The 72,089-nt window shown below is 35.5% G+C and overlaps 2 protein-coding genes across 2 annotated transcripts; both read left to right on the forward strand.

The window, feature by feature from the left end:
* Window positions 1–929: 929 nt before the first annotated feature.
* Window positions 930–18,446, forward strand: LOC109101813 (FYVE, RhoGEF and PH domain-containing protein 6-like). Its single transcript, XM_042715719.1, has 21 exons — window positions 930–1,255; window positions 2,651–4,442; window positions 5,416–5,515; window positions 5,744–5,805; window positions 5,894–5,924; window positions 7,598–7,749; window positions 8,962–9,118; window positions 9,327–9,414; window positions 10,704–10,754; window positions 10,856–10,914; window positions 11,017–11,088; window positions 11,170–11,238; window positions 12,523–12,606; window positions 12,725–12,804; window positions 13,026–13,128; window positions 13,235–13,381; window positions 14,441–14,549; window positions 14,658–14,758; window positions 17,312–17,440; window positions 17,945–18,087; window positions 18,184–18,446. Exons 1-21 carry the CDS (start codon window positions 1,243–1,245, stop codon window positions 18,218–18,220), a joined length of 3,579 nt encoding a protein of 1,192 aa, XP_042571653.1. The 5' UTR covers window positions 930–1,242; the 3' UTR covers window positions 18,221–18,446.
* Window positions 18,447–20,993: 2,547 nt separating this feature from the next.
* LOC109070805 (hypermethylated in cancer 2 protein-like) lies at window positions 20,994–26,066 on the forward strand. The gene has a single exon (XM_019087317.2). The coding sequence runs from the start codon at window positions 20,994–20,996 to the stop codon at window positions 22,341–22,343; it is 1,350 nt and encodes a 449-aa protein (XP_018942862.2). The 3' UTR covers window positions 22,344–26,066.
* The last annotated feature ends 46,023 nt before the right edge of the window (window positions 26,067–72,089 follow it).

The following is a 72,089-nucleotide window of genomic DNA, read 5'->3' on the forward strand; positions in this document are numbered from 1 at the left end:
ATATTCAGGTCACATGACCAGGAAGTTTAATAGATTTGTATGATGGAAAAATACATAGACTTTTATTTTGGCGATGGGACCTGTGTATGATGGAAATGAAATGCGTGTGAACCATAGACTGTATAAAAACATGGACGTAGAGTCCGTGACTTCACCCGTAGACTCCTGAAAAGCGTTTTTGAAGCTCAAAGTGGGCGGAGTAGAGCCGTCGTCATCTTGGCAGCGCGTCACCGTGTGACTCTCCTGGATAATCGGAAATGGGCAAAATGGCGGGAGCTGGTTGCTGAAGCCACGCCCACTTAGCTCGACGGCAGTGTCAGCAGCAGCAATCCACCTGTCACTCAAGTGGCCACGCCCTTAATTATGCAGAACTTTAAGGCTTAATATAATTTAAACGAATTAGTTAAAAAATTAGCTATATAGACCAAAATAATTTTTTGAACCCGGCTGTAAACAATTTTTTTTCTGCTGTAATGTTGGGCATTTTAACATGGGGAGTCTATGGGACTGACTCCCTTCTGCAGCCAGCCTCAAGCGGCCAGTCGATGAATTGCAGTTTTAGTCACTTCCTTGTTGGCTTCACGAGAGAGAGCAGGAGGTTGGCGCTTGGTGTGAACACATTACAACAGCAGTAAAATCATCAAATCACATGACCAGTAGCTGTATTTCTTTTTTTAACACAAATAAACAGTTTGCGATACAATCACAATTATCTTCAGGGCATATGTTTAGAGAATTGAAGTATATATGAGGCTACACAAATAAAATAAAACGTTAACCTTCTAGCGGTCCCCCAGAGTGATTTTTAATCACTCAGTTTGCGGTACAATCACTACATTTGCATAACGCTACGAATATTTTATAGCCAGAGTGACATGGTGTATGTGTGCCCGTGTGTTTTATGCTCACACTTTAGTGACGCTCCCTAACTTTCCAAGCCGAATGTCTGATATAAAACTAACTTTACCGGGATCGTATCCACAGAGCCAGGCGCGCGCACAATGGAAGGATTACTGAAACTTTTATTTCTTTAGTTCCATGAATAAAGGCACGTGTGTACAGATGTAACCCGCCCTCTCTGAGCCTCTCAAAGAATTTGATCAGTCTTTCCTCATTAAACTGGACTGAAAACATCGCTGTGGATTGTGTCGTCAAACTTCTTAGAAATGCACCCCAAAACACACACGCACAGAGTACATTTGCTGGTGGCCACATACGCGTCATAAATAATATTTTGGGACGATGAAGAGAGCAGGTGAGCGCTTTTATCTATTTATTTTTATTTATTTATTTTCCTGGAATAATACGCACAAAACTACCACCGGTCTACTATATGTATTTGATGGATCTTTTACATGTTTGTTACTTTAACAAAGTTAAATAGTAGAATATGCAATATGAATCTTGCTTAGTTTTATTAAAGCTGGGGACTTTCCATGTACAGTATAGAGATCACTGTAGAACCTGAAAATGACAGCATCTTAAAGGTGCTTATGAGAACAACTTCAAACGTTCATGTTTAATGATTCCTAATTATATGAGTTAACGACTTAAATATTATTTATAAATAAAATGTAAATAATAATAATAATACTAATAAAATAATAAATGCAGTTTTGGGGGTAACGCATTACCAGTAACACGAGTTACGTAATCAGATTACTTTTTAAATTAAGTAACTCAAGTGACTTTGTTTTCCCATTTATTCACTGACTTCTTTCATGTCCCTCTGTTGAGGGAAATTGGGAGTGAGGTGCAGAGGCACCAGAGGCTTATTCATTTCGCTGTTGGTGTGAATAAAGGGCACTATACAGGTGGCAATTTTTTTTTTTTTTTATTAAAAAAACAAATAAGCAAGCCCAGACCAGGTGACAAAAGCTAATGCAAAAGTAAAAAGTAACAAAAGTACTTACTTTTTTCATGGAGTATTATAGTATTGTAATTTATTACTTTTAAAAGTAACATTCCCTAACACTGCTAAAATGTAACATTATTTTTCAGAAAAAAATAAAATGAAAAAAAAGTAACATAAATGCAATGGATTTTTACAAACTAGATTTCCCGATCGTTTTGCACTGTTGAATGCAGTTATTTATTCTTACTGGGGTCAAACTGACCCCTAAAAGAATCATCATTACTCTCTTGGATCAAAATCACATTTCCAAAAAGTACATTCTTTATTTTAAAAAGTATATTTTTTTCCCAAAAGTATCTGTATTTAACAGAAACTTTATTTTAAATGTCTTGTACTGGATTTTAATTCAGAGAAAATTATTATTATTATTAATAATATTATTATTGATTCACTCTTAAAAATATGAGTGCATCATTTTCATTCCACAAAAGGTTCTTTATAGTGGAAAAAGATTCTTCACACTAAGAAAAAGTGCTTAATTTCAGAATTGTTCAGTGAAATGTTCTTTGGGGAACCAAAATTGGTTCTTCTGTCGCATCACTGCAAAAAAAACAAAAACAAAACAAAACAAAAAAAAAACCTCCTTTTGAAACGCTTATTTTTAAGATAAGTGTAGAAGAATATGTAATGTACTATAATACAAGCAACAAAATGTGTCTCAGGGACTTCAAACATTATGGAAGTCAAACTAAACACAATATCAACCAACCAATGTGCTTTTCTTTTTCCTCTCAGCCGGTGATCAGAAACCACCTTTGGCACCAAAACCAAAGTTTCTCCCTCCACCCAAGCAAACTCAACATCCACCTGCTTCAAAACTGTGTGCTTACCAGCCTTCCTCACCGGCTGTTAAATGCAAAGTGAAGCCTGAAGTGCCACCAAAACCATGTCTCTCCAAACTTCAAGCTGTTTTACAACAAAAGTCTGACATCACAAAGAACGTCGGTGCTCTGAATTACAGAAATGACGCGCACACTGGGAACAACAAGCCGGAGTGGGATTACATCATTCCTATTTGTGTATGCACTGACCGAAACTGTGCTGATTGCACACCAAAGAAAAACAACCAAAATGTTCATCAACAAAGCCCTGATAAGTGTAAGGCAGGCAAAACCGAAGGACCCAGAAAGAACCCATCCAAACCTCCGCGGAGAACACCAGAAGAACGGAAAGATTTAGTGACACCTACTTCCTCGAAGTGCATCCCTGAACACAGTTCATTCAATAGTGATCATTTACATCCAACTGAAAAACCTCGGAAAACATCCCAGAACACAGAGCCACTGAAGGCACATCAGAGTGGTTCTGAGATGCAAGTGACCATGAAACACCAAAACCACATGGTCTCTAGTGTTAATGCATCTGTTGATGGTGATCCAGAACCTCTAGATCGTCAGCAAGCCGTAAATAGTGCGCAGTATTGTCCGTTCCCTACTAAGCCACCTAGGAAAGCACCACCAGCAGCCATTCAGCGCAAAACTAAGAAGAAACAATCCAACATTGTCCTTCAAGAGTCAACAGTCCTCAGCAAAACAGAGCTTACCGTCTTACCTGTTGATGTAAACAATCCAGATCCGTTACGGAGAGAAAGTCCTAATAACGTGAGCATCAATGCTGTAAGACGTTATAGAGAGAACAAAGATCCTCAGATCCTCAAGTGCACCTGCCAGGGCGCTCTGACACCTGCCCCACGCCAGAAGATCCCTCAGACGCAACAAAATAAAACCCAGGATGTTGGTGTACAGGGGACTGAAAAGAAAGCACAAAATCTGGATGTAACCCCTGAGGTCGTTGAGATTTCGTTGTCAAGCGATAAACACCTGAAGAAGAAGACCCAAAAACCTGGAGTTGATGGCCGTAGGCACGATAACATTGGGGCTACAGAACTTTCAGTAGACAGATTCCCTAAAAAGAAACCAGTGTCCAAGTCTTCACTGAGAAACGATGGAAAAAATGCTGAAGTTGAGTTGAAGTCTGCAGTTGAGAAGAAGCAAGCAAGCGATGTACCAAACAAGAAGAGACTCAAGCCGAAATCCAAGTCCTTATCGTCAGCAGACACCCATAAACCCCATGGCCTCAAGAAGACCTCCTTTCTTAGGATCATGGACCTTGACCGAGTCAAAAAGGCACCCAAGGTATCCGTCAAGAGTGGACAGGCCGACCATCTCACTCCGGTTATGAATGAGCAGCCGGTGGACACGGAGGAAAGCCAGCGCAAAACCTGCTCTCAGAAACCGATGCCACTGCACTGTGGACATCCAGACGCACTGAAACTGAGGCAAGCAGTGAATGGGAACATATTAGGAGTTGAGCAGAATGTAGATCTAGACAATGTTGGTGAATCTGAACATGCATATGAAGATATCCCAGAATATGAAAACCTGCCTCTTTTTAGCACTGCAACGGCACAGAAAGACAATAAATACCAATGTCGGCCTTTAAAATATGAGGACGATGGTATTTATGAAGTTCCTGATGTGTTCCCTGAACACTACGTAGATGCCAAAGAGCAGCAGTTTCTTGAAAGGTTAGTGTGCATAGATATTAATACAAAATTGTCCAATGCAGATCAACCGATAATTATATTCATGTTTGAACTTAGGGCCAAAATTTTGTATTTTGTGAAAACAGACTAGAAACTTAAAAAAAAAAAACAACTAGAAGGTTTTTGTTAATGTAAAATTAGTATTATGACGCTTGAATTTAGACATGATGACATTATAATATACAATATGAAATATAAATATTGTTTAATTTTGCATGAATAATTCATGAGATCACCGATTCTATTTAATTCCTGAATTTGAATTCAAGCAGAATGCAGAATTGCAATTTGAATTTGAATGTAAGGTAGAATTCAAATGAACCGAAATTGAAACAAATCAACTGTCAAAATTGTCAAGAAAAGCAAAGTTTGTCAAGATAACCTTTAAATGTTTAGAATTTTTTGAAAAAAGTAACAAATATTAACATTTGCAGGTTGTACATAGGGACGGAGATTTGTAGTAAGTTTACAAATATCATCATATTAACTAAATATTTTAGTAATATATTTAGTAAATTCGTCAGCCAATAACACATCTGATTTTAAAATAACCTAATTTGTATTTACATTTTCAAATCCATATCCACAATATCAATATTTTGTTAAGACTGGACGTTAATTTGACAGACGCTCCAGTTCGGTTTAGGACTTTTTTCTTGTTTACACTGCAATAATTAGACTCTTGCCGGCTAAAAGCACCAACAAAACTTTAGGTCGATACGAACTTAAAAATATTTTTTGCTTGGTTTATGTGACGCACCCATTTGACATGGAATTTGAAGAATGGCTGCAGCTTTCTAAACAGGTGTTGTCGAATGATTTCACATCTGACCTACATCTAATTCACACTACAGATTCTGAGTCATTACTATTGACTCTTCTGCTTCTGTAGCTGTTGCCACTGGTTCCTCTCACATGCCTTTGAGATCTGAGAGGCCTTTTGATTCCTTTTCAGAAATGTGTTGGAAGAAGTGCAGGAAGTGGATGATACGCATTCAGAAGAAGATGAAGGCAGCTCAGAAGACGAAGATAACACCGTCAATAGAGAAAAACAAGTACTGTATTCACATTTAGAGGACATTAAGAAATGTTATGAACACTTTATTAGAAATAACACTTCATTTATCCTAAAAAAAAGGTATATATTTAAAGAAATATTACAGATCAGTATACACAAAGTATATAAACATTTTCTATATAACATAACACTTTTGATACTTAGTCTGCTTATTTAATTAGAGCTAAATGGTTATTTTTGATGGTAACATTTTATTTTTTCCTAGGCTAAAGCGAAGAAGACCAAGGTGATGCACATTGTTAATGAGATCTTGTCTTCTGAGAAAATGTAAGCCTGTTTTGTTCACATGACTACTTATTTTTAATATTTGTATTTTTACGTTTGTCTTTATTGTTCTTGTTGTATTTATTTTCAGATTTGTGAAGGTTCTGAAGCTCCTCCATGTAGTAAGTGTTCACTACGACTTTTTGAGCTCATTTAGATACTGTCACGTTAATGTAGGTGGGCTGTTATATAATGTCCCATGTAAAGCCCTGCTTTTTCATGAAATGTAAATCAGTCACTTTTCTAAGTCTGCTTCTTATAATATTAATAATGAAATCAGACTTTTTGTTTGTCATCTGTAGGCGCATTTCCATTACCCTTCAAATTGCACAAATTGAAATTGAAAATTGAAAATACGTCGAATGGAAAAGCGTCAATTATGCAAAAACACAGATATATCGCAAAAAAATTGTACGCTCGCATGAGGTGGTTTTTCAGGCAATGCGAAAAAGGAATAATTCGCAAAACTGCAAAGGAAACGATTTTTTTTTTTTTCACATTAACAGGTCACATGGCATACGAAAAAAACACTTCATATGTGGCTGCTCTCCAGTATAAGGGGCTTTCCCTGCCATTAATTATTAGATTATTTACACTGCACACGTCTGCAGCACGTCACAGCTCCGAAACAGCCACCGGAACTGTCCGTTGCCGTGACTTATCGCGAGAGGAAAAAATTACGTTTTAGTTGCATGACATCGCCGGAAACTTTGTCATTTCCCAGTACTTTTTTTATTGACATTTATAAAATATTGCCAAAGTTTTGCACAAATTTGTAATGGAAACGCGCCAAGTGTTGGCCAGTAGCAGTGAATCTATTAGTTTCCCAGTATTCGTGTCGCCATTTTTAAAAATCAAATAGCAATTTGGTAGCATCAAAGTAGCAAGCTGCTTTTTTCATTTAGTTTTATCGGTCTGACTGCTACACAACTGCTACAATGACAGTCATACATTCATACATTTATATGAACACTTTATTGTTTGGCATCAGTAGGAAGAAGATTTGTATTTTTAAAGAATTAAATAATTTTATTCAGGAACGTCACATTAACTTGATGAAAAGTGACAGTAAAAGCTTTACAAAAAATGCTTTGAATACATTTTCAAATAATAAGCTTACTATTCGTCAAAGAATGACGACTGAATGAAACCGTGAAACAAAAAATGTATTTTATAAAAAGAATACGCGGCAAAAGTGTTTTAACATGAGATGATGAGAGGCAAATCAGCTTTACAGTATCATGTGAAATTTAAAAATATAAACATTTAATTTAAATGAAAAACTTTATAAATATATGTATATATATACTCTAGGAAAATTGTGCAAAAATATGGCAAAATGTACTATGTTAATATAAAGGAATTAATTATTCACGTTTTACACATATTTTAAATTATGCATTTCATTGTGTTGCATTTTTAGAGTTAAAGGAAATGTCTGAAAGCTTGACGGATATTTACTTGCAGCAAATAAAACCAGTTTAGGCGTTGTTTTCATAAAGGAAGAGTTCGCCCTTATTTACTCACCTTCATGTCGTTCCAAACCCATATGAATTTCTTGCATGAAGGGAACTAATATGGAAAATTCTGGCCATACAATAAGAGGGAACTAGGTCTGACAAACTCCAGTTAATTGAGCCAATTTGAACTATTATGATACTTTTGTGTTAAGTTACAAAGACATAGGCCATTATCAGAGCTTTTGGAGTGACTGATGGCAAAATGTCTTTGTATTAACATCTAAAATAATGGTTTTATTTTCTATAATTTAATATCTCTTCCTTTTACCCTACAGGATTTTCGTGATGCTGTACTGAAGGCTTCCTGTCAGGCGGGGAAACCCGTAATGGACGAGCGAGTCTTGAACCAGATCTTGTGTTATTTGCCGCAGCTGTACGAGCTCAACTGTGACCTGCTGAGAGAGCTGGAGGAACGGGTTGCTCACTGGTAATGCAAACATCAACAAACCACCAGAAAGCAGCAATCCTGCATACCTTCTTATTGATATTGAAACACTGGAAAGTCAGTAGCTACAGTGCATTTGTAGGTCTGTCACAATGTCATGGAAAATGCCACTGTAGAACTACAGAAAAAATTATGTTTGATACTTATGAAATTGCTAAGCTAGACAAAGAAATTTGCTTTATTTGTCAGTGACATAAAATCCAGTTTAAAACAAATGTGTCAAGTTTTAGAACTGTAATCTTTGTACTAATGTTGGCTCATATTCAAGAAAATATTCAAGAAGAATTACATACTATATTTAAGAAAATATTTTATTAATATAAATATGTGATGTGGTATAAACATTAAAAAAAAACATTTTACAATAAATTATTTTTAATAAATGTATCAAGGTAAAACATATTTTTATTTAAAGACAATTTCTACAGTAAATATCATGTTTTAAGTCACAATACATTACATTTTACAACCTGAACTAATACAAAATAAATTATTTAATTAAAAAAACTTAAAAACTATGTATATATATATATATAAAACATCACATCATTGACCCATATAATATTTGGGGTAAATTTTATCCAGCATTTTCTCCAAAAATGTCAGAAATCTAGATATGACTAGTCATTGAGATTTAACACTTTGAGAGTTTGATAATGTGAATATTTAAAAATTAATACTCTTTTAACATCTACTCGCCCACATGTCATTCCACACTTGAATGACTTTCTTCTGATGCAAAATAAGAAATTTTAAAGAATATGCTAGTCGCTCCTTTCCTTGCAGTTACAATGAAAGAGACTGCAGCTTTCACGCTTCAAAAAGGTACCCAAATGCGCAATAAAATATCACATAAATACTCTTGCACTATATTCCTCATTTCTAAAGGAATATCATAGCTATGAATGAAAAACATACAGAAATTTAACTTGGTATTCACTGTAAATCTTGACATCTTCACCGTTCTTTTGAGTCTTTTTAATGAATCAGATGACTTTAATTTTATGATTCTTTCACAAATTGAACTGATTGGTTTCTTGAAAAGAGCAACCAGCACATTCTTCTAAATATCTTCCTTTGTGTTCCACGGATGAAAGAACGTCATGCGGGTTTTGGAACAACATGAAGGAAAATAAATGATACCAGAGAGTACTTTTATGTGAACTATTTATAGAAGTTCCTTTGTTCAAACAGGAACGAGCGTTGCAGTGTAGCGGACATATTTGTGAAGAAGGGCCCGTATCTTAAAATGTACTCCACTTACATTCGTGAGTTCGACAAGAATGTGGCCCTTCTAGAAGAGCAGTGCCGGAAGAGCCCAGCGTTTGCCAAAGCCGTCCAAGAGTTTGAGGTAACAGAACCACTCCGACCTGTTTTTTTTCTCAGTTCATTTCAAACAGTAGTAATCTAGATGCTCTAGTTTGTGTGAATGGCAGCCTTTGCAGTGATGTGAATAGTCTATTGGTGTTGTTTTTTTTTTTTTTTACATTCTTAAAAACTCCCCTAAAAATGCCCCTCTGGCCATCATCTGTCTTTCTCTTTCTCTGTCTCTGATACAGAGCCATCCATGCTGTGCAAACCTGGCAGTGAAACATTACATGCTGAAACCCATCCAGAGGATTCCACAGTATCAGCTTCTCCTGACCAGTGAGGATTCACTTATGAGTTCATTAACAATGCTAGCGTGTTGCTAAGCTGTTTTGAGTGTAGCAGTGCAGTTGCTATTGTGATATTATGTATTGTGGGTGATTGCTATGTTGTTCTAAATGGTTTTTGTTCATTGCAGTGCAGTTTCTAGGGCCTTGGGTGGTTGCTAGGTTTTAATAAAGGTGGCTTGGATGTTTTAGCATATTGCGGTACAGTAGGTGGTTGCCAGAGTGTTGCTATGTGGTTGCTAAGGTGTTCTGAGTAGTTTTTAACACATTGCAGTTGCTAAGGAATTGTGGGTGGTTGCCAGGGTGTTGTTATGCAGCTGTTAATGTGCTTTTAGTAGTTTTTAACACATTTCAGTTACCAGGGTTTTGTAGGTGGTCGCTAGGGTGTTGCTATGTGTTTGGTAAAGTGTTCTGAGTATTTTTTTAATACACATTTACAGCTGCCAGGGTATTGTGGGTGGTTGCCAGGGTGTTGCTACGGTGTTCTTAATGTTTTTTTTTTTTTTTTTTGTATTGCAGTACAGTTTCTAGGGTCTTGGGTGGTTGCTAGGTTTTAATAAAGGTGGCTTGGATGTTTTTAGTACATTACAGTTACTAGGGCATTGTGGGTGGTTGCCATTGTGTTGCTATGTTGTTGCTAAGGTGTTCTAAGTAGTTTTTAGCACATTACAGTTACCAGGGTATTGTGCGTCGTTGCCAAGGTGTTGCTATGTAGTTGCTAATGTGTTCTGAGTAGTTGTTTTGAACACATTGCGGTTGTTAAACTATTGTGGGTGGTTGCCAGGGTGTTGCTAGGCAGTTGGTAAGGTGTTCTAATTATTATTTAACACATTACAGTTGCCAAGGTGTTCTGTGTGGTTTCTAATGCATTACAGTTGCTAGGGTATTATGGGTGGTTGCTAAGGTCTTCTATGTGTTTTAGCACTGTGCAGTTGCCAGGGTATATCTGAGGTGTTCTATGGGTGGTTGCTAAGGTCTTCTATGTGTTTTAGCACTGTGCAGTTGCCAGGCGTTTTCATAAAGGTGGCTTGTGGTTTGAGCACATTGCCGTAGAGTTGCTAGGGTAGGTAGGGTAGAGCAGATATCTGAGGTGTTCCATATGCACGTGTGAGCTTGTGAATCAGATTATGAATCAAAATTGTGAGCTTGTGAATCAGAATCAAATAAAGAAATCTGCATTGATACTCGGCCATACCTTCACACACTTTCAATGACAAGTGTTCATTTGATATATTTATACATTTCAGATTTTTTATAAACACCTTTATCATTTTTCTTTAGGTTATTTGAACAATCTAGATGAAGAATCGGCAGACTATAAAGATGCAGAAGGTGAAAATAAATGGTTTTGAAATCTTTTGTTATTAGGCACACAGCAAATCTCAGTCTTCTATTACATGATATATAAATAATCTCTTTATATATCTTTACAGCTGCCCTGATGATCGTAAAGGAGGTGGCTAATCATGCAAATGAAATCGTACGACACAAGGTAATTCAGAATCCGTTTTTTAGTTTCTAAAAAAGCTACACATACAATAGCTTATGCTTTTGTGTAAAATCTTGAGGAATATGAAGTGTGGTTTTCACGCAGGATAACTGCCAGAAGCTGTACGAGGTTCAGTGCCGCCTGACTGGGCATCACGTGATCGTTCAACCAGGACGGGTACGTTCACAAGCGTTAACTCCTGTTGAACTGTTTGCAACTGGAAATGCTTCTGTAATATATTCATGTATGTTTTCTTAGGTTTTGTTAAAGGAAGGGATCTTGATGAAGCTCTCCAGGAAGGGGATGCAGCCTCGAATGTTCTTCTTAGTAAGTGACAGTCACCTCACTGCTCATTCGGTTTTATTTAACATGACATGAAACAATATTCACAATGCAATTTCTGTAAAGAGACATAATTCATGGATGTTAGGGTATGATATCATTGGTTAATTGATGTTTTGTTTCATGCCTTTGGTTATTTTTGCATAAAAAATTAGGAAAAAATTGTTTGTTGATTTTATGTTGACTTGTTGGTTTTGTTGATTTTATTTATTTAGTTATATTTGTTGATTTAAGTTTTGTTGGGTTTGTTTGATTTTGTTGGGGTTTTTTTTGTTTTATTTGATTTATTGATTTTTTATGTTGACTTTGTTTATTGTTTGTTTAGTTTTTTCGTTGATTTTATGTTGACTTTCATTGTTTGGTTTTATGTTTGTTTGTTTTTTGTTGATTTTATGTTGACTTTTGTTTGATTTTTTTTTTGTTTTTTGTTTTTTGGTTTTGTTTGTTTGTTTTATTTGTTCCCATAGAAAAAAAGGTATTGCTCAATGCTCTTCCTAAGCTCAGGAGACTTAGATGAGATTCTCATATATCTCTCATTTTAGTATTAACAGCATTTCAGATGTTTCTCCTAAAATCCCTTAGGAGAAATAGAAGTAGACACAAATGAGTATATCTCTCATTTTAGAAAAAAAGATTCAAAACTGAGAATGTGGTGGATGAAACATTTTCACACTTTGTAAATTTGTTGAGAGACAAATGAGACAAATGTGAGAGCTCCCGAGTCTGTAGACTAGGAGAAAAATCTAAGCACAGCGTGTGATGTTGTTGAGATCTTTTATAAAGCTTTGAATGAGACAAATGTGAGATTGTTTTGAGTTTTTTGTCTCAGGAGACAAGTTTGAGAAGCAGGAGACTCAAGCAAAAATCTCAATTCAATCTTAAAGTTACATAATTTCTGTCTAGGAGAAATATTTGAAATGTTAAAGAGATCTCACTTTCTTTCCTGTGGGTTGGTCTTTTAATTTTAATTATGTTGATTTTTTATGTTTATTGTTTGGTTTTTTGTTGATTTTATGTCTGGTTTTGTTGTTTTATTTTTTAATTTAATGTTTACTTTCAGTTTTGTTTGTTGATTTCATGGTAAATGTTTGTTGTTTTTGTTGGCTTTTGTTTTATTTCTTTTTGTTTAGTTTGTTGAATCTATGGTGTCATTAGTTAGTTTTGTTTTTGTAGATTTGTTTTTATGTTTTTACCTAATATTGATTACCTCACATATCCTTTTGTTTTTCTTGCTTGAGAAAAATGTATTTCTTATTTCTTTGTGAACAGTTAAATGATAGTCTTCTGTATACCACGCCAGTAGCAAAGGGTAATTTCAAACTGAACAACATACTGTCATTGGCTGAGATGGAGGTGAGATTTTTATTGCTGAAATTGTCACAGCTATTTGTTTTTCCATTTTAAACATTTTTGCATATTTACATCCATTTTAAAATGTCTTATTTTCTATCATTGTCTGTATTACGCTCAGGTCAGTAAACCCAGTCAGGAGGGGTATCAGAATGAGCTGAACATTGAGAGTGTTGAACGATCTTTTATTCTATCTGCCAGGTGAGAATCTTTCCATAAGATGACAAAATATTAAGTATGTAGGATGTGGTGCTCATTTTTGTCCTATTTATTCATTAATCCTTGAATGGGATAGTTCACCCAAAAATTAAAATTTTCATAATTTTCTGAGCCTCATATCGCTCCAAACCAACATAATGTAATCCATACAGTTGAATGTGTATGTTTCTGACTGATACACTCTCGTGGTTTTATCCTCAAAGCTCTGCTGCATGTCGAGATGAGTGGCTTCGGGCCATTTCCACCGCAATCGATGATTACATCAAGAAAGAGACCACCTTCACTTCAGTCAGAAACCCTGAGATGGTAAACTGACTGATTGAAATGGCCTGCAACTGAGTTTAAATCATAAACTTCATCATCATAATGCTTCATGTGCGCAGTTTTATGGTCAACTTGCAATATTTTCCAGGCAACTCAAGATGTTCCAGACAGTGGGGCCCAGCTGGGATCCAAAGCCCCGATATGGATCCCAGACTTGAGGGCCACTATGTGCATGATCTGCACCTGTGAGTTCACCCTCACCTGGAGACGCCACCATTGCAGAGCCTGTGGGAAGGTGAGAAGATTTCCCTTAACAAACACCCCATTCACACCTAATATTAACAACTTCTGTTGGTCACAGAGCTTATTTTCTGCAATTATCCGAAAGGCAATGGAAAATTCCATTGACTTTTTGTTGAGGGAAATGGTGATGCTAACTTTCAGTTTAGCATTGCCGGCATTGACAAAAATGACATACATTGTATAAATGACTATTCATTGTACAATAACATTAGCAACATGCTAATAAATATTAAATAACATGTATTACATGGTAAAACATGCTACCAACAGAAACAAAAACATGCATTAGCATGCAAAAACCTGCTAACAAGATCTAGAAACAAGCTCAAACGTATGCTGAAAACGTGCTTAAACACACGTTAGGTAATGGTAACAACTTCTAGAAACATGCTAGCAACAAGCTAAAATATGCCAAAAAGTGTTAACTCTTAACTATAGGTTAAAACATGCTAAAAGCATGCTAGTTATGCATAAGCTGTGTTCCAAATGACGCACTATACACTGTGTACTTATGCACTATGTACTCAACCATGTAGTGCATGTATTATATAAGGTTATTTTATCATTCATAATCGGAGTCTGAGAGCCCCTCCCCCTTTGCTATGTAATTAAAGCTGCGACAGTTAAGTGCATGAAGTGTCCAACATTTCACACTTCACACTTTTTTTTGGATATTTAAGTGCATCATCCGGGTGTTTAAAGTGCACTTTTTCTTTTGGAATTTTCAGTGTGAACGCACTACTCACACTATTTATACTACAAAACCTCATAGAATAGTGCATAAGTACACGATTTGGGACGCACCTTAAGCTACATGCTGGAACATGAAATACTATCTATCTCTCTATCTATCTATCTATCTATCTTAATAAAACTTATGTTAAGAAGTAAGTTGTTTTTATATAAGTATCAATAGAATATTACGTAATCTGATATTTATGAACTACTAATTCATATTATTTCAAAAATACTTTTTACCTTCATCTTTTACCTGTTCACTGCATGATGTTTAAGTGTGCTTATGCATGCATTCTTTTCTCTTGGCATGTAGGTTGTGTGTCAGGCCTGTTCAACTAACAAACATCCGCTGAAATACCTGAAGAATCACCTCGTGCGAGTTTGCGATCTCTGCTTCTCCGCTTTGCAGCAAAATAGTTCAGGTTCATGACGCAAACACGCTCACACAGAAACTGTCTGCTTGAAGCCTCGATCTTTATATTTGTATTGATTTGTGTTAAATAAGAGATTGTGTGTGTGTGTTATATTAGGTGACCAAGAACCCAGTAATACACCTCTGTCGCCAACTGGCAAGTCGCCTGGTGCCTATCCCTTCAGAAAGCAGAAGAAAATACCAGCAGCCCTTAAAGAGGTGATGATCATCCCTTCAGAAAGCAGAAGAAAATACCAGCAGCCCTTAACTAACCTATTATCATAAAGCCAGATCTACGTTCACAGTCTGTTGAGGTTTGTCCTTAATGCTCCAGCCACTGACCGTTGTTTTGTGCTCCTCAAACGATCTAAAATCGAAATATGTGATTAGAGGTGATGATCCAAAGAACTGTGATATGTAAATCCATAATTTTGTTGGGAAACTGTTTAAATTGTGGTTAAAAACAGAATGCAATGATGTGGAAGTTTCAAATTTCAATATTTTATTCAGAATACAACATAGATGACATATCAAATGTTTTAAACTGAGAAAATGTATCATTTTAATGGAAAAATAAGTTGATTTTAAATTTCATGGCATCAACACATCTCGAAAAAGTTGGGACCAAGGCCATGTTTACCACTGTGTGGCATCCCCTCTTCTTTTTATAACAGTCTGCAAACGTCTGGGGACTGAGGAGACAAGTTGCTCAAGTTTAGGAATAGGAATGTTGTACCATTCTTGTCTAATACAGGCTTCTAGTTGCTCAACTGTCTTAGGTCTTCTGCGCTTCTGGATCATGTTTAGATATGGCTTCTTTTTTGACCTATAGAGTTTTAGCCGGCAACGGTGAATGGCACGGTGGATTGTGTTTACCGACAATGTTTTCTGGAAGTATTCCTGAGCCCATGTTGTGATTTCCATTACTGTAGCATTCCTGTATGTGATGCAGTGCTGTCTAAGGGCCCGAAGATCATGGGCATCCAGTATGGTTTTCCGGCCTTGACCCTTACACACAGAGATTGTTCCAGATTCTCTGAATCTTTGGATGATATTATGCACTGTAGATGATGATAACTTCAAACTCTTTGCAATTTTTCTCTGAGAAGCTCATTTCTGATATTGCTCCACTATTTTTTGCCGCAGCATTGGGGGAATTGGTGATCCTCTGCCCATCTTGACTTCTGAGAGACACTGCCACTCTGAGAGGCTCTTTTTATACCCAATCATGTTGCCAGTTGACCTAATAAGTTGCAAATTGGTCCTACAGCTGTTCCTTGTATGTACATTTACTTTTCCGTCCTCTTATTGCTACCTGTCCCTACTTTTTTGGAATGTGTAGCTCTCATGAAATCTAAAATGAGCCAATATTTGGCATGACATTTCAAAATGTCTCACTTTCAACATTTGATATGTTATCTATATTCTATTATGAATAAAATATAAGTTTATAAGATTTGTAAATTATTCCATTCCTTTATTACTCACAATTTGTACAGTGTCCTAACTTTTTTGGAATCGGGTTTGTACTTTTAGTAGTGTTTTTTATCAATGCAAACATTGTCTTTTTACAAGCATTTTCGGCAGGTGAAAAATGCACTCTGATCAATGTATAATTACATTTTTGTGGTTCCTGAAGCGTCTGAAAAACCTGAATAACGAGGGGTGTTTTTTACTGAGGTGGGACAGTAGGCAGAAAAAAATTCTCCACAAATTTGGATGAGAAAATACGCTAGTTACTTTTACCCATGCATTGACTGACAGCTCTCCTGTGCCCATGTTGAGAGAAATCAGGAGTGAGTTCAGAGGCGTGTGCGCTGTGTGAACATGCATCTCACCTGCACAAAAACAGATTCAGTCTTCCTCAAAATGAATAAAAACAGTGAAATGCAAACTCAGAATATGACGCAAACCTTAAATATTAAAAACATGTTAAATAACACAAATATCCTTTATGTATATTATCCAATGTCTTTGCTGCTAACCTGTAATGATCCAACCATACTAATAAGCAAAAATTAACTTAGATAAACTTTTTTTTTTCATCTTTTTTTTATTGCTGAAGAATGTAATCCTATTCTGCATGCAATCAGTTTGAGCTGCGGCCTCTACTGTACAGATGTGAATTTACATTTCCTTTAGCCTGAGGCTTATTCCTTTCACTTTTGGTGTTACATTTGCCAGAAATATAACATTTTTTATATATATTAAAAACAAACAAGCAAGCTCAGCCCAGATGAGAAAAAGTAACGTAATGCAGAAAAATTTAATGCAATAAAAAAGTAATGCAATTAATTAGGGAGTAACACAATATTGTAATGGATTACTTTAAAAATTTCACAACACTGATTATAATTTTTACAAACGATTTGTATTTCAAATAAATTTACTAAATCCTGAGAATGTTTCCACAAAAATATAAAGCACCGCTGTTTTCAATATTGACAATAATAATGAATATTTCTTGAGCAAATACTCATATTAGAATGATTTCTGGAAGATCACGTGACACTGAAGACTGGAGTAATGATGCTGAAAATTTAGCTTTGATCACAGGAATTAATTACATTTTACTATATGTTCACATTGAAAACTGTTCTTTTAAATTGTAAAAAATATTTCACAATAATATTGTTTTTGCTGGATTTTTGATCAAATAAATGCAGCCCTGATGAGCAAACGCTACTTCTTCAAAATGTTTTAAACATCAACATTTAAACTTTCGACCGGTTGTGTAGATGTCAGTAAATTGAATCCATTCCTTAATTTTAGGTTTCAGCGAACACGGACTGCTCCTCAATGAGCGGCTACCTGGAGAGGGCCAAGGCCAACAGGAAGCAGTGGAAACGGTTCTGGTTTGTCATCATGAACAAAGTTCTGTACACTTACGCTGCCAGTGAGGTATGAACATATAAACGGGGCGATTTAAAATAAGTTTGATGTATTGAAAATGATCAGGATGCAAATGCTGCTCTTATTACTGCTGCAGCTCCTGCTGTTTTGCAGTGATAGTATCAGTGATAGTGACCGGGTGGGTCTAGTTTCTAAACTGAAAGAGCCATTGATGTGTAAACGAGGGCAATCGTGTGTTAATGTGCTCAGGTTTCTGTTATCAAACATGCAGCACACGAGTGAGCAGCTCTTCAGTTTCGTTTCAATAGATGCACTTTTTCATGTTTTCATAGTGTACAGTTAATGTTCTTGCTCATTCAGATTTACCTTTCTTTTGATGACTCTTTGTGTTTATATATATATATATATATATATATATATCTCAGCTTGCATGTTGTGAAGTGATGCTGTTATATTTCTGCTTTTTAGTATTTATCAAATGATGTAACCAGCTATTTTATACACGATTTTATTTATTTTGCATTTTTACACTACTTTCATTTATTGTATCAGGACGTAGCAGCTTTGGAAAGTCAACCTCTTCTGGGATTTTCTGTCCGAACAGAGCAACCCGAATCTTCGCTGCATTTTAAACTTTATCACAAAAACACTCTGTACTACGTCTTCAGAGCGAGTGACAGCCAGATCTGTGACAGGTGAGTGTATCCGTATAAAAGAGCATTTATTATCCATGTTTTGGATGTTTTTAGCCATGTCAGTGTCATAATCGTCGCATATGCATTTCTCCTCAGATGGACTGAAGCCATCCAGGAAGCCACGGTTCTCTAACCCTCTCTTCCTCAGCCGGAGATGTTTCCAGATCAGACCTTCATACGTTAAATTCGATTCGGCTCACCACATCTGCAGTTGCTACTATGAAGTTGTTTCGATTGTGAAATTAATGTAATGAAACAACATATCCGATCATGCATTTGCATAAAACACTACAAATCCTTTTATTATGCTGTTATATTCACGCTTAATGGCAAATACACTGTATCCAGTTAGTTGCATTCAATAAATGTATTTTTATACTATCTCATTTCAATATTTTGTCATTTTAGAATGTAGGTTGGTTCAAAAAAGACATGATTTTGAATATTGTATTGTGACCTAGAGTATGATCATGTGTCCCTCTGAGAGAGGAACCTGAGGTCATACTATGGTAAGCTCCAGCAGGACAGGTAGGGGGTGAGACTGATCTCGACTGGGTCAGGGGTCACACTGCTTACGTCACAAGCTCCTAAGATGGCGTTTTGATGACGACGGGAGAAGCGAGGACCCCTGCCCTTGTTTACAAGGTATTTGAAAATAAGATACATATGCGTTTGCGGTCGCGTATAAATAGGATTCAAACAAAGGCGCTGTGTTGAACTGTGAACTGGTGGTGATTATTATAACGAAAACTGCGTCTTTAATGCATCGCGTGATCCTCTCACCTAACCCACGGCAGCCTGGCAAGGTAGCATTTCCTGTTGTTTGTTTTTTAAAATTATTATTTTAAAACTATCTTTAAATTTTTCATTGTTTACCTCTTAGCAAACATCCATATCGTCGGATTCAAGCGTGGTATGGCGTATAAAACACTAAATTGGTCATTTACACGCGCATAGACGTCTGTAAACGAGCAGTTCCGCAGTTATATCCGCGTATTTTTACTCCGGACCCACCGTGTACTGTTTTCGACGAGCATATGCTGATACTTATTTTAATATCATTTTGAAATGAAACCAGAACACGATTTTAAAACGCGCGTCGTTTCGCAATTCTGATCAAAGACCAGCCCTGATTAATTAGCGCATGCGCAGTCGGGCTCCAGGATCTTGAACTGTTAATCTGTAACTCCTAGTCATTATTTGTGCTACATTGTTGCTTTCTGCAGAAATCATAATAAAACCGTATAGTGTAAGCATTAGGAGTCGATGTCATTTTGTTTCAATAACTTTTTTGGATATAAATGTATAGCTGTTTTATTGTAATAGTAACAATAACTATAGTGAGTATCAAAATATATGGTCACGTTTTTGATGAGAACACAAAAAAATCATATTTGTTTTTCTTTATTCGTAGAGAAATATTTAATGGTAGCGTTTATAAGCATTGTAATCAATCATAGTCGGTTAAACACTCCCAAACAGCTCATACGGGATATCCTGAAGAGTGCTGGGAATCACGTGTGATCTGGATGACGCAATCAGACTCCAAACATTAAGCACTTGTAATTAGAGTACATTACATTTTAAAATGCTCAGATTACAGTTACTTTTTTATGGATCACATGATTAAATATTATTCACACTTCTTTTTCTTTTCCTTTCTAAACATACTACTTCATATCATTTCACTTTGACTATTCACAAATGTTGTGTAAATAAGTGTGCAAACCATGCTTCTGGATTTGAAGGGGGAAAAAGACTCACCTCTGAAGCTGTTAGACTGTGTATGAAACAAATAATGATGCAGGTTATTAAACACTGCTGAGAAACACTGTTTCTTCGTCATATCCAGTGACCTTAAGTGATGATCTGGACAAAAATATTTAAAACCTGGGAGACTTTGGGCATGTAATGTTATCATTGTTTTTATGACTATTAATGTTTGTTCCCAAACGTTTTTCTCAGCCAAAGCCCTTAAAATAAAATATTTACTTGAAATATCTCTGAGAAATTTAATATTTCGAATAATTTAACAACACCATTGCATATATACACCACACATATATATATATATATATATATATATATATATATATATATATATATATATACATATTAGTGTTTCAATTAAGCCCAGTTTGGGGAAAACCTGATGTAATGTTTAATGCATTTTAGGATGTTGATATCAAAAAATGGTATATATTTTTCTCTCTTTGCTTTTTTTTTTTTTAAATTTTACATCAATATGGTAAGTTTAAAACCGGTTTGATTAAAAAAAAAAAAAAATCTAGAAGTAATCTAAAAAGTCAGAATACATTGCCTAAAATGAGTAACCTAGATTACATTACTAACTAGTTTCATAATGTAGTCTGTAATCAGTAACAGACTTAAAATCAGTGACTAAACATCAATACATTTCTGTTAAACCATGAGTATGCAGTCGTGTACCTTTTTAAATGGTCAAATACTTTTTTGCTTCAAACCAAAGTTTGAGATATCTCTCTCTCTCTCTCTCTCTCTCTCTATATATATATATATAAGTAAATGTACATACACATACACAAGGGCGCTAAAAAATGGGTGGTCACTTTTAAACTAAGCTGACTTTATTTATAACATTGACAAAATTTTTTATTGATTGTGGATTTATAATTATGATATAATATGATGACACCATAGTCAATGCACAGTGATGTTGCATTCTAAAAACAAGGACTCTAAGCACCTTATTAGTAAAAACTTTGGCTACTTTTTTCTACTGGTCGTCTCCTGTTTTTTGTTTGTTTGATTTTTGTTCAAACAAATGGAGATTTTAGCGATTATCCTTGAGGGTTTGTGTCACACCAAAATAACATCTAGGCGTCCTTTCTTACAGAGACACCAATGCAAAGCATCAAGGGTAGGCGATGGAGCTCCCCAACTACGCCAATCAACTGCTTCTCCAGCTCAATCAGCAGCGCTCCAAGGGCTTCCTGTGTGATGTCATCATCATGGTCGAAAACACGCTCTTCCGGGCCCACAAAAGTGTCCTCGCCGCCACCAGCCACTACTTCAAGTCCCTTGTCCTCCATGATAACCTCATCCACCTCGACCCTGATATGGTGGATCCAGTTGTTTTCCAGCAAATTCTGGATTTCATTTACACCGGCAAGTTGGCAGATGAGACCTTTGAGGGGCTGGATTTAAGCTCTCTGCTCACCACAGCTAACTTTCTCCAGCTCAATGACCTCGCAAACCTGTGCTCCAGTAAGATCAACCAAAATGGGTCCCTCAATAGCGTGGCTCGTGGAAGCTGCAAATCTTCAGTTCACCTGTATGAAGACCACTCATCAGACACTGAAACATACACGTGTATGACGCCTCCCAAAAAACGGCACAATGCTGAAAGTAGATTTCAGAGAAAAAAGCAGGACTTGGGGTTGGATTTGTCTAAGAAAACTTCAGTTAATGACGAGGCTCTTCTATCCAGAAACATCTCCAACAATATGCTGCTGGGAATAAATGGGAAGTGTGTTCCAAAGGAAGAAAAGTGGATAATTCCTTTGGACGGAGCTCAGGAAAGAAAAAGGGAGGGATCCCGAAGAAAATCCAAGGTCAATGGTTACATTCCTCTGAGCAGGGCTGGAAGTCAACTAAGCCAGAATCAGACCTTCACTCTACAGTTATCTGTGAAGAAAGAGAAAGGAATTGGAGGGAAAACAGATGAAATTGACGGCCAAAAACCAAACAATGGCAGCACCAATTTTGTTTATCAAAAGGAGACCTTTCTCAAAGAAGCTGAAGGGGACAACCCTTACGTTTGTATCCCATGTGAAAAGGGTTTTCCCTCCGCCGAGAGTCTTAAATCCCATGTGGAAAGCCATTTGGATGAAGATGTGGATGTGAAGGTTGAAGAAGAGGAGGAAGAGGAACGTGACGGAGTCACCAGAGTCTCGCCAGAAGCTCCCGAGAGCCTGGAGCAGAGTCCGGTAAAGTCCCACAAAGATGTCGACACCGTGCGTCCCTTCCCTTGCAACATTTGCGGCAAGATGTTCACGCAGCGTGGCACTATGACCCGCCACATGCGCAGCCACCTCGGTCTAAAGCCATTTGCGTGTGAGGAGTGTGGCATGCGCTTCACCAGGCAGTACCGCCTCACTGAGCACATGCGTGTCCATTCAGGGGAGAAACCGTATGAGTGCCAGGTCTGTGGGGGGAAATTTACGCAACAAAGAAACCTCATTAGTCATATGCGGATGCATACCTCAGTATCTTAGAACAGGTCAAAGAGCCCTAAACTAGGATAATACAGATACACACAGTTCTCCATAGTGCTTTGGTTTGGGTTCTTTTAACTAGGGTTCAGTCCTCCAGAACACTACAAAGATTCCTCTAGGTTGTCTTTACAGGGGATCCTTTTTGAGTTAGTGAAGGGTCTAGTTTCACCCACAAATCTTCTACAATTTTACAAAGAGTCATCTAGGTTAAAAAAGAAACCTCTGTAGTATAATCTAAGGCTAATGTGTCAAACTCTGGTCCTGGAAGGCCACTGTCCTGCAGAGTGTAGCTCCGAACACCTGCCTGGAAGTTCCCGAAGACCTTGATTAGCTTGTTCAGGTGTGTTTAATTAGGGTTGGAGCTAAACTCTGCAGGACAGTGGCCTTCCAGGAACTAATTTTGACTATTTTGGAAACGAATCCTACAAAGATTCCTCTAGATCAGGGATAGGGAACGTAGGTCCTGGAGAGCTGCTGTCCTGCAGAGTTTACCTCTAACTCTAATCAAACACACCTGAACAAGCCAATCAAGGTCTTCAGGATTACTAAGGCTACAGACAAGCAAGGTTTTTTTCAGGGTTGGAGAGAGACTCTGCAGGACATCGGCACTCCAGGACCAATGTTGTCTACCCCTGCTTTAGAGTTCACTTATTGGGCTAATTTAAGGCTCAGTTCAGGCCACAACTCCTCTAGAATGCTACAAAAATCTGTTAGATCTTCTCTACAGCTGTTTCCTTTTTGAGCAGATCTTGGGTTCACTTTCACCCACAAATCCTTGGAAAGTTTACAGAGATTCTTCTAGCTCAACATGGAAACTTCTGAAGATCTCTTCTCAGACTTTTCCTGGGGATCCTGCACCATTGCACATTTTCCTTCATCGGTCAGACCCAATTGAAATCTTGCAGTCTCTTCCGATGAGTTGAATAAGGTGTGTTAGATGAAGAGGACAACTGAAATGTGCAGTGGTGGACAGGTTTGAGAAGCACTGATCAAGGTCATGGGTAGCCAAGCCAAGACTGGAGGGCTACCTTTCTGCTGACTTCAGTTCCAACCCTGCTCCAGCACACTTGGGTGTGGTTCAGGTGTGTTTAGTTAGGGCTGGAGCTAATCTGGTCAAACTCACCTACATGTATCTCTGCAGACCTTGATTAGCTTCTTCAGGTGTCTTTGATTAGGGTTGAAGCTAAACTCTCTAGAAATCAGGGTGATTTAAGTGAACCCTGATCTAGAACCCTTAATCTATTCTAGGGATCAAGTTTGGCCACAAATCCTCTAGAATTCTATAAAGATGAATTTAGATCTTCTATAAACACTCTACATTTTGAGCTAATTTAGGATTCCGTTTGGATCACAAGTCATTTAGAATTCTATGAAGAATCCTCTCCAAAATGGAACCCTAGATGATCTCAAAAAGGAAACCCCTGTAATCTGTTCTAGGGTTCAGGTTTGGCCACAGTTCCTCTAGAATTCTATAAAGATTCATTTAGATCTTCTCTAAAGACTTTACCTTTGATGGTTATCTAGGATTCCATTTGGATTCCATTTAGAATTCTATGACTTTTTTTTTCTAGATCTTCTCTATACTGATTTCCTAATTTAGGATTCATTTTCACTCATGAATTCTACAAAGATTCCTCTAGTTCAGAAGGAAACTTCTGTAGAGAAGATCCAAAGCTTTCTATGTGTGGCTTTCTTTCAAAACTAGACTATTGCAAAAAGGAAACCATTGTTGTTTAATCTAGTGTTCAGTAGGGTTCCTCTACAGAGTTGATTTTTTTTAAGCTAATCTAGAGTTCAGTTGATCAAGAATGATCCAGTTGATTCAGTTCAGTTGATTCAAGAATGATCTAGATCTCCGTAGAAGAATGGCGATGATTCCCTGATGAGCATAAAAATGCCAACTTCAGCCAATACCTGCTGTTATACCTTTCTTCATACCTTCTTATTCTTCTTGTGCATGGATTGTTTGTTATTGTTAGTGAGTAGCTAAAAAATATAAAGTTTATCCACTTAGCGATGTAGTTTAAAACGAGAATTACCTCAAATAGCTAGTAATCCTCTCAGAACTGAAAGAGCCGAATGTTCCTGGTGATGCCAGTTATTTTACAGCAGTGACTAGCGATACCTCTCGAATGTAATTTAGGAGTCATGATAGAGTTTATGCTTCAGAAACAGACCGCTGTAATAAAGCTATCTGGGTTGTTTACTTGAATACACAAACTTGCTACCTCAGATTAAACCAAACCCCTCTGATTAGCCTGTATGAGATTAAGATTATTACATATTAGTTATGAGAAAATTACACGTCGTCTTCCATATTACAGTCACTCTGTCTAGTTTAGTTAATGAGCTTAAACTGACATCTGATTCAGAACAGAGGAAAACGCACTGCCTGTGTCAGTATACACTTTTCAGGGGGTCGGGTAATACTTCACTAGGGTTGCGATCTGAGCTAGTGAAGTTGTATTGCTTGGGCAATTAGGGTGTTTTGATGTACAGTTCCAAAGAAATATTGAATGTTGAAATGCTTAAGAAATACTGTAAAACTATAACCAAATCTATATTCTTGCTAAATATTTAAGTCTAATTTATGCTTCTTTCAATTCAGGTTTATTTTAAGTCGTCTTTTTTTTTTCGGGGTTTTTCTTTTGGGTTTTTTTTTTTTCTTTCTTTTTTTATTTCAATGCTTCAACCAATGGCTTAATTTATACAGCATGTTGTCCATATTTTCTTGTGGCATGTGCATTATTCTAAAAAAGTTAGGTTTAGCAGATTGCATTCATGCATTTAGTGTTGAAACGAGACCAAAAGCGTAAAATCAAAACCTACTGTAAATATCTTTGGGTATCTTAATGTAACTGACGTGATTTTTATCAATTGATATATTACTGAAACTTACTTGTTCAGAGATGAAATCGTTTTCTTATTGTGTTTTAATTTCTCTACACCGTGTTTGTTTTAAACTACCTCTGGTGGGGTATTTTGTACGGTTTCCATGGGTTTTCATCATGCTGGAGGGCTTTTTTAAACAATACCTAATTTTGAGGTTGTATTCATTTGTTTAGTAGCTGCTTGCCTGATCTAGTAATATCAAAAGAGGTACTTTAAATAATAGATCAACTAGCCTAAGATTTGATTCGCTGAATTGACTTTTCTGGCACTCTTTGGTCATGTAGTGCTTGCTTTTTTTTTCTCTTTTTGCTTTGTTTGAAGATGATTATTTGACACTGTCTGTAAATCAATGGGATTCTAGAATATTCAGGAACTTTTTAATACATAATGGGACTTGAAACTGAACTTCAAAACTGTGACAACACTTTCATTTGCATTCTCTGCAAACCTCAGGGAACATTTTAGGGACACGTCCCAGTTAACTATTTGAACCATAAAGCGCCATTAACAGATGTTTTTGCAGCAATTTTCCTGTGTTTTTTTTATTTAGATAGTTTCAATATTCTCCACAACTGACACAATGCGCCTTCAGGAGGTTCGGCAGCTCTTTGCATTTGCAGTACAGGTTTGTGTGTGTGTGCGTGGATGGTTTTGATGTGGTTTTCAAATGCTTTTGAAATGTCGAGTACTTTGTTCAGAAATGATGATACTAAAGTATTTGCGACCTGTTTATGAAAACCAAAGCACATTTTCACTCTTTGAAGAATTTAAGGTCCTATTGTATATAACATTGTTCTCAGTTATGACATGAAATAAAATTAAATCAAAACATCTCCTTGACTCATTATTTTTACACAAAATTAGACGGGGGAAGATGCTGCCCTTAAAAACAATGTGCATTTTCTTTTATATCCTAACATATTTCGATACAAGTTTAGCATGTGCAAGATGATTATTCATCAGCCAATGTGTTATTAAGAAATATTAATAGAAGAATTTGCTAAATGCCTACTACCTGGGGTGGCTTAACTTTTACAGAATGTAAAAACAACTCTTTTTAAATATTCTTATTATTTATATATTTTCAAAAGTGTCATTAATGTGAAATACAAAATCAACTGTTCTATTCAAAATTGTGTGCAAATTCAACAATTTCATTAAATTAGCATATAGTTTTTAATCAAAACGAAGATGTTTTCAAGGAAGTACTATATTTACTGAGATAAGATTTTGTCAACTGGTTTTGTCTTACCAGAGTACTGTAATGTTTATCATTGTACAACTGCAAACTGTATGCCATACTATTAAAAAAAAAACAGTATGCAGTATACAGTATATACTGTACAGAATGCAGAACGTTATTTCAAACAGAGCCACATACTCTCAAAAAAATAACCTTATAAAAGCTGTCACTGGGGCAGAACCTTTTCAAAAGGTACTACTGTGTACCGGTTCGGTACTAATATGACACAAATATGTACCTTTACGCTACTAAAATACACCCTTTAGGGGTGAATAAGGTGCAAATGCATACTTTTTAAAAGGGTGACAGTGACAGCTTTCGTACCTTTTTTTTGTTTTCTGAGACTGTAGCTATAGTGCTTTCATATGTTGTCCAGTAGGTGGCAACAAGAACCCACACAAATTGGTGAAAGCGATCACCATTATTCACTTTGTGAGATGTAATTTAAGGGAATTTTGGGAATACTTCAGGGTTAGATTTTGGCCTATAGTTTGTTATAGTATTTCATATTCCATCAATGAATATAATATGTTTCTTTGAATGCCTTCACTTTAAGTGCCATTTTGCACCCCAATTAATTGTAATAGCTCTCTCTCTCTCTCTCTCTCTCTCTCTCTCTCTCTCTCTCTCTCTATATATATATATATTTATATAAAACTCTAAAAGCTTTTTCTCTTTCCTGCATCTTTGTATGATTCCGGTGGTTTTTCATCTGCTATTAGAGACCTACCTGTTACAGATCTGCATCCCCACACAAGCAAGTTGAGTCCTCTTGTCCTTAAGCTCCAGTGAACTCAAGATAAGGCCCAGTGTTTTCACATGTAAATGACGGCCGTATTGTTAGCACAGAGTGGCTCTGAGGGCTCCTGCAGTGTTATCTGATGGTGTGCAGGCCCTGGTGGGGAGGACGAGCGCTCAGGGTTTGGGACGGTGGCAGGCTCAGGTCTCTCAGAGAATAGCACAGCTGGCAGCGTCCCACGTGCGGCTCCTGAGCAGACACTCTGAGCAGGGTGGGAACTCACACTAAGACATCTACAAACAGAGAAATCCCCATTGTGACATTATCAGAGAGCGGCCAGCTTGTGCTGCGCACACACAGACAACAAGTACACAGAGAAAGAAACATTCAGAGCAGCTGAATAAGAAGTCTTTGCTCACTTTGCTCTTGTTATCTCACTTTTGCATAGTGTTTGCATAGTTAATGTTTCAGTGACCCACATCGTTTTGGTTTCTTATTTTAACCTTTCAAACTTAAATTTAAAAGGTTAAAGAGGACAATTCACTTTTTTTTCATAGGCAAAATAATCTTATTTTAACATATAATAACCTTGATGTTGATTTAAAATACATAAATTGAGAAGAGGGAAATAATAAAATAAAATAATGTTTGGTTTGGTTTGTGTGGAGGAAATTCCCCTGTAATATAACATCTTTCTATCTGTGTCCTTCGTGATAAAACAAGCAAACTCGTTTTTCTCAGAAGCAATGTTTTCCTCCGAAAGCACAGAAAGGGGCATTGTTTTCGATTCGACCTTGTAGAGTTCAGATGTTGGGAAGAATATTACGTTTCACATGAAACAAAAATGAATGATTTGTGAATACAGCTGATAATCAGAAACATACTGGTCCACTTGTATGTACTGTATATGGTAAAATGATCCACCAATCAGATACCTTTAGGCTAGAATGAATATATTTTTCCACATTTGAGGATCCATGAAGTAGATTTTACAGCAGAAAACAGGTTCAATAAGAAAATGGTTCACCCAAAAATGAAAATGTACTCACCCTCAGCTCATCCGAGATATAGTTTGTTTCTTCATGGGAGCAGATTTGGAGAAATGTAACATTGCATCACTTGTTCACCAGTGGATGCTCTGCAGTGAATGGGTGCCGTCCGAATGAGAGTCCAAACAGCTGATAAAAACATCACAATGATCCACAAGTAATTCACACCGCTACAGTCCATCAGTTAGTGACTTGAGAAGAGAAAAGCTGTGTGTATGTAAGAAACATTTTAATTTCAAATAATGCTTTCTCCAGTGAAAAAGTCATCTGGTCTGAATCAAGAGAGAAATCTGCACAAATCAAGCACTGTTTACAAGCAAAAACAACTCTAAACAAATATGTGGTGGATTTTGATGTGAGAAGACAACGGGGAAGGACTTTTTCACTGTGGTGTGAATTTAGAGAGAAATATGTACTTACTTATTAAGATTTTATCTTTTCTATTCATTAGTTGTTAGTTTGTAGTGTTGTGGATTACTTGTGGATTATTGTGATGTTTTTATCAGCTGTTTGGACTCTCATTCTGACGGCACCCATTCACTGCAGAGCATCCATTGGTGAACAAGTGATGCAATGTTACATTTCTCCAAATCTGTTCAGATAAAGAAACTCATCTACATCTTGGATGTAGTGGAGATGAGTAAATTTTCAGCAAATTTCCATGTTTGAGTCAACTATTCCTTCAGCAGTTTGAGGATCCTAAAATGAGTCAGAAATAAGCAAATAAAGTAAACGTGTTGCACTGTCAAGGCAGGTTGCATCTCCTTAGAGTCCTGCAGCCGGCATGTGTTTCTGTCCAGCGCATGTCAATTTACAAACACACAAAGGACTAGGGAATGTCACTTTTGTCCTGTACATTCCAGGTTGCAAGGTGGAAACGTGCTGGAAAAGACAAAAATGATGCTGTAATGGGCGCTCGCACAATGAAGGGCAGTGTAAGGGTCAGTGAGGCTGATTGTGAAGCACATTACAGGAGGAGACATAATGTAGCACGGCTGTTGGCAGTATAATCACAACGTGTGTGTGGTCTCAAATGACCAGCGTTACACTTTATCAAGACCCTGTGCTTGTCTCCCGGTGATATATGAGTTTCCGTATCAGTAATAAATGTAATGTGCTGTGTGTGCATTCGATGAATACTCTTGTGTATGTGCTTGAGCTCATGCAGACGCATTTATCAAAAACAGCGCTTCATCAGCACCCTGCTTTCGGCTGTGTGTCTGTTCGCTTGTGAATATTCCTGCGGACGGCCGGAGCGTGGTTGGGTCAGAAGCGCACAGCCACAAAAGAATATGGAGAAGAAAAGACAGAAAGTGATGCGGTTTTGAGTTCAGCTTTTGTTCCTGGCTCTTCAGCGGGACAACGGCGAGGAATGGAGGCCTATTCAGCGGAGGGAGTGCTTCTCCGAAAACACCCCCCTCATCTTCACACCCCCGGCCCAGGATGGTCACCAGCTCCTCTCTGTGTCTGTGGCTTTCAAAGGGGCCGGAGGGATCCACCCCTGAACTCAAACATCACTGTCTGCCCCGCGAGTGACTGACGTGACGTGACACGACTAGAAGACTCCCATTATAGCCAACAAAGCTGTGTACAAAAAATATGCTTGAAAAGGAGTGCTTTGGCATCTGCAACAAAGCAGTATAAACAAATCTTTAACATAAAGTTGATTAATACTGATATTAGTAATAGTACATATTTATGTTCTTTTTTAATATTTGTATTTTTTTTAAAAATTTTTATATTTGATTGTTTTTTTTTTTTTTTTTTTTTTGGCTGGAGTTTAATTATCCTTGTGTGTGTGTGTGTGTACACTCATAATGGAATGGAAAATGGCCTACTGTATCAAATTTCTGAGGCCTCAAAATTATCAACATGATCAAAACTTTGCTGAAAATCTTGTTGTACACAATACATCCTGTCATCTCATTGATAGTTTACACTTTTTATTAAAAGACCCTTTCAGTGTTACTGTAAAAACGTCCATTTTTATAAAGTCAATATAATAACTTTTATATTGCTAGTAGTATTTATAGGCGGAGCGTGTGTAAGGCTGAGCAAGGCCTTCCCTGGCCATGGGGTGGAAATTAACGGGGGATTGGGACAAAAATGCCCCTGCACAATTACACCAAATCCATTACAGCTGTTGTGAATAAAATTAGATTTTAGATCTGCTAATGTTGCATCATGTTTCTTTTTACATGTTTTTACAGCATTGCGCATTAAATACAAGCACGTACAGTCTTTAAAGTGTTTTTATAATGTTGTTCATACCCCCAGCAGGTATTTTGTATTGCAATTTTTTAACAAATTTTTGTCACAATTGCACATTACAGACATTCTTTTATATCGATTGAATTCTCCTTGAGTATGAACTTCATGTTCTCACCATAGCATGCATAGTGTGTTATCTGAGTGTAAAGTTGTCTAAATTGTCATGTAAGTGGTGGGACTACTTTTCCTGGTGGATGTATTTCTGGTTATGAAAACACATGTCATTCCTATGGGTGGATGTTTCTCTGTGTAAACAGGTTTTTCTGCGTATGTATCATGTCAGCTCATATGAAGTGTTTTTGGGCAGAAAGTGGCTCACAGAAGAGGGTGTGTTATGGCCTCCTCTTCTTCTGTGGTTATTAATGACCCTCTCCATCACCACATGAACCCTGTGCTATCTGGGGGTCTTGTCCCTCCTCTCTCTGTGTGTATGTGCATCTTTGATTAGCTATATGGCATTGCATGTACATTATTTCGGTAACATCTGAAAAACATGCAATAATAATAGTTACAGTAATAGTTTCAATAATGCATATTGTATACGCATTAAATTATAATATGCTCATTAAAATATAAAATATAAATTAATTTGATGTCAGCAATTTTGAGTTAAAATAATAACTTTTGATTTAATATACAGCTTGCTAATTGCTAATTACAAAAATGAAGTGCGTATGACATATACATACAGTCATTGTTGAGTAAATGTTGACTGAAAATGTGAACTAGTGCATAACTAATCAAATATTTTGTTTAAAAAACATTATATAGCAACAACATGTAATGGAAGTTAGTAAATATTGTTATTCAAAATAAATATATACAGTTTAATAATAACTATTATTCTTGTTTTTAATTCAATAATAATAATAATAACAATAATAACAATTATTATTATTAAATTATAATTATTTATTATTAATAACAATAATTTATTGACAATAACTCTATTATTATAATGATTATGGTGATGATAACAAGAACAACAAAAACAATAAGGATAGTAATAATAATAATAATCATTATTAGTAGTAGTAGTAGTAGTATTAGTATTATTGTTGTTGATATTAATCAAGTAAATAAATACATTTACTACTAATAAAATATTATTATTAAATTATATATTCTTTTTAAAACAAACATTATAATATTTATTATGAATAACAACAATTTATTGATTTGATTAATCTATTATAATCATGGTAATAATAATGATAATAACCATAATAAATTATTATTATTATTATTTAGTATGGATAACAATAATTTATTGACAATAACTCTATTATTATAAAGATTATGATGATGATGAGAACAAAAACAACAACAATGATGCAATTTAAGATTACTATATACTTCTCTGTAGTCAGCTCCCACTAGTGTTTTATAACTTCATTGCTGACTGCTTAATTTAAAATCTATTGCTGAATCATGGCATTTTTTTAGGCCAAACTTTGTTAACTTACTCTAAAAAGTAGATATATACTCGTCCTCGTTCAATAAATCAACTATTCTGCTATTTTTTTTCCCACAGGTATGGGGATGAATGCACGCAGATGAAAAAAAGGGAGAGAAAGTGGAAGCGGGGGAGATATTTTTAGCCTAGACCTTGTTTCTGATTTGTGACCACCAAAAGCAGACTCGTTTAGCACTACAGACATGAATAAATATGAAAATAAATAAATAAATAAATAAAAAGATACTATAGCACGTATCTTCATGAGATCTGTGGTGCAGTGGGTAGTACACATGCTTTTGTTGTTGTCGAATCCTGCCCGTGACATGCCCTTATCCCATCCAGTACTTTCTTGTCTTTTGACTTTATTTTATAGAAGGCAAAAGGACAATTAAAGTTTCTTTTGCTTGAGTTAAGTACCTCAGCTTCCAGTACTGCAGTTTTCATGTTCAAACAATGAGTGAATATATGAGTCACATCCAGACATGCTGTCTCTTTCTAAGTTACTCTGATCAGCCGACAGCTTTTGTGAGATCTAAAGTTCAAAAAACCTTTGTTTCTTTGCCCGATGCTTCTTTGTCACTCTGAATTTGGTTGCCTTCCTGTAACTGTACTTCAGGCAAAGGTTTCTATAGTGATCTCAGCAGCTATTTCCTACAGACAAAAGTAGAACAATGCTTCACTTAACAGATATGTCTTGCTTAAGCTTTGACCTGCTTTCTACCCCAAAGAGGAAGAGACAGTGCCTGCAGACACAAGGCTGAACACAATAGAGTCGTAAAATATCACAGTGTAATACACACGCACCAAAACAAAGTGGCAACCCCAGACAAAAAAGCATTTGTAAATATTGCCGGTCAAGGCGGCAGCGTGCTGAACTTCTGACCCTTTGGATAACCCCAGATGTCAGTGATTTAAGACAATTTGGTCATTATTTGCATGTTACTGACGCATTACGAACACAGAGACTCACCCTGTGTCCCAATTTGCGTGCTATCTACGAATTAGTGCGTCTTAAATTATAGTACATGAGTCAGATTGCCTGGATGATGGTGGGATTTTCAAACATTGTTGGCTAATTTTGCTAGCGTTGCCTCATGGAAAAGGAGTAGCTTACTATTGTTCTCTTTCGGCTTTTTCAGTTAAATTTTTCAGTTAAAGAAACTTGGGAAGGAGGTAGATTAAATGTTATTTTTTGTATGTATATAGTTTTTTTTATTTAGGTGGTTGTTATTGATAGTAATTTATTTAGATGATTGCTAAAGGACAAACAGAATGTGATAAAAGGAGCCTTTTATGTCCAGACACTATGTGGTAGTATAAAACACGGTGTATTACTAAACAGTCAAAAGTACTTTTTCATCATCAATTAAATCTATACGTTTAAGGTGCAAAACACAAATAGACTACAATTCATAAAGTAATGTATGTATTGTGTTGTAAATTCTGCTGTAGTCAGCATTAGATTAAAATGTCTGCCTCTCCAGTCCTCCTTCAACTATGCGAAGAAATGTTTTGAAGAGAATCTTGCAGAGAAAGTCTATTCTTATAAACATGTTTATAGATAGGTATGGAAGCATGGAATGAATATATAAATTTTTTTGCAAGTTTATATTTGAAAATGCTGTTTTTTCTGAATTCTGAGTTTACATCTTTCAATTCTTACATTTTTCTCCGGAATTTTAAGTAAACATCTCACAGTTCTGACCTTTTTCTTGGAATTCTGAGTTCACATCTTGCAATTCTGACTTTTTTTCTTGGAATTGTGAGTTTACATCTGGCAATTCTGACTTTTTTTTTGGAATTCTAAGTTTACATCTCGCAATTCTGACTTTTTTTGTAGCTCTAAGTTTACATCTTGCAATTCAGAATTTTTTTCTTGGAATTCTAAGCGTACATCTTGCAATTCTCGCTTTTTTTCTTGGAATTCTAATCTTACATCTCGCAATTCAGATTTTTTTTTTTTGGAATTCTAAGCTTACATCTCGCAATGCAGATGTTTTTTTTATTGGAATTCTACGTTTACATCTCGCAATTCTGACTTTTTTTCTTGGAATTCTAAATTTACAACTGGCAATTCTGAATTTTTCTTGGAATTCTAAATTTACATCTCACAATTCTGACTTTTTTTCTTGGAATTCTAAATTTACATTTGGCAATTCTGAATTTTTCTTGGAATTCTAAATTTACATCTCACAATTCTGACTTTTTTTCTTGGAATTCTAAGTTTACATCTGGCAATTCTGACTTTTTTCTTGGAATTCTAAGTTTACATCTTGCAATTTTGACTTTTTTTTTCTTGGAATTCTAAGTTTAGATCTGGCAATTCTCACTTTTTTCTTGGAATTCTAAGCTTACATCTTGCAATTCTGAATTTTTTTTCTTGGAATTCTAAGCTTACATCTCACAATTCTTGCTTTTTTCTTGGAATTCTAAGCTTACATCTCGCAATTCTGATTTATTTTTATTTTTTGGAATTCTAAGCTTACATCTCGCAATTCTGATTTATTTTAATTTTTTTTTTTTGGAATTTTAAGTCTCGCAATGCAGATTTTTTTATTTTATTTTATTGGAATTCTACATTTACATCTCGCAATTCAGACTTTTTTTCTTGGAATTCTAAGTTTACATCTCGCAATTCTGACTTTTTTTTTCTTGGAATTCTAAGTTTACTTCTTGCAATTTTGAATTTCTTTCTTGGAATTCTAAGTTAACATATTGCAATTCTCATTTTGTATTTCTTGGAATTCTGAGTTTACATCTTGAAATTCTGACTTTTTTTCTGGGAATTTTAAGTTTACCTCTTGCAATTTTGACATTTTTCTTGGAATTCTGTGTTTACATCTCACAATTCTGACTTTTTTTCTTGGAATCCTCAGTTTACATTTTGCAATTCTGACTTTTTTCTTGGAATTCTAAGTTTACATCTTGAAATTCTAACTTTTTTCTTGGAATTTTAAGTTTAGATCTTGCAATTCTGACTTTTGTTCTCAGAATTGTCAGTTTACATCTCGCAATTCTAACTTTTTCGTCTTGGATTTCTAAGTCTACATCTCTCAATTCTGACAATTTTTCTTGGAATTCTAAGTTTACATTTCACACTTCTGACTTTTTCCTCAGAATTCTAAGCTTACATCTCTAAATTCTAGTGACACATAACCGAATGCACATGCAGAATTCTCAGATAAGGAATCGCAGTTACCTTCCATAATGATCTAAATTTAGATAACTTCACAATTATCTAAATAATGATTCTCAAGTTTATTGGTGCAGGATTTTGAAGAGCATTTGAACTCTACCAACCTACCTACTTAAGAACTGCTGTTTGTTAGCATAAAGAACATACATTAAAAGAAAATTTCAACCAAACTGTTAAATTTCTGTAATTTTTGGATGAATTTTTCCTTCTGAAATACACTGACCAATCATTTGTGCAAACTTATGTATACGAATTAGGTACGATACTGGGAGAAAAGACGTACTGAAGAAACTGAAATGGCAGCATCTGCTAGCCAATCTGATAGGGTGCTTCAACACATCAAACGCTCTCAGAGAAAACCGAGAGGATAAGAGATTTTCTGAGAGGATATTTCTTCCCAGACAAAACAAATGCTACTTGTGACTCTCTAAACCAGGGACCCAGGAGGTGGAGGGGGTTTACATAGCGGAGCTCGGTTCATCCTCTTAATTTGCAGGACCAAGAAAGTTTGTGAAAAGGCCGAAATCGACATGCTGGGGGCTTAGGACAGCGGCCACTCAATGGACCAGTTTAGTCATCACAGCAGGGTTGGGGATTTTTCATATATCCGAGTCTCTCACTCAGCGACACCAAACCACATCCCATCCACTTTCTGTTCAGACACCAAGAAGGATGATTTCTCCGACAACCATCTGAAAACATCTTAGATCAACAGAACCACCTCCGAGGCCTTTTTGTTTGCGCATCGGTGCATTAATCCATGCCTCCAAAGTCTCTTGCAGCAAACGCTGGTAGACCACCACTCCTCTCCCTCTCCGCCCAAGGCAGCGGTGCCAAACCGAGCTGCTTTCTCATGTTAATCACACACTTTGTCCCAGGGTGGATTATCCTGCTGTGGCTTTTGTTCCAGACCCTAGCAGAGCCCCGCGAGGTCGACCTCGGCCTCCGTCTCAGACACAAAGATTCCTCGCGCACGCAGCCCAGTGCTGGGCACGTCCCTCCACACACAAATTAGTCAGGCACAATCCAGCACTCACGGCGAAGAGGCCCCTCGCTCGTTAAAAATGACTGCACATGCTGCCCAACCGCCAGCGTGAGATGCAACCAAATGGGTGCTCATTTTGAAGTGCTTGTTATGGCAATGCACAAAACAAAAGTCCTAGGCCATTAGTATTTTCACCAATATAAAATGGTTTTAAGTCAGTTATTTAAATTTTTTACTGTAGTGTGTCAGTAGGAAATATCAGTTTGCCATTATTTTTAATAATCCAGTGAAATTTTTGTATGCATAAGAAGTCTAACAACAACCAGTGCTCCACTCAGAGATCTGATCTCACCATCATCCAATAAGTCTGGAATGACGTGAAGAGACAGAAAACACTGACACAGACTAAATCCAGAAGAACTCCAAGACACCTGAAGAATCCTTCCTGCAAAGCTACAGTTACTGTGAAAAGTGTAATTAATCTGAAACATCAATTAATTATCTTGAACAACAATATTTCTCTTTGAGATGTTACATCATAACCTAAAAGTAAAATTCCAAAGGAGATCTTTTCAATATCTCATTTGTTTCTCATAGACTGTAGACATTAGCGAGCAAATCGATACAGCTACTTCTGACTCAAAAATCCACAATACTGTAATCTCACACACCTTCAAAAGAGATCTCAACAATGTCTCAAACTGAGCTCAGATTGGTGTTCAAGATATCATTTTGCTGGAACAACTGTCCCATTGGTCTCCATTGTTGTTTCTCACAAAGATTTCTAGGAGAAATGACTGAGGCAAAGTAGATCCTTAAAACAAAACTAAACCTCCAGAAAGTGAGATATCAAAGAAAACCTCTGAGCGATACTCCGCTCTCAGAGAATGAGACACACATTTAATATTCATCATATCTCGTGTTTACTCTCGGACATGATCTTTTTCCTGTGTGTTTGGCGTCAGGGCAGATCCAGTCTTCTCCTCTCAGCCCTACGATGCTCGATAACTCTACAAGCTCTCACAGGTTTCTTAATTAGATTATAATTAGTTAATCAGGCTGGGAATCAAGGGAATACAAGGTTCATTGAGTTTTCAACATGCATTTTATATACACTACTGTTGGCATCAATGTATTTTGGCTACTAAAATGGATGGACTTAAATTAAATTAACATGTTAAAGGTATGCATGTAAAAGTATTTATAGTAAAATTATGAAAAGAAATATGAATTTGATTTTCATTCAACTTGGCAGGACAAACTAAGAGACCAAATAGACAGCTTGCTGATAGACAGTGCTAGAGCAGAATTATGGGGAAATAAAGACTAGACAATGAAATAGTCTCTCAGGGTCTCCTTAATGACACAGAGGTATTTCTCTTATTATTTCTCAAAGTAATTGGCCACCCAGGCTTTCTCTTGATTGGGTGTTTTTTTTTTTTTTACACACGTGGATGTCGTCCTTTTGCCAAGAGTTTCCCTCCCGCATATCCAACCATCAGATAGCAGAGTTTCCATGGAGAACCACAAACAGACCAAAAGAATGAAAACAAGGCTGCCAGAGAGAATTCTTTTGATTGGCTTTGATTCTTTAGATTGAAATATCATATTTAATTTTTTTTTATGCTATAAATAAACAAACAAATCTATCCCAAACCCAATTATAATGAATAAAAAGTATTCTAAAAGTGTTTAATAAAAGTGTTTTTTTCAATTACTGTTTCAATAATGCATTTATTTAATTGGCCCATAGCAATTTTCCTCTGAGGAAGGAAGGTGAATAGTAAATGATTGGAGAGAAAAAAAAAAGAAAGAAAGAAACATCTGCCTTTTGACGTAGACCAGTAAGCAACCACCACCCTTCATGAAAAGAAATACACTTTAGCATGCTTTTTAAAAAAGTACTTATTATGGAAATAATATACTTTCAAAGAATATACTTAAAGACAAACTTAATGTAATATTTTCTTCTTACATTTAATTGAATGTTAACTGAAAATCTATTATAGTGTAAGTTTATATGCAACTTAAATTCAGTTAATTAATGGAGCTTTTTTTTGACCCCCCCCCCCCCCCCCCCCAAAAAAAAAGTACACCCCCTAAAATACATCTTTATATATATATATTATCTAATAATTACTTCTATTGTCTTTGAAATATGGTTAATTTTTACTGCTGAATGTACTGACAAGCATTTATGATAAAAATGAAATATACATTAATTTAATTTTTATTTAAAATTGTATGTATTGTATGTATTCACATATCTCAAGTTGCAATTTAGACATTTAAAATATTTTAACTTTAAATGCGCTGTAATATGAAATAACGCTGTTTATATAATATGATATATATATATATATAGTATATATATATATATATATATATATATATATATATATATATATATATATATATATATATATATATTTTTTTTTTTTTTTTTTTCCATATTATTGAAGTCAATTGCTGCCATCATCTGCTTGTTACCAATATTCTTCCAAATATTTTCTTTTGTGTTCAGTAGAACAAAGAAACAGGTTTGGAACAAGTGGAGGGTGAGTAAATGACAAAATTTTCCTTTTTGTGTGAACTATCCCTTTGAGTATAAACTTAAGTGGCCTTTATTTCATTAATATTACTGCAAGTACATTTAAAAAAATATATACTTTTAAGATTTAAAGTACAAAGCAATTGCACATTCAGTAGCACACGTTTTTACAACGGCAGGCATCAATATTTTTTTTTTTTCAATCTCAATCGCTCTGACACAAAACATTGTGCTTTAATGACAACATTTTAAGACCAAGTCTGAGTGATTCTGAATGACTGGAGGTCTTAGCACTTCTCAGGCATCCTTTTTGTTTATTAGATTAAATAAAAGCAGAAAGAAAAGCTGAAGGTTTGCAGGAATTGCCCTTTTGGTCTCAGACACCGCAGAGCAGTGGGGTGATAGATGAGCCAAGAGCCCTGCTCATAATTTCATTAGTTAATTAGAGCAGTGACATAATCCAGTCACCCCGAGACCCCTTTACAGGTCACCATTATTCCTTCAAGCTCACTGAAAACTTGTTTGGAGGAAATGAAGCAACAACAAGGAGAGTAATTCGATTGCGCGGCGGCTCCATATGGCACCCAGATTCGTGTGGACGGCCCGTCGGACACCACAAACGCTGTTCAAATGCCAGACATCCTCCCTCAAACCTATAAAAACATACATGACGAATCTGGTTAGGGAATAAAAGATGGCGAGGACAATGGTGGGTGGAAAACTGGAGGATTGGCGTGGGGTGAAAGAGGGGCTGTCAAGCGATCCACAAAAACACTTTGGTGGAATAACACTGGGGCGCTGTGGGACACACAAAAAGCACAGGCACCTCTTTTCTGCTTCGCACGACTGAAAGGGCAAGATAAGGGAATTTGTTTTCGTGTTTTCAGCTCCATGGCATTATGCATATGTGTTGGAGAGTTTAGGCTGATAATGCAGCACTTTGTTTGACAAGTCTTACTCTTTCTGGGATACACTCTCTTTTTTGTGCAGTGTATTGTGATGTGAGGCATTAGCCGAGCTCGTCTGTGCAAAGACACACAGAGGTCAAAGTCTGACTTTCCTCCTGCTTTCCTCTTTTATAAAAGACAAAATACGGATAAAAGATAGTATACATTAAGAATAGTCATTACTTGTCTATTTTTTTTATGACAGAGGTTGCAGTTGTTGTAAAAAATAAAAATTTTGATTCTACTTTTGATTAAATGATTCAATCATGCAGTACTGTTCAACAAAATGTGATTTAAAGTGCAAAATAATTGTAATATTATTATTTATTTATGTTTTTTTTTTGCTGTCTTTTGCAATATATATATTAAGTATAATTTACATATTTACTTCCCTAGCTGTGTATTTTAAAATAAAATTATATAACAATATATGCAATAATAATATTGTTCAGGAGCTGTATATATATATATATATATATATATATATATATATTAGGGCTGTCAAATGATAATCACGATTAATCACATCCAAAATAAAGTTTGTTTACATATATATGTGTGTATACTGTGTATATTATTATGTATATATAAATACACACATGCATGTATATATTTAAGAGAATATGTTATGTTTATATATTAAATATATTTATATATAATATTTTAAGAATATAAATATATAAATGTTTTGTAAATATTTTCAGTATTTATGTGTGTGTATTTATAATTTAAATTACCCTTACACCATATATTATGCAAAACTTTTATTTTGGATGTGATTAATCGTGATTAATCATTTGACAGCCCTAATATATATATATATATATATATATAATGTTATTAGTATTTTATATAGCTATGCTATTTATAAGACATATTAATAGTATTTTTTTTTTTTTTTTTTTGCAGGTTTTTTTTTTTTTTTCCTTTTTGGCGTACAAGTAATTTTACACAAAAAAGTGGTGTAGGGATTATTTTGAAACAATTTTAACTTCCTAGTAAATTTCAGAAATAATGACTTAAAGACTTAAAGACTGAAACAGTATTTTCTTGTAAAATAACACCAATAAAGTTTTATTTACAACTTCCTCATCAGTTTACAATTGTGTATAATGTATACTTGCACTTCCACAATCTAATATTGAAGTTGGGTTCTTCTGACTTGAGTAACTACCTAGCAACCACCCTGAACACCCTGGCAACCATCTAGCATTGCCACCAAAGGAGCCCATCTTCTTAACGCAATGACATCATGGCAGTGATTTGTGCTCATATCACTGAATCTGTTCTTCAGAGAAGTGAAGTGTAAGTTGTATTGTTTTTGTCCGTGACTAAACAACTATTATAGGCTCAGAATGAATAAACAAGGAAGAAACGGACACGGAGAAGTGTGTGTGCACAGGAATGTGAAATATACTTACATGTCAAACCAAAAATGTTGATGTGTTGTTTCATATCAACACATGCTCGTTAGCTATGTAGCTAACACACAGTTAGTGTTCTTGCTGCCTCATTTTAGAGCAAATGAGCTGTCAGTTGCCATTTATGTGTCAAACTGATGAGTTTCTTCCTTTATATCCATGATGTTGTCTTTGAAAATGAACATAATTACTTCAACCCCAGGCTAGGCTAGGCTAGTCAAAGACGCTGAAACGTAAACTGATCTAAAGATATATCATTAGCTCCATATATCCCACCTGAACCCCTTCAGCGAATCTTTTTTTTATTATTATTATCCTGGGTATTTGCCAACTACAGTTTCATCAATTTCTTTTCAAAGAGTAATAACATAAATCATAAAAGACTCATTGCTTGGATGTTTAAGGGCAAACATATTAATCAGACTGTGTTTTGCAAGGCTGTGTGTGTGTGTGTGTGTGTGTGTGTGTGTGTGTGTTTGGAACATTCCAATGCGAGGTGAACTCAAGGTAGCTTGGAGGGATGATATGAGTTTTAACTCTTTGTTTTTAGGTTATGCTGCTGTGTATAAGAATAGTGTATTGTTTGTGTATTGTATTCTTCACATCTAATCCATATTAGCATCCTTTGGGAATGCATTTTGAATTAACTTCAATGTTTTTAAGAAAAAAACAAAAAGATTAAATTATAGTAAATATACCTCTCAGACTCTGTTCTTCATGAGTGGCTGACTGTGAATTAGCCCTTACTTAGCGTTTAGCTTCTTGTTAGCCTAATGCTATGTAAAGGCTAATTTTCTTGTTAAAAAAAAAAAACAGCATATGCTGGTTTGATATGTTTTGAAGCATGGCTGCTGGTTTAAGATGGTCCTTGGCTGGTTTGAGCTGGTTTAAGCTGGTCTTTGGCCGGTTTGAGCTGGTTTAAGCTGGTCTTTGGCTGGCTTGAGCTTGTTTAAGATGGTCCTTGGCTGGTTTGAGCTGGTTTAAGATGGTCCTTGGCTGGTTTGAGCTGGTTTAAGATGGTCCTTGGCTGGTTTGAGCTGGTTTAAGATGGTCCTAGGCTGGTTTGAGCTGGTTTAAGCTGGACCTTGGCTGGTTTGAGCTGGTTTAAAATGGTCCTTGGCTGGTTTGAGCTGGTTTAAGATGGCCCTTGGCTAATTTGAGCTGGTTTAAGCTGGTCATTGGCCGGTTTGAGCTGGTTTAAGCTGGTCTTTGGCTGGCTTGAGCTTGTTTAAGATTGTCCTTGGCTGGTTTGAGCTGGTCCTTGGCTGGTTTGAGCTGGTTTAAGATGGTCCTTGGCTGGTTTGAGCTGGTTTAAGATGGTCCTTGGCTGGTTTGAGCTGGTTTAAGATGGTCCTTGGCTGGTTTGAGCTGGTTTAAGCTGGACCTTGGCTGGTTTGAGCTGGTTTAAAATGGTCCTTGGCTGGTTTGAGCTGGTTTAAGATGGCCCTTGGATGGTTTGAGCTGGTTTAAGATGGTCCTTGGCTGGTTTGAGCTGGTTTAAGATGGTCCTTGGCTGGTTTGAGCTGGTTTAAGCTGGTCATGTGCTGGTCCTAAGCAACTAGCTCCTGCTCAGGACCAGCTTAGGACCATCTTAAACCAGCAGCCATGCTTCAAAACATACTTAACCAGCATATGCTGGGTTTTTCAACAGGGTTACCCTTAAGGGCTAATATACATTTGTGTTTTTATTGTTATCAAAAGAGTAAAGACAACTATAAGCCAATTAAACTTAAAATATAATTATACTTTTCTTAAGCATATCTTAATCAATGATTGAGTGTAGACTTTTCTGTATACTCAGGATAAGTCAAATTGTTCCGTATACATTAATAACAAGAGCTACATAAAAATAGTAGACTTATTTTTAGTTTAAAAGTATACTAATAGCACACTTGAATAATGTTCTTTTTTGTAAGGGTTGGTGAGATCAAATATGTAAAGTAGTACTATTTGGAAGTCAAACTATGCATGCAAACATTAGATTTGTTTCATGGACTTGATAAAACTGGGAATCCTATGTTTGTAATGCCACTTTAATGAGACATGCAATATTAATCTGAATTTATTTTAGAAAGGTTCCAGTTGTCCAGCTAGTTCAATAAATACTAAAATAAACTAAAGTTATGTAGTGAAATTCCTGAAGAAACTCAACAGTTGAAGTGATTCCAAAGGACACTTCTGTCTAAAAGGGCTTAAAAACAGTTGTTTTAGTGAGTGAAAACAAGGCTTGGATAGCGGTTTGCATTGTGGAGTTGTTTGGTTCAAAGATTATGGATTTGTGGTGGAAGTACAAGACTTGTAATGTGACCCTGTTTGCACCGCAAATGCTCATTTCCCAGGTCCTTATGCAGTGAAGAATTTGAGCAAGTTGTTTGTAAAGCAAAGTTAACTGAATTAGCAATGTGTATTCAAGATAATTGCGCCAACAAAACTGCATTTATATTTACTCATTAAATACTAAAAGAAGTGACTTAATTACTCAGTTAAATATTGAGATAGTTTTGTTGGTGATCTAAAACAATGCCAAATCTAATTTTTATTAGACTCAGGGAAAACTGTGCGTTGTAGAAATTGGAAGTTCCTGCAGGTTGACTTATTATTTTAACTTATCTGATTGAGGGGTCGGGGTCAGCAAATGTCTGTTGATGTATTACCGAAGGAGGTTACACAAACTCTTCCTACTATGCATAGTTACAAGTAATTAACCCTAGACCAAACACTAACCCTAAACTTAACCCTGCAGTACATTTAGTTCATTTATATTACTCAGCACCTATGTATGTAATTACATGGTAACAATGTGTCCTTAAATAAAGTGTATTCTTATAAATTGTGAGAACAGCTTTATAAATATACAGTTACACTTTATTTTAAGGTGTCCTTATTACAGTGTAATTATACATTAAAGTGCTGAGTAATATTAATTAACTACATATACTAACTATATTGTTAGGGTTAGGATTAGGGTTACTTGCATGTAATTATCCATAATTGATTGTAATTTTAATAGTAAGTACATGTAACGTGTAACAAGGACACCTTAATATAAAATGTTACCAGATATAACAACAACAACAACAACAACAATAATAATAATAATAATAATGATAATTACAGTAGATTGAACATTTCATCCACCACAACCTTACATAAAAAAACACACTTTTGGAGACATTTTTTCAGCAATTATGTCCTTAAAAGTATAGCTAGGCCAGAAACACACACACACACACATCCTCAGGCTGACCTCTGACATTCTCAAGCTCAGATTTTTTGGTTTCCAGTGAACTACTTCATTTGGAGTGTGAGACAATGCGGCCTGCTGCTTTTGTGCATGTGACATCCCACAGAGCCACAATATGGCCAGTCAGGGATCAGTGGGGCCAAACAATTGATTTAACCCAAAGAGCTCCATGGAGAGAGGGCCCTTGGGGGCCGGGCCTGGCTGGGTATCATCTAGACTGCACGCTCTCTCAATCTCTTGGCAGAGGAGCATGAGACGGCCGGCCCAATGAAGGTCTCTTCCAGGGGACGGGGGCCAGCAGGCATGGGTGGATGGGCTAAACGCTTGTCTACATGCTGGACTTGATTTCTGGAGTGTAGATAATGCACCTATACGCACACACACACACACACACACACACACACACACACACACACACACACACACACACATACATCTCTAGGCCATATGTAGCCAACAGATGGGTGAGTGGGAAATACTTTAAAACTTATGGCTGCTTATTACATCCATACAACAATAGCCTAGAGGAAGCTTTTATTGCTTGGAGGTTGTTCTTTCAGAGCTCACAAGACTTCGGACATCTCTGTTGATACATTTAAGAATCAGTTTTGTTTAGAAGTTTTTACTACAGTTGGAATTTCTGACTTTTGCTGGCAAATCTGAGCAGAGTTTTATCCATTACTGAGATCTTGTCTGAATTGGAGACGAGATAGATGTGAGATTACTGGCAGTATTGGAACATACTACAATGTCATAAAATTGCTCCGTGAAACCACATACTCCTTTTGCTGCATACTGTTAGCATTTGCATTAGCATTTAGCATCTAGCTAAATAATTCATAATAATCAGCTCTCCTATAATTCAAAAAAGGTTCACACATGTATAAACTGCTTCAGACTTGCATTCGTTTTATTTTTTGTTCCAATGAAATGTTGAATGTAAACTGTCACTAACTGCTTTTCTGTTGTACAGGGACATCGAGCACAAAAAGATAAAGATCCTGGATAGATTGATTGCGACAAACAATAGTGGAAACTTCCAAAAAAGCAATAAAAGAAAGATGTATTAATATTACATCTGGGATTGGCCATCCTGCTCTTTCCTGTTGCATTTCCCCACAGATGAGTGTGGAGACAGTCTCAGGGAATGTTAATATTCCATAAGCGTCAGTAGAGACACACCAGGAGGTGATTCCTTTATGTGTCTGGACCATCTGTTGAGTCCAGAACCAACACAGCGATTCCACACACAATAAAACAAGCCTGTGTTATATATGCACAGACACACACACACATGCTCAACCATCACACGTATGAACAAAACAATGGGTTTACTACCTCCTGGATATTAATACAGCTCTGGTCACTTTGATAGCTCAGGAGACGTAATGTATTGTAGGTCTCGGTTATGTTTCACATTAGCATTAATTTCTCAGCAGTTCAGAAGTCTTCTTAAAGTCTCATTACAGTCAAATTTTTGTAAAATCAAACAGCTAAACTGCTTGCATCCATATTTCCAAAACATATTCCCATTAGATATCACTGTCAACCACTACACATTCTAGAGTCGCTCCTGGTTTCCATTCACACATGAAATAATAATAGTGCATTCACTTCTAAATGTAATCAGTTTAAATGTAATTGTCAATCTGAAAACTTTGCAGTGCATACGCTGGAATATAGTACCCTACCGGTCAAAGGTTTGGAATAATTAATACTTTTTTAATATTTTTTTGAAAGAAGTCTTTTCTGCACTGATTTGATCAAAATACTGTTTTAATATATTTTAAAATATATTTTATTCCTGTCATCAAAGCTGAATTTTCAGCATCATTACTACAGCCTCACATGATCCTTCAGAAATCATTCTAATATACTGATTTGCTGCTCAGTTTATATTATTGGTGCTCAATTATGGATAAAGGTTATTATTATTGATCCTTCAGAAATTTTGTCTTAAATTGTTGTGGACAATTTTTCAGGATGCTCAGTTTATATTATTGGTGCTCAATTATGGATAAAGGTTATTATTATCATCAATGTCGAAAACGGGACAATGTTGTTTTTGCTGAATAAAAGTATACATTTCTTTAAAAAATAGTAGTGTAGTGTATTGAAAAATATAATGCAGCACAACTGTTTTCAATATTGATGATAATAATAACCATTATTCATAACTGAGCACCAATAATAATTGATGAAAACTGAGCAGCAAATCAGCATATTAGAATAATTTCTGAAAGATCATGTGACACTGAAGACAGAAAATTCAGCTTTGCATCACATTAATAAATTACATTTAAAACAATATTCAAATATAAAACATCATCAAATAATTTTCAGCTTAATATTTCACAATATTACTGTATTTTGGATCAAATAAATGCAGCATTGGTGAGCAGAAGAGACTTCTTTCAAATACATTAAAAACTCATTATTATTCAAAACTGGTAGTGTATCTACAATAGTTTATTTTATGTAAACTATTCTCGTTGTATCTTGCACTACACAATTAATAACTGACTCTTCTTATGTCGTATTAAATTTTTTGTGCCAACACTGCTTTTTTCAATGCCTACATCTTGTGTAGTATTTGAATTGGCTTTATTGTTTTTTTTTTCCTCTCTCTTGAGCTTGACCTTCTGAGGTCAAGGGAGCATTTGTTACAAGCTGCCATCCGTGCAGTCTGTCTCTCATAATCGACATTTAATGGAGGCAAACTTTAGATCCGTTCTTCCCAGGCACAGCTCAGGGCCAGAGGGGGAGTGGAGAGAGGTCACTTGTCTTTTCTGCCGAGCCCATCTGTCCAACATTCCACATCAGGACCATCATCCATCCACCCACAGCCAAGGGGAGGAGCATCGATCAGCTCCGCCCCCTGCTGACTGCGTGACCTTTTCTGGCTTTGACTGCACTCAAACGGCCATCGCCAACAAAGCGTTTACTGATATGCACAATGTGCTCCTCCTGTGACATGATGCAAAACAAATTGTTCTGTGCATATTGAAGAACTTCGGGGATTGTGGGTAAGTTTCTGTGGATAGCTGCACTTGACGGATGCACTCTTATCCTGCATTAAATAAAGGCCCGTTCACACCAAGAATGATAACTACTGTACTACATTCTGTCCAAACATGGCACCCATTCACTGCAAAGCATCCACTGGTGAGCAAGTGCATTGTTATTTTACATCAAAAAAAGAAGAAGAAGAAAAAAAAAACATAGGATACGTGAACCCCTAACAGTGCTAAAACAATCTACAGATCAGCTACCTTTGTTTTGTTATTGATTTCCCCTATAATTTGCTCTAAACTCACAGCAAACACGCAATCTAAACAAAGTCATTAAAGGGATACTCCACCCCAAAATGAAAGTTTTGTCATTAATCACTTATCCCCATGTCTTTCCAAATCCGTAAAAGCTTCGTTCGTCTTCGGAACACAATTTAAGATATTTTGGATGAAAACCGGGAGGCCTGTGACGGTCCCATAGACTGCAAAGTAAATAGCAGTGTAGCAGTCCATAAAAGGTATGAAAGTCTTCATCAGAATACTCCATCTGCCATCAGACGTGCAATCTGGGTTATATGAAGCGACGGGAACACTTTTTGTAACAGATAAAACAAAAATAACGAATTTATACAACAATTCCTTTCTCAGCAGTCTCCTCTGTGTCTCTCCATATCACCGTATGCTGTGTATGCTCTTCTGTATCATCCGCGCCACAAGGATGCACTGTTTTCTTTCAAATCAAAGCTAAATACATGTAGAAACAGCCCATCCTTGTGGCGCGGATGACACGGAAGAGCATACGCACAGAGGAGACTGTTGACAAAGGAATTAGTGAGGTGATGTGTCGTGATTTATATTTATGTATTGTGGCCCATATTTAGAATTTGTGCTCTGCATTTAACCCATCCAAAGTGCACACACACAGCAGTGAACACACACACACCGTGAACACACAACCGGAGCAGTGGGCAGCCATTTATGCTGCGGTGCCTTGGGAGAAGTTGGGGGTTCAGTGCCTTGCTCAAGGGTACCTCAGTCGTGGTATTGCCGGCCCGAGACTCGAACCCACAACCTTAGGGTTAGGAGTCAAACTCTCTAATCACTAGGCCACGACTTCCCCCTATTGAATTATTGAAAAAAGTCATTATTATTTTTGTTTTCTTCGCTTACAAAAAATGTTCCCTGTTGCTTCATATAACCCAGATTGCACGTCTGATGGCAGATGGAGTATTCTGACGACGACTTTCATACCTTTTCTGGACCTTGACACTGTTGTTTATTTGGCAGTCTATGGGACAGTCACAAGCCTCCAGGTTTTCATCCAAAATATCTTAAATTGTGTTCTGAAGATGAACGGAGCTTTTACGGGTTTGGAACAACATGGGGGTAAGTGATTAATGACAAACTTTTCATTTTAGGGTGGAGTATCCCTTTAGAGGCAGCACAGTCAAGCTGAGAAATCATTCAAAGGTCGAAATACATTACACCTCATGACAGATACAGACCTAGGGCTGATTTTCACAAAGGTCATCCTGTGCATCCCTGTAAAATGCAAATAAAAAATAAAGAGATTCTGAGGTATTTGCCCCCAGTACTTCATTCATTATAACAGACGCCTATTAAAAACCATTCTCTTTAATGGACAGTGCAATTTTTAAACGCACACATTTACAGCTCCGTCTCCACCCAGCTGGCTGTCTGCCAGAGGATGGCCAGAGGGTTGAATGTTATGAGCAGTGGTGCACAAAAGTAGCCCAAACCCGGCAACTCTTTCACAAGAGCGTTCTCATGCGCATTCTCCATCCTCACCCTGTGCATATTCATAATAAACCATTTTCCAGTGTGTCTTGGACGCAATTTATAAAGAGTTCAGAGAAGAGAACATTTTCAGTATCGAAAGTGAAGTGTGTCACCGAACAAGAGAATGACTGTTTCCAAACATGTTTCCTGAACACTCCCCTCATCTGCCATTGGCTGGCAAACAAATGACCACACCCAAAACTCACACTATTGGTTGAGCAGATGTTACTATGCCAGGCTGGCCAGGAAGTTGAAATGAATAAACTGTTTTTTATTTTAAGATGCATTTAAAGCACTTAATAAAGTCTTAAAGAGTCATGGAAAATAAATGAAAATTTCTAAAATGTCATGAAAATTCAGTGGGCGAGGCTATCACAGCTTTTGTTTTCAAATTTTGATTTTAATGTTTTATTTTCTATTTTATGTTCTAGTAATTTTATTATATTTTTGTCTTTTTAACATTTTTTCTTAACTTTTTGTCGATATAGTTTTAGTTATTTTAGTACATCATCTTAAACTATTTTTTTAATATATTTTATTTTATTTCAAGTTAAGAATTTTTTTTAATGGTTTTAGTTAATAATAACGATATTTAATTTTTTTTTTTTAAATATTTAAATTAACGAAAGTTACTTTTTTAAAATAAACTATTTAAATTAACACTGTTAAACAATTAACATTTCTTTTTTTTTTTTTTTTTTTTGTTGGTTGAATCCAACACATTGTTTTTCACACTGAAAACTGATTGAGAAATTTGTGAGTACAAGTGGTTCCTCAGAGTTAAGATGTGTAATGAAAACTTCTGTCAGCACACTAATCCTAAACCTATTTCTTGTAACGGATTAAGTTTCACGGGGTCATAGGTTCAACCTGTAGAAACTGCTTTGAACAATTTTGTTTTCATTATGATCATGAAGACTATTGGTTTAAGATTTTGTTTTCATTTTTGTATTGATTTAAACTTATTAATATTATTTATATATTGTATTGTTTGTTTTTGAATTAGTAATATTATCTTACTGACCACAACATAAATCAACTGAATCTGAGTTCTCACAGAAGTATTAATGTATGCGCAGAGGAGAAAGCCATCCATCAACAGTCATTTCTCTTTGACATGCTCTCACTGATTGATAACTACAGTTGAGTAGACGCCTGGGGGAGTCATAACTAAAGCTAGCGCATTTGATCTTTACTCTAACAAGGAATTTGGCACATCTCTAGGGTAACAAAAATCACTGTTTGACCCCAGATCTATGCGTGCCCCATTACAGTTATTTAGATTCAAAGATAAGTTATCAGTGTATCTGATTGAAATTTCAGCAAGATTCTTTTCAGACAGCTAAAACCTTGACAGAAACGTGTCTAAAATTACACTTGCCAATCAGTTCATGGAAAAAGACATGTTTGAAAGGGATAATTCACCTAAAAAATTAAAATACTGTCATTTACTCATCCCCTGTTGTTCCAAACCGCTATAACCTTTTTTCCTCAGTGACAACAAGATTAAAAAGATTCTATTTCAGAACATCCTGGCTGTGAATCCTCTGAATGTACAATGGCACGATTGAATGGAGCTAGGCCTGGGACTATTGATGCATGGCAATGTTTTTCATCTGACATTTTGGAGTATGTAAAGGAATGAAAACTTTTTTTTTTGTCTCTTTCAGATTGTGAATTGTTGATGGTATGTCTGTTGCTCCCCCTTCCCTGTTTGTTAAAAATAAAAAAAATAAAAAGTTGATCAAAAAAAAAAAAAGATACAAAAATGGCTTTTACTTTTATACGGTCCCTTGCCCAGTAGGGGTGGAATCTTTTGTAATCTCATGATTTGAATCAAATCAATTATTGGGGTCGTGATTCAATTAAAAATCAAAGGGACTTGTTCTAAAAAAATTTTTGTAAAATCTGGCAACCCTCCACCTTGAGATTTAATGAAGAGAGGGAAGAGTTCAGAAGAGAGTACAAGTATGTAAATTGAACAGCAGCTACTATTAGTTAATAAAGTAGTTGAAATTATACACAACTTGTAATCATGTTATTATTTTACTCTAGCCTGCCTGAGACACCGCTGTCATCGCTCAGGGGGGGGCAGATTCGTAGATCGCGATCTGGGCCCTCTCTCCCTCGTCAGGCCCTTGGAATCATCATAGCCTTTCCCGCAGATACGGCGCCCCTTGGTTCATGGTTTAACATCATCTTATTAACAAACATTTAGGGCCCTATCATACATCCGGCGCAATGCGACGCAAGGCGCAGCGCAAGTGTGTTTGCTAGTTTCAGTCCGGCGGTGTTCGCATTTTCCCGTCCAGCGCCACGTCGTTTAATTAGCAAATGCATTTGCGCCCATTTGTGAGCCCATGGGCGTGCTGGTTTAAAAAAAGAGGTGTGTTCGGGAGCATTGCTATTTTAAGGACCTGAAAATAGACTGCGCCATAGACCAACTCAAACTTGGTCTAAAGTCTAAAGTCAATGGTGCAATATATATTTTTTTGTTATTTAAAGAGCACAGTGCGCGTTGACTTTGCTTATTACACACAGGAATGCATCAAACAAAAATGCCAAATATTAAAAACAAAAGGATTACAGTGTAAAATAATATTATTGTGTAGGCTACATAAATCTAAAAATGTAATGATGGATATTCATTGCGTGTATTAGAATAAGGCTACTTATTTGCAATTCAGCCTATTACTACTTATAATGATGAATGAAATTGGCGAATTAATTGAACAATCGTGCCAATACACACACATATATATTAACTGACTCGTCGCGCAGAGCTTTGGTGGATTCCTGCTTGTCCCATAGATGATCTGCTTGCGTGCTTTAACTTCACGCATGAGCAGATCGGTTTCTTCGCTTGAGAAGCGTTCAGCTTTTCCGCCAACAAATTCCGCCATGTAAATAGCGATCCATCCTGGCGCGAGCGATCTCGCTCTTAAAGGGAATGGGAGATGACACTCTGATTGGTGCACTGAACGTTACGCCCATTACACATTAAGAGAATAGGGACAACCCATTCCAAAAATGCGCCCCGGCGCACGGACCGTTTTTCCGTCGTTAAAATAGCAAAAGTGGATTTGGACATGCCCTGAGTGCACCTGTGCCATGCGCTTTACACTTTGCGTTTAGATCGTTAAAATAGGGCCCTTAGAAAATTAGAGAGAAAAAAATTATATTTGTGAATTGAAAAAAAAAAAAACGGTAAAAAAATTTCCCACACCCCTATTGCCCAATTCTATGTTATAACCTAAATAAAATTACTTGTGAACTAATACATTTTCACATTTGCATCACATAACATTTGTATGGCTTTTCTGAAGTAGTAAACTTGCTCGGTATCGCACCTGATACAGCAGCAGCACTTGCGCAACAGAATGTTCGTGCACAAGTCTAAATAAAAGAGCCCAAAGACTTATAGAAGTAAGTTAAAATGGCAAATGTGCTTTCATCTCACATTTGCATTTTGCAGAGAATGTTATCATTTGTGCAATTTTCCAAAGGAGCATGGTTTGGCTATATTCCAAGTCTTCTAAAGAACTGCATGACAAACATACCTGACAGTTAAATTGTTATTCACTGTTATTTACCATTGCTCTCAGTTCTCACTCATGTCAGTTTTTACGTCAGTGTTGATTGGGGAAGATGTGAGAAGTGAGAACCAGTGACATGTGATGGATGTCATACCTAGTACAACAGTGTCCTTTTCCGAATGTTTCTGAATGGCTTATGGCCTAAGAAGACTTGTACAGACCACTTCTGTGCTACTTTTATGTTGCTTTTTGGTCATTTTTTGAGCTTGACAGTCTCAGTCCCCATTCACTTTCATAATGCCTTTTTGTGTTCCTCAGAAGAAAAATCATGCAGGTTTGACTTGTACAGACCACTTGGTGAGTAAAAAACTAAAATTTTCATTTAAGGGTGACCTGTGTAATATGTAACAAATGATGTAATATTATATACTAAATATTAATATATATTTATAGGGTGACCTGCTCATGAGCAGGTCACCCCTGAAAAAAATAAGTCTCAATTAAGGGTGACCTGCTCATAAAAATAAAAAATAAAAATAATAATAATAATATAGATATTATATATATATATATATATATATATATATATATATATATATATATATATATACTATATATATATATATATATATATAAAACTGAAAACTGCAATAAATCATATGTATAAGTATGTATGTTGTTTGTTTCCCATTTTCCTTGATATTGTATTCATTAACTCATTCCTGTGCCTCTGTCCTGCCCTCCAGGTCACGTCTCATTCACTGTCCTGTCACTTTGGACAGCAATGAGCTACTGTAGAGATATGATCTGCTCTCTTATCAAACAGACATCAGCACAGTCAATGCCTTTAGACAGAGCAGAGAGAGGAGTCAGCAGTCAATAGAAACATTCTTTTGCTGTTTTGAACAAACCCCTAACCTTAAACTTTCTAAACTTGTAACTCAGCACCATGTTAATGATACTCCAGATTGTGAGGCTTGCTGAAAAGAGGTGTATTATTCAGTTTCTAAGTGTTCGAAATTACGTGTTTCACAATAAATCTTAATCTTAGAGACTCAACACGCCCTAGATATTAGTGATCATAAAAATATGTTTTGAATTTATGTTGTACTTGTGTAATCTAGTGAATAAAAGATGTCAGCTTGTTGAAAGAAACAGAATGCGGTGTGGAAGAGACTGTTGAGTCTATATATAACTGTAGCTCTATGCCTGAAACTACAACAACATCACACACAATGCAGCGCTGCAGAGTTTTCGTATGTGTAGTAATAAATACAGGATGGCAGAGTTGCTGTCAGTGTTAAACAGCCAACAGCCCTCAGCTATGTTTGAGAAATGAGCTTTGACTTCATGATGAAATCAGAAGGAGATACAGGTATGAAGGGAGAGTCAGATATTCAGTTTATTGATATGTGGGGACTCTTTCTTATAAGTGACTTTGATGCAAGCACATGCATTATCATAGAATATTCATTACGTATCAAGCAGACACTTCCCACAATAGCTATTTAAAATGGCCAAAATGTTTGAGGATGTTGATGTTAAGTGTTGTCAGTCGTGAGAGTCAGTGAACCGTTGATTGCTTGTAACACACTCTTAAAAAACTCAAAAAAGCACTTAAGGAAATAATACACTTAAAAGGAGTATTCTGAAGTGTGAACTGAATGCAATGTTTTCTGACACTTAACTGTCTGTTTAGTGCAATTAAATGAAAATGCATTATAGTTTATAGTTAGATGAACTTTAAAGTGCTTTTTTGACCCACTTAAGTACATCTTTAAATGTCATTTCATAATGACTTCAATTGTCTTTGAAATATGGTTAATCTGTACTTCTGATTGTACTGACAAGCATTTAGTAACCTAAAATATGTGTTTTCTATTGAAACTTGTTTGTCATGTATTTAAATGTATTTGTAATTACACATTTGAAGTGATGAAGTTGCAATTTAGCAAATTAAAAATATATAAACTTTAATATTTGAAGTTTTGAAGTTGTGAATTTGTATATTGATTTTAACAAAAAAGATTGCGTAAACTGTAATTAGGGAAAACAGTGTGTCAATAATACAAAATGACAGTTAAAGGCAGTTCATCAGATATTGCAATTTAGTAAATTAAAAATATATAAACTTTAAATGTAGTATTGAATAACACACTACAGATAAAATAATTATAATATACTTTGATTGTTATTTAATATTTTGGATTTGAAGAACACTACAAGTGCACATACAGTATAGAATTAAGCACTTTTTTAAACAAGGGTTTTGTTTGTGTGTATGAGCTTATTTCTATCTTCTGGGTTGGTGACATTATTATTGTTTTTTAATGTCTGGCTTAATGTGTAACGACAGGTGATGTTTTATAATGATTATGTGTTAGATTTCTGATTAAATATGTATTTATTTATTTAGGGTGGCATGAAAACAAAATGCCAAGGTGGTACAGTACAACTATCATGATATCATAATGAGGAAAGATAAAGCCTCTTTAAAACAATTAAATTCTTCAAAATAATTATTGGTAGAAGTTTGCCACAATGTTTTAGTATTATTTCTTTTTTAAATCCCTTTCATCCGTTTCCCCTGTTAGGCCTTGCTAACTATTTTGTCACCATGCTAGGCCTGTGAAGCAACTATAGTCAGGCTAGCCAAGAGCTTTCTTCTGCTTGACAGAGCTGTCAGATACCATCATACAGAAATCCTTAGAAGGGACGGAGGGAGCAAATTCCTACCTAAAGGAAAGACGGGACAGCTAAGGTGCATCATTTTTGCTCATATGTGCAGTGAGCTGTTCTTTACATTAGTCACGCTTTAACACAGCTCTGGGCAAACCAGCACACAAACAACTAACCAGCATCATCCAAGAATCGAGACGCTTGCTTCTTATGTCTTGCTCTTTATGTAATAATATTGCTTTACATTATAACAAGTTCAGTAAAATCCTTTACTTGGCTTTAATCTGAATTATTTATCGTTCTCAAATGAGATTCCTCCCTGCAGCGAGACACGCACAAAGGAATTTCAACAAAACAGAGTTATACCTGCAGTCACGAAAGCAGGACCCCGGGAACTTTCTCCTCCCAGAAATCCCCATCTGTAACGCTTCACATGAGACATGAGCCAACCTGCCCGCCACATCCACGTTAGCAGACTCCAGTGAGGAGAAGCGCGCTAATTACTTAACACCTGCCGATGTTTTTTTGACTATTAGCTGGCTCAGTTATTCTTACTACACTAGATGTTTAAATGCTTCCCTACAATACTAGGTTAATTCCCACAAAAAGTGAAAACAGTGTGACTCTGTGAACATACAGGTGTTGAAGTTTTTTATAATTTAAATATACTAAATTACATTGCATGTTTATTTAAATATGTGACATACAAGTTTCAACAGAAATGACATTAACATATATTTTAGTTTATCGTAAATGCTTGACAGTTCATTCAGCAGTACAGTCATATTTCAAAAACAATAGAAGTCATTATGAAATTACATATAGAGATGTACTGTAGTCCTGCTTAGAGTCAAAAAAGCACTTTTAAGTTCAACTAACTGCATTTAATATCAATTTAAACTATAATAATTTTTATTTTATTTAATTGCAGTCAAGCATCTGAAAGCATTACATTCAGTTCACACTTAAGTATGTTATTTCTGTAATGTATCATGTAACATTAACTGCTGTACCATGGTTTCACCACAGTATTTTCCTGCAAGTGGTGGTTCCCTCAAAACCTTAATTTGCGCTTTATATTCTGCACGTATTACTTGTAATAGACCAGGAACCTATACAAGATGTTTCTTGTATCATATTAGACATCTACAACATTGTTTCTCTTCTTGAAAACAGCCTCGAATGAATAAGCTCATTATGTCTTTGTTGCAAAACGCTGATGCCCCCCTAAACGTCCCCTAAACAAACTCAAAAGAGTCCAGATTTGCACTCTACAGTACGCAAGCCCTGCCACCTTCAAACCTCTCCCTCGACGCAAAAGACTGATGTATTTATCCTGTTTGGCCATTGAAAAAAAAGAGAAAACTTCTACTTGCACCCATTTACTGAAAAAGGGAATTAAAATCTTTGGTGTAAAGACCCTATTAGTAGCAGGACTCGTCATTTGCATAACAGTAGCCTTATCCTTCAGCTCATAAGAGAGAGACGCTGTCTCAAATCTTCCAGAGAAAAGGCGTCTTTAAAGGCGAGGAGAGCTAATAAGCAGCGCTGCGCCTCTAAAAGCAGAGGGAAAATGCAAACGAGCTTTCTTCGGGAGGTTAGCGTGGCTGTCTGCACGAGGACAGAAAATGGCAAACAACACGGAAGCTGAAGGATCTGGATGCATGAGATTGTTCAGCAAGGCCAGACTGACCTATGCTTGTGTGTACAGGGACGTGCAGATTTAGAGCAAGTTAATGTTAAACAACATACTAAAACATGTTAGCAGTGTGCTAATCATGCTAACAACATGCTAATCATGTTAAAAACATATTAAAACATGTTAGCAATGTGCTAACCATGCTAACAGCATGTTAATCATGCTAATTATTTTAGAAACATACTAACAACATGCTAAAATGCCAAAACACAAAAACATGTTAACAATGTGCCAATCATGCTAACAACATGCTAATCGTGTTAAAAACACATTAAAATATGTTAGCAATGTGCTAATCATGCTAACAACATGTCAATCATGCTAAAACATACTAGCAATATTCTAATTATTCTAGAAACATGTTAACAACATGCTAATAACATGTTAATTATGTCAACAACATGCTAAAACATGTTAGCAATGTGCTAATCATGCTAACAATGTTAAAAATACTAAAATTTATTAGCAATGTGCTAATCATGCTAACAACATGTTAATAATGCTAAAACATGCTAGAAAAATGCTAATTATTCTAGAAACTTGTTAACAACATACTAAAAACATGTTAACAATGTGCTAATCATGTTAACATGTTAATCATGTTAAAAACATGCTAGCAAAATGCTGATTATTTTAGAAACATGTTATCAACATGCAAAATATGTTAACAACAAACTAAAACTTGTTAGCAACATGCTAACAACATGCAAAATATGTTAACAACATGCTAAAAACATGTTAAATTATGTTAGCAATGTTGCTAAATCATGCTTGTTCACAAACTTTACACATCTAGTTATTATTATTATTTTGCTTAATATTTTTTGTGGAATAATGCTTAATATAATGCTTAATGTTTATTAATATTTATCATAATATTAATCAGTATTAATAATAATAATATTAAATGACAAAGCAATATTTTATTAATAATGATAATAATTTAACAATTAATAGTCATTTTTTTCAGGATTCTTTGAAAATTGAAAAACTTTTATTTGAAATAGAAAACTTTTGTAAAATTATAAATGTCTTTACTGTCACTTTCGATGAATTGAATGCATTCTTGCCTAATAAAAGTATTAATTTATGAAATATTAAAGGTCTTACTGAGCACAAACTTTTAAACAATATATAATGTATTACTTTTAAACTATGGAATGTATGTATAAATAAATAAATAAACCCTCACAAACTTATGAACAGCCCACTATATATGAAAATAACTGTCACTCAAAGGTACTTTGCATATTTATGAATAATATTTGCAAATGTCTTCATCATTTAACTGAACTGCTGACTGATGCAAACTGCTCATGCTGTCAACTACTGCCAAAAGTGATTGTTCCCCTTTCTTGTGAACTAACAGAATCACATTACACATGAAGCAGTTGAGATCTCTATGTAAATTTCACTTTACTGTGGATTTGGCACAGACAGCCATTGATTCGACTCTTATAGGCTGTTATTATATTGGCATTAAAGAGCCAGTGTAGCTGTTTGTTTTGCTTCAGGCGCAGGTGTCACTCAGCACCTCTCTTGTGAGAATTGATATCCTGAGCATTCGGTTTGCTGGAGTTTGACAGTCAGTTGACGTCGTTCTTCACTCCCTGAATGAGCTCTGAAAGAGAAAAGCAAATGTGCAGTTGACTTTACATGACCTGATCTTTCTTTTATAAGCGTCAAGGAATGATGCCACTAACCGTGTGGCTTGTTGAGGACAGAGGTGTTGTAATTTTCCTAAATGATCAGACTCACGATTTTCACCTAGTGGATGAAAAGTTTCAAAAGATCCCATATATGGTAGGAGGGAACATTTACATTTACTTAAGAAATTGTAATATCATATGCAGTTTTAATGACCTTTATATTTAGAGATGCTTTCCCTTTTACATACACATTATATTATATTAATGAAAGTGAAAGTCATGACATTTGTCAAGTATGGTGACCCATACTCGAAATTGGTGCTCTGCATTTAACCCATCCAAGTGCACACACACACAGCAGTGAGAAGTGAACACACCGTGACTGTGACACCCGGAGCAGTGGGCAGCTATATATCCAGCGCCCGGGGAGCAACTGGGGGGTCAGTGCCTTGCTCAAGGGCACATCAGCCATGGGTATTGAGGGTGGAAGAGAGCGCTGTTCATTCAATCCCTCCCACCTACAACTCCTTCCAGCACCGAGACTCGAACCTGCGACCTTCTGGTTACAAGTCCAAATCTCTAACCATTAGGCCACAGCTGCCCTTATTTTTTTATGTGATCATTTATTTGTGGGTTATTATGTTTGTGGATATTATATCTTATTTTATTATGATAATTATTTTAAATTAATTAATTTGTTTGTTTGTTTCTTTATTTTATTTTTATTTTTTTTACAGTTTTTTTATTATTAAAAACAATTTAAGCATGGTTAATAAAGGCTTTTTATTGGCAATTTTATTAACAATTTTATCAATCCAAATATTTATTCTATAATAAATATTAAGAATTGCATATGCATTTTTATGACCTAATTATTTATTGAGAGACCATATACCTTAATAATTAAATTATATTATATTATATTATATTATATTATATTATATTATATTATATTATATTATATTATATTATATTATATGCATATTTTCTTTTTTTTTATTTGTCAACAGGATTTGTAAAGTAAAATTTTTAAATATTATTCACAATGAAAAACCCTTTCAGTGATGGGTTTTGGACATAAATATACAAATTAAAACAAAAATTAATTAATAGCTTTTAATATAATAATTAAATAATTACAGAATCACATGAGTGACTTTATCTTTCCTTTTGTGTTATATTATAAAATATTTAATTTTTTAGTTTTTCAATACATTATTACATTTACAGTAAATTACATTACACTTAATTAATTACATTTTATTCATTGAATCATTTATTTATATTTAAACTAATAATAACTGAATAATTTAAATCATTGTAAACCGGATTTGTGAAGTAAATACACTTTTTATTATTATATAAAAAAAGCAAAACCCTTCTTTTAGAAGTAAGGTTTTGGTTATATATAAATATATAAACTTAATTAATTTACTATATGAATTATTATATAAATTATTTGTTATATTTATTATAAATAAACAAAATAACTTATTTTAGAAGAAATTAATTTAAAAACAATTATAGTTAGTTTATATAAATCAATAGAAGTCTGTGGTACATCCCCATACACAGTGTGTGTGTGTGTGTGTGTGTGTGTTGTATTACCTGTAGCTGGATGTGTTTGAGAGATGCCAGCACAGAGAGACAGAGTGAAGCCATCCTGAGCAGAGCAGGAGAAATACGGCTGAGACGCCCACCGCTTCATTCACAGAGACTGAGCCATTGTCCTGCAATCTCCCTCACTTCATTACTGTCACAGCAAGCAGATGGTGCCTTTCACACACACACACACACACACACACACACACACACACACACACACACACACACACACACGCACACACACACACACAAACCCTACACCTTACAGAAAACTTACTGCAACTTACTGCATCTCAACAAAAACAAACAACAAAAAATACCTTTGTTTACTTTATTTTTAAACCAGTTTTACAAATGAGGACATCCCCAAAAGGAGGTTTTTGGAGATTTTGTCAGGTTTAGCTCACTTTTGGGTACAAATTTGTCCTCAAAATATGGTTAAGTAGGTACACACACACACACAGCATCTAGCATCAGTGTGATCTCTCTTTGACAAACACAGACACACACACGCAATATGGCTTCCTAATGAATTCTGGGCCACGATCCGCATTCAGTGCAGTCAAGTCATTAGCATAATTTGCTTTGCTCAAGAGCGTCCAAGAATGTGATTTCAATTATGAAAACCTAAATAAACTAAACCGCGGGTAAGTGAATACGGCAAGAAACAAACAGGCTGTTTATCTGCAGGTCTGGAATTCCTCTCGCTATTTGTCACGTTTGTGTAACTCCACAAAAAAAGAGAAAGTCAGTCAATATTAACATACAAAAGGATTTGCTGATTGCTGCTATATGCATTTGCATGATCCACATAGGAATATGCAAATATATTAGTGTCCTTTGAGGTGATTGTACTGATAACATGCTTCTTGCTGCCATACATTTAAAGGTGAAGTTCATTTTTATGTGTGTGTGTTACAATATACATTTTTCCTATCTCAGTTGAATGTACAGTGACAAAAACAAGCAAAACATTTGTTTCTGGTTTAGCCGCCTAACTCACAACTTCTGGCTCAACCAATCGTGTGAGTTTAATTCTTGTCTAAACTACAGTAAGAAAGTAACCCTGCTGCGTTCATGTGAATGTCTCAGTCTTCAGCTCAGGTCTGACTCTAATCTGACTGATCACGTTAACTTCATCACAGCACAGTGACAGTTATGAGAAGAACAAACTCCTGTAACTGAACGGCCTGCTCCTGCTGTGACAGCTTTGACTGAGTACAGTCTCCAGATCAGCGCTTCAGTTCTCACGCTGTGAACACATCTGACATCTGACACTCAGGAATCTGACTGAGGACCTTCTGAAAGAACAGAGGGACAAATGTGGAATTATTTAGAAGTAAGTAGGATAAAAGTATATCTTTCACGCTGTGAACATATCTGACATCTGAAATTAAATTTGATTCTATATTAAATAAATTCAATTAAATTTGATTATTATATTTAATATATTATAATTATATTTAATTTTTCAATATATTTATATTTATATAATTTTTTTTTATTTCAAAATACGAGTCCATAATCCATAATATAACATATTTAACAAAATATAACCCATTCTCTGCAGAGGATCCACTGGTGAGCAAGTGATATAATGCTACATTTCTTCATGAAGAAACAGTACATCTTGGGTGGCCTAACAGTGAGTAGATTTTCAGCAAATTTTTGGGTCAACTGTTCCTTTAAGACACTTTGAATTAGCATTGTATATGAAATGTGTTTTATAAATAACGTTGTAATGGATGTTCTGGATTTCTCGGCTCCGTCTCTGGAATTAAAACAGATAATTCACTTTAATGTTGATTGTTAAACAGCCGCCAACAACAGACAACAACTTCCTCCAACTCCAACCACAATCAGACGGGTGGAATTCGTCCCGAGGCGGAGGACTGGAAGGTGTGGATCTTTAAAAAGTAACGATTATCCAGGATTAACTGAAAAATGTCAGTTAATGGTTTCTACGCCCATCCATCAGGAAACTAAATGAACAGTAATATCTAAAACACTCATCTCTTGCTTAACCAAACAATCATTATACCGTTGCAAAAACATATAATGCTGTTTATATCACAACAATGAATGAAGTTAACATTAGCTGAGACTGGCTTAGATGTCAGGTTTTGGACTACGGCCAGTCATAATGGAGCAATAGAGAGCAAACCTAGAGGGAAAATGGTGTTTTATCTTTTATTACCCATAACCCCCTGGAGATGGGCTTGACCCGTCTTAGTGAAGACATACAAAAGCTCACCAATATCTAATCAAACCCTCCAGCCTCAGATAAATGGGATCATGAAGGAATGTCTGGCTCACGGAAGGAAAGTTTGACTTACTTTGAACCTGGCAATATTTTCAACACAATTTAAGCTCTATCAGTAACATCTGGATCAGTGGTGTAAGAGTCATATTTTTGGCCTATCTATTAATTTATTCAAAGATATATCTTATATTTTTGTAATGAGAGGGCAATTGCATCTCCCTGACATGTTTGACTCAAGAAAAAAATTAATAAAATTAGTAACATGGTAATCCTACCATATATACTGTATATATATATATATATATATATATATGTATATATATATATATATAACATTTCTTCAAAAATACATATGTAATAATTTAAACAGACCTCAGAATTACCATTATTTAATTTTTCTTGAGAGTCAAACATGTCAAAGTGCAACATTTCAATGACAAAAAAAAGTGCAGAGTGCACTTTTCTTCAATACTTGCAGTACTAATAGGCGTAATTCTGTCTTTTTAGACTCTCACTGTCATATTTAATGAACACTTTTCACAGATTAACAATTATGTGGCCTGACCGTAGTCTGAAAGAAGGCTTAGCCACACTTCAGTCCCAAATGAGGCACAATCAATCCGAATGGCCAGCATTATTCTGAGAGCTAGTGTGCCATTGTTCAATACGCTGATTGGCCAACTGTCTACTTCAACCAGCGGCAGCTCACGGGTAAAAGGATGTCCATTTGGAAATGTCTTTAAAACTCAAAACACCTGCTTTTTAAATGATGGCCGTCTCCTGTGTTGAAGCACTTTTTCAGCTCGGTGGTCTGGGCTGGTTGGGGCGAGGGGTGGAGGCTGCTGGATGTTGGTTTGTGGAGGGCGCTGAGTGGGTATGTTTGAAGACTTTGGCTCTCAGCCACAGTTGGAACAAAAAGACGACTTTCTTTACATGCATAGCCAGACAGACTAGACTATTCTGGCTTCCAGTGAGAAAAAAAGTTGAAAAACAGACCATTTTAGTATTTCCTCCCAAACCATTTTAAGAGATTTTCACTCCTCTTTCCATACGAAATGTTTATTGGCCACAATAGAGGTCATAGTCAGCAAATGGATTGGATTTGATTGCATTTGTTTTTAATATTGCATATGAGGCAGAGAGCAAACTCAAGTCGTCTCTCTGCAAACATCAACAGAGTGAACAAATAAGAGAGGATTTGTATAGCTAAGCATTGAAGAGACAGGTGCAGAAGAGAAAGAGAGACGAAGAAAGAGAGAAACCCTTCAGGTGAAATGCTCTAAACCAGCATTCATTCAGTGTTCATTCAGGTTTTAGTACACTAAAAAATGGCATAGGATTTATTTCAAACAATTACAAAGAAACAGCAAGTATAATGTGAAATTTTGAAGTAGAGAGACAGAAACATTTTCAAAATAGTTTTTTATGTCGTTTTATGTTAAACATTCACCTATATCTAAAATAAAGATTGTTTCTCAACTAACCACAGCATTAAAGCTAAAACTAACATTAAAGCTAAAACTAACATTAAAGCTAACCTACAGCTGAAGCTAAAGCTAATGCTAAGGTAAAGCTAAATCTAACACTATAAACCTAAGCTTAAGGTAAAGCTAAAGCTAAAACTAACACTAAAGCAGTAAACTTTTGGATGCAAAGTTTGTATTTTGAGCCTAAACTAAGTTTAACTAAAGCTTACCCTAAAACTAAAGCTAAAATAAAAGTTATTGCTTAAACTGAAGCTTAAATTACAGTTAAACCAAAGATAAATCTGAAACTACAGCTAAAAGCTTGCACTAAAATTAATTCTAAAACCAAAGTTAATATAAAGGATAAAATGTAGACCAAAGCTAAAACTATAGTTTAAATTTAAGATGAATCTAAAACAGCTTAAACTAAAGCAAATCCATATAAGCTAAGGCTTAAGCATAAGCTAAAGCTAAAACTATAGTTTAACTAAAGATAAATATAAAAATTAGCTTTAGCTAGTTCGAAATCCAAAGCTAAAACAAAAAGCTAAAATGATGGCTAAGAAATAGCCTAAAGCTAAAAATACATTTACAATTAAAGTAAAAAATATGCTAACAAATGCTAAAATGTAGATTAATCCTAAAACTAAAATTAAACTAAAATTTAAAGTTCAATCTAAAACTAGGTGTAAACTAAAGCTAATCCTAAAACTAAAACAAAAAGGTAGATTTAAACTTAAGTTAAAGCTAAAACTAAAGTGAAACTGAAGTTAAATATGAAACTACAGCTAAAACTAAGCTTGAACTAATTAAAGCTAATTCTAAAACCAAAGCTAAAATAAAGGCTAAAACTTAGGCTAAAGCTAAAACTAGTTCAACTAAAGCTAATTCTAAAACCAAAGCTAAAATAAAGGCTAAAACTTAGGCTCAAGCTAAAACTAGTTCAACTAAAGCTAAAACTAAAGCTAATTCTAAAATAAAGGCTAAAACTTAGGCTCAAGCTAAAACTAGTTCAACTAAAGCTAAAACTAAAGCTAATTCTAAAATAAAGGCTAAAACTTAGGCTCAAGCTAAAACTAGTTCAACTAAAGCTAAAACTAAAGCTAATTCTAAAATAAAGGCTAAAACTTAGGCTCAAGCTAAAACTAGTTCAACTAAAGCTAAAACTAAAGCTAATTCTAAAATAAAGGCTAAAACTTAGGCTAAAGCTAAAACTAGTTCAACTAAAGCTAATTCTAAAACCAAAGCTAAAATAAAGGCTAAAACTTAGGCTCAAGCTAAAACTAGTTCAACTAAAGCTAAAACTAAAGCTAATTCTAAAATAAAGGGCTAAAACTTAGGCTCAAGCTAAAACTAGTTCAACTAAAGCTAAAACTAAAGCTAATTCTAAAATAAAGGATAAAACTTAGGCTCAAGCTAAAACTAGTTCAACTAAAGCTAAAACTAAAGCTAATTCTAAAATAAAGGCTAAAACTTAGGCTCAAGCTAAAACTAGTTCAACTAAAGCTAAAACTAAAGCTAATTCTAAAATAAAGGCTAAAACTTAGGCTCAAGCTAAAACTAGTTCAACTTAAGCTAAAACTAAAGTTCACTCTAAACTAAAGCTATAAAACAAATGCTAAAACTACAGAGAGTTATATAAAAATTCAGTTTAACCAGAAAAAATCATGAAAGTCAAAAAAAGGACTTCCTGTGTTCAGGTAACATGTGGCTTAATGCTATTTTCTACCTTTTCAAGGGAGGTACCACTAATTCCTTTCTCTTTCTTTCCACCAAAATCAGCTTAATGCCATTTTGCCTTGTCAGTAAGAGCACTCCATCAATCTGCAACAATCGCATATTTCAACAAAAGGCTTATTAAGGCATTTCACTTCCTTCCAAAAAAAGATTCCCCATCAATTCAACCTGATTCTCATAGCGATCAATGCCACACTCAATCTCTCTCTCTCATTCTCTCGCCTTTCCATTCATTCACCCTCGGTGTGTTAACTATTGTGTGTATTTGTTTGTGCATGTGTGTGTGTTTCTGGCCATTGTGTCACTCAGGGCAGTTAAAGTAAGCCAGGTCTTTGGCCAGATCAAGATAATTAACTGGAGGGGTCACAAACTAATGAAATGAAAAGAGTCCCACAAAATGGTGCTCACTAATCCTATTTGCTGAGACATTATTCAAAAAGCCAAGAATGGAAAAGGGAAAAGAGCAATGTGGGGCATTATCAGTAAGAAGGAATGGCATTTTAAGAATATAGCCCAGTTTACCATGTGAAATGATCTAAGGTTTTAATTCATACAGATTTATGTTTTATATTTATGTTTCTGTGCATAAACACGATGGAGAATACATATTTATTTCAGTGGCTGTACACAGGTGTGCACCTTACTGATAAATTTATGTCATGGTGAGCGTAACTACAAAATAGTGTTTTGTAAAAAAAGCCACAGTGATAAGCAGGTTGACTTGTGAATTATTTTGGGCATGTTCGGACATGTGAGGAGATTTATTTGGACATTTATTATATGGCGCTTTAGCAGGGAGAGGAAACATAAGGTTGACATTTAAAGTAGGTTGAAATACTTTGACATTTGACATTCACAGGTTGACATTACACAACAAATCACTACATGTCGCAAAAACAGATTTCATTGCTGTACAAAATACAGTGCGTGCTCATGCAAACAGATCACTAACAGTACTGTAAGTCATGCATTGGTAAAACAATTATGGCACAAGCCATAATTATGACTCTAAAAGTCTAAATTATTATAGATATATTAAGTCAATTATACGATAAAAAACATGAGATACTAAGACATAATTATAAGTAAAAAAGTCATAATTCTGTTAAAAAGTCAACATTTTGAGATACTAGTCATAATTATGAGATAAAAATTAAGACATTAAAAGTTTAAATTTTGTTGTAATTATGAGATGATAACTCAATACATTAAGTGTAAATTAAGAGATATTAAGTCAAAATGATAAGATTAAAAGTCAAAATTCTTTGTCATAATTACAGATAAAAGGTCAAAATTATGAGATACTAAGCCTTATTTATTAGATTAAAAACTCATAATTACAACATAAAAAGTAAAAATGTTGAGATACCAAGTCATATAATTATAAGACAAATAGCCAGTTATGAAAACCATCAAGCTTGATACATGTCTGTGTAACTGAATACATCTCAATCTCAATAACATATATTTAAAAATATATCTTATATATTTTTATATTGTTTTTATAATATGATTTATATTTTATATTTAAAAATAATGTATGTATATATATCTTTGAATGAATTATTAATTGATAGATATCAATACGTTTTAGGATAGTCATTTCACATGACATTTCACAACCCGTTAACAAATTATTACTTAAAGACAGATAAAGGGAACAATAATAATACTTATTCTAAGAAGTCAATAAAACATCAAATGTTTTCAGAGTTTTTAGATATCTTGGATGTAGCCATTTGATAATAAAGGCTTTTTAATTCACAAGAGTGCCATGGTCATTCTGAAGTATTCTTAGATGGACTGTTATAAACCCTAGAGCAGAGAGCACCCTGACCTTACAGCACCAGAACCCCGAGACACACTCTCTACTACTGGACTTTGATAAAACATCAAATGAGTTAGGTATCTGGAAATTTGTACTACCCTGACATTTTAGACCTCATGTTTTTTATTCAGAACTTAAACATATATTTATAGAAGAAGCATATTCGTTCTATGTATAATGTGCAATTTAAATGTACTTTTAAATGAATTAATACATCTAGACACTTTCTTTTGGCTTGGGCCATTAAGCAGCCACCATGGTATCATGTGTGAAGGCCATCTGAAAACTCAGTTTGGAGTCTGCAGCATAAAAATTCCACTTGAAAGCAGCACACAGTGCAAAAGCTGACAACCAGACCCCCTGGTTCGTTCTTTATCCAGCGAACAACAAACCCAACAAGGGTCCAGTTCCAGTTCCAACAGTCATTAGACAGATATAAGCTCACTATCAGAAGTCTAGCAGCCCCCTGCTTTAATGAACCTTAATTAGCAGCTCCGTCATTGTGGAATTACCCCGAAAATCAGGAATGCTGGGTGGAAAAAACTGGATAAAAAGCTGAAAGGAGTGAGAGAGCCACAAAGAGGGGAAAAAGGGGTGAATAAAGTGTGTGTGTGTGTGTGTGTGTTGGGGGGTGGGGGGTTAAAATAGTTTGAATTGAGTCCACGCTCTGCACATTCATCCGTTATTCAGCTCAAATCTGGGTTTTGTTCGAGCCCGAGTAAAGTAATGTCAATCATCTCACCCTTTTTTTTTTTTTTGCGACTTAAGAAATTATGAAATTGCTCTGGCACATAATGAGGGGCTCCCAACCAGAACCTCCCATCTATATTAGCCCGAAAGGTTGAGAGAGAAAGCGGGTGAGAGAGTGAGATTCACCACTACCAAACCGCTCACCCCCTGGACACACATCAAAGTGACAGGAGCGTCCAATCAGATTTGTCTAACAGGCATTACATGATGAATATGGTGCGGCTGTGGCACAAAGGCTTCTTTGTGTGGGCCTGGAGTGAAGGCCATTCACAGCTCCAAATAGCCAGCCAGGGTGGAAGTAAATGGCCAAAAGGCTCTCATCAGAAAAAAAAAGAGAGAGAAGCCAAACTTGCGTGGTACAATGGTCCATGCAAATGACAGCAAACCCCCTGTCCACAGCTCTGTGAGACACGGTTAGGTCGTCTGAAGTTTAGACGGCTTAGCACTGTCAAAGTGTTGGCTTGGCATTTTCAAACTTTTTTCTGAGTGACAAGCAAGTTTTATCTCCCTCCTGCTTAAAGACAGAAGTCTTGTGAGTTTTTGTTGGGATTTATAGGCATCCTGAGGCTTTTGCAGAAAGCAGAGGAGTTTTATCCGTGGATGGAATGGCGGGACGCTGCTGTGAGCCCCTGATGTTAACACGCAAGAAAAGAGAAGAAAACAAAAGCTTCGGACAGAAAAATGTGGTATTCATGAAGCTATAGTAACAAACACTTAAAAAAAAGTTAAATACCAAATTTATTTTTTTATTTGAGAAATAGGTGCCATTTTAGAAAAAAATTAGAACACATCTGAATGAAGTTTAAAATCCTAACTAATTGAGCAGTAAATATTAAATAAACAGACAAAAAGGACAAAAAATAGACAAAATGTATAACATGTAAAATACAAAACTACAGCAGATTTGGCAACAGGGTTTCTAGTAACAGGGTTGCATATTTAGCCTAAATTAAGCTCTTACTCAGCAGGGGTTAACTAGTTTGTGTTTAAATACTAGTTTGTAGATATTGATTAGCTAATAGAGTTAATTAAATAATTTTTTTTTACACTTTAGTAACAGGGTTGAAAGCATTGAATGCTACAATTTGCACAAAAAAACAATTGAAAAGTTTACATTTCTTCCTGCCATGTTGTAAAAAGTGTTCAATGATCTAATACTATATATATATATATATATATATACATAAAGGAAGAGAGAAAAGGAGAGAGAGAGAGAGAGTATTCAACAAAATGTGGAAATAGGTGCCTTTAGAAGCCTTTACAAAATGCTGACCATAAGCAGTTCAAAATAAGTACTATATAAACTATTTTTTATTCACTTTCTATGAAGTTATTTGCTAAAATTAGGGACACATCTATACAAAGTTTAGAATCCTGATTTTGTTAAATAAAAAGTAAAAAAATAAAAAAAAATGAAGTGTGGCAACCCATACTTGGAATTTGTGCTCTGCATTTAACCCATCCAAGTGCGCGCACACACACACACACACACACACACACACCTCAGTCGTGGTATTGAAGGTGGAAGAGCGCACTGTACATTCACTCCCCCCACTGACAAATCCTGCCGGACCTGAGACTTGAACCCACAACCTTCAGGTTACAAGTTTGACTCTCTAACCATTAGGCCACAGCTGCACCAAATAAACATCAAAAATAAACAATCAAAACATGTAACAAAAATAATAAACATCAGGATTGCAAATTTTGCATAAACTAAATTAAGCTCATAAAATAAATTAAGTTCTCACTCAGTGTGGTTATGTTTTGAGCTTGTGATAAACACCATGATATGAGTTTATACTTGCCTAAAATTATTTTTTTTATTTTTTTTAGTAACAGGGTGAAAGGCATCTGGCATATAAAAAAAAAATCCATGTTCTGTGGCGAGCTCTAGCTGGAGCAGCTGAAGGAGGGAGAAGGGGAATAGGGTTGAAAGGCTGATCTTGAAAGCAGTCAAGCTACAATTTGCGTAAAAATGTAGAAAATGCAATTAAATTATTTACTGTCTTCTCACTATGCTGTTAAAGGGGTACAGTGCTGTCACTTTCAGTGTGTTTTGGTTTTAAGAACTATTAGATGATCAAATGATGGAAATCAAGCAGTAACAGGGTTGCACAATTAATAGATATTTCATTTGTTTAAATCTAGTTTATCCAACATATCTAACAGTTCTCACTACAATTATCATGTTCATGGAATGGAAAGAATAGAAATAGAATTGAGATAACCATGAATGTATGAATGAATGTATATATATATATATACACACCTGAAACAACAGGTGATCGGTGTATTATAATAACAAATTGTTACATAATCTACATTAATTTCGAGTTTTACTCGAATAATATCTCAGCTGAACAGCATCCCATAGCTAAATTTCTAAATATTTTTTCTTTCTTTCTTTCTTTCTCCAGGCTTTGAAATCAAACATTGCTCAAAGGGCCATTAAAACAGACCCAGGTGGGATTACCTTCTGAGGAAAGCCACTACATGCCAAGACAAAGTCCACTTTCATCACTTTACAAGCAACAGTGGCAGGATTCTTATCACACTCAGTTTAGTTTATGGTCAGGCTCCGCCCACACAGGTGCTGCAGGGTGTGGCTGAATGCATCACTCTGTCATGGGCCCCTTAACAGACCTCTAAATAAAACTATATATACACTACTGTTGTATATATATATATATATATATATATATATATATATATATATATATATATATATGTATATGTATATAAAAGTATATACATATATATAAAAGTATATATATATATATATAGTATATATATATATATATATATATATATATATATATATATATATATATACTTTTATTCAGCATGGATAAATTAAATTGATCAAAAGTAAACATTTATTATGTTACAAAAGATTTATTTTCATTCTATTTTCAATTGACCTCTCTCAAAGAATCTTGAAAAAAAAAAAATAAATAAATAAATATCATAGCTTCCATATATGAACAGGGCCGGATTAAGACCAAATTGGGCCTGATGCTGCAGCGCAAAAAGGGCCTATTTTTTCTGGGCATTAGTGCATGTGCATTCGACACTCACCATACATGCGCACTCAGACTGACCAAGAAGCGACAAAACCAGCCTTTACTGAACATGAATAATAATAACAACGTATTATCATAACAACTCGAGATTAACATCCTATATAAATGTTTTTAGAGAGAAAAAGAAAAGAAAAAAGGTCGCGTTTTATTATTTTATTCAGAAACAGACCTAATGCAGATGCAAAATCTTTACAAACAGGCTATAATAAACACTGTAAACATACAGTAGCTAGGCTATTTTAGTTCCCCTCACTCCACAACAAATCCTTTCAATTAACAGTATTTAGAAAAGAACAAGAATGAAAAGCTATAGCAATATAAATGACAAGCCAAAGAATTCATTTAGGCTAAAACGAAACTGAAACCAATGTTGGGTCTCTCATTCGACACTAAATCAAATGTTTCCATATTCGTGATGTATTTGAATGCCAAATTATTATTTATTATGTAGCCTACTTCACTCAGGTTCCAATATCACCGTGGTATGGTGATAACACTTAATGGAACAGATTTTACTACAAAAAAAGTTTTGCCTTTATTTGTGTACATTCACAATAAAAAAAGAAAAAAAAAAATCTTTGTGCTTTTGTAAAATAAGCCTAAAGAAAAATAGGATGCTGCTTTCTGCTGTCTGGGTTCA

Source organism: Cyprinus carpio, chromosome A25 (assembly GCF_018340385.1).
Source record: "Cyprinus carpio isolate SPL01 chromosome A25, ASM1834038v1, whole genome shotgun sequence".
Lineage (NCBI taxonomy): Eukaryota > Metazoa > Chordata > Actinopteri > Cypriniformes > Cyprinidae > Cyprinus > Cyprinus carpio.

Bases quoted from the DNA above. Each gene is read 5' to 3' on its own strand.
- LOC109101813 (XM_042715719.1), top strand. The intron at 5,806-5,893 runs GTAAGCCTGTTT...ATTTATTTTCAG, and splicing joins ATCTTGTCTTCTGAGAAAAT to ATTTGTGAAGGTTCTGAAGC. The intron at 5,925-7,597 runs GTAAGTGTTCAC...TTTACCCTACAG, and splicing joins TTCTGAAGCTCCTCCATGTA to GATTTTCGTGATGCTGTACT.
- LOC109070805 (XM_019087317.2), top strand. From the start codon at position 20,994: ATGGAGCTCCCCAACTACGCCAATCAACTGCTTCTCCAGCTCAATCAG.